Here is a 60948-nt window from a genome sequence, read left to right as displayed (position 1 = left end):
GTATTGTGGTTATGTTTAAGAAGGGGAGTGGTAGCTGGGCACAGTGGCAAGTGTCTATAGTTCCAGGTATTGGGGAGGCTGAGGCAGGAGGATTGCTTGAGCCCAGGAGGTTGAGGCTGCAGTGAGCTAAGACTGTGTCTGTGAATAGCCACTGCACTCTCCAGCCTAGGCAACATAGCAAGACCCTGTTTCTAAAGAAAAAAAAGAAGTGGGAGAGTCTTTATCTTTTGGAGACATATATGCTGAAATGTTTACCAATGAAATGGTATGTGATACCTGGGATTTGGCTCAAAATAATGGGTGTTGGGAGATAAAGGGAACAAAAATAGTAAGGAGTTAGTAGTTTAATTGGATGGTAGGTACATAGCATCTCATTATACTATTGTCTTTACTACTGTACATACTTGAAATTTTCTATTATGAAAAGTTAACATATATTTATACCATTCTACGCTCATCCAATTGACAAAATTTCCAATATCTGACAAACCCAAATTTTGATAAGGGAAGCTCTCACAGCTGGTGGGAATGTATTCCTACAGCAACTTTTTAGAGCAATTTTTGTATACCCCATGATCTAAAAACACCATGTCTGGATATAAATCCAAGAGAAACTCCAGTCTATTAAGAGACACATAAAAGCACTTTTTTTTTTAAATTGGAAAAGCTGAAAATAATCAAAATAGATAAATTTTGGTATCTTTGAACTTTGGACCAGAAGCAGTAGGGGTAATGGAGAGATTTCTAAAAGGCAACTACATGTGGAGCTGAGAGCCTAGGCTGCATCAGGGTAGACTCAGCTCTACAATGTTGACCTTGTGCCCAGGTAGGGCCAGGCTCTTTCTTTTGAGACAGGCTCTTGTTGCCTAGGCTGGTCTTGAACTCCTGACCTCAACCGATCCTCCTTCCTCAGCCTCCCAAAGTGTTGGGATTACAGGCGTGAGCCACCGTGCCTGGCCTTGGGCCAGGCTCTTTACTACATACTGGAAAAGCAGAGGTGATGTCCCTTAAGAGGTTCAAAATCTAGATATGAGAGCTGGAGAAGAACTAATGCATGATCTAGCCCAACCTTCCCATTTCACAGATGTGAAAAATGAGGCCCAGATAAGTTAAATGACCTGTCAAGGGTGCACCATTGGTTTGTGGAGGAACCAGGAATTGAGACAATTCTCCGACGCTCAGCAGAATCATGAGATCCAGGAGACATATATTTAGGTTGAATTCTGGCTCTGTAACTCACTAGCTGTGACCCTGGCAAAGTTATTTAGTGTCTCTTTCCTCAGAAGGATAATAATACCTACTTCATAGGTTGAAGTGAGGAATAAATGAAATGATATACATAAAGCCCTTGACTTAGAGACTGAAAAGGAATAAGATCTCCGCGCGGATAGGTTAGTTACTCACTATTATTGATATAATGTCAGGCCTTAGCAAAAGGACAAGATGTTACATTGTACATTGCTCCCAAATAGTTGAGTCCACACTTGTTAGATCCAGGATGGCCAAGGCTCTGAACCAAGTTGAAGACTTGTCCGAGGTCAGTTAGCTGCTTTCTATTCCAGGTCCTCTCTCTCCCCCTGGCAGGTTTCCACGAGAGAGTGAGCATAAGGGACTTGCCACCTTCCCACTCTGGATGGCTGCTCTGGTCTCTGAGGCTCTTAGTGAGAGACATCACAGGGTAGCACAGCTCTGTAATCCACGTGGATCCCCACTCCACTGTCCTCTGAGCCCCAGCTCCCTGTAAAATGAGGATAACGGTAGAACCTATATCATGAGGTGGTTGTGAGGATTAAATTAACTGATGCCTGGCATATTGTAAGTCCTCAATAGATGAGAGCTAAGATGCTGATAATGCAAGAAGCCTGCCACAGGGTGCTGGGCTGGGAGATAACAGAAAAGGGTCAATGGCACTTCCCTCCTCCAAGTGCTTCAGTCCAGTGGGGGTACAGTCAGAAGTCACTCCTTTCTTTCCCTTTCCTTCCCGGCTGTGATGTTTCAGGTGTAGGTCAGAGCTCAGGGGAACCAAGGGATTCCAGCTGCTGGGTCCTGCAGGGAGGCTGGCTTTAAGAAGGATGGGGCCAAACTTCCTATGTCTGAACTCACCCACGTGCTCCCTTCTGCTGGTGTGAACTCCATTCCCAGCTCTGCACATCCGTCTCCAACTACTGGAGCCAAGGCATCAGATGCTCTGAATAATAAAGCCATCCAGAAAGTTCTCCGTGGGGAGCTGGGCACCATATTCTGGTTTGCACCCTTGGGGCCAGGCAGCCAGGAATATCACAAAAAGTCTCACCTAGGCCGGGCGCTGTGGCTCACGCCTGTAATCCTAGCTCTCTTGGGAGGCTGAGGCGGGTGGATCGTTGGAGCTCAGAAGTTCAAGACCAGCCTGAGCAAGAGCCGAGACCCCGTCTCTACTAAAAATAAAAAAAAAAAAAAACGTTAATTGGCCAACTGAAAATGGAAAAAAAAAAAAAAAAATAAAGGAATAAAAAAAAAAATTAAAAAAAAAAAAAAAAAAAGTCTCACCTCAAAGCTGAGCTCCTGTCCCAAGCACGCTGGAGCCACAGAGCCCAGGGGGATTCAATACCCAGGTCCTTCTTTCTCCTGATTCCCTCTTCCAGTGAGACCATGTGTAGTTTTCACCCAAGACCCGATTTTGACAGAGCCTGACAAAACAGTCTCAGCAGGCCCGGTGACCTTTGTCCCAATTTTCTCAGTCCTAAAGAGCAAAAGCTGTTGAGGGGCAGGGAAAGACACAGTAAGACCAATAGGAGGTGAATGGAACTAGTTAGATGTATTTGTTTCTCCTGTGGAAGCAGGATTTGGAGTTGCTCTTTCTAGCTGACGTCAAAGCTGTGGACTTGGATCTGCTCACAGGCTGCAGGCCTGAGCGACAGCTGGTCAGATGGCATATTTGTTGTACACTGTGAGTTCCTCCAGGGCCGGGGCTGGGCCTTGTTCCCCACTGTTTGACCAGCACTCACCACCTAACACAGTGTCTAGCACTGAGGGGTCAATCAAAAAATATCTGTCAAATGAATGAAATTGCTTAGTCCCAAAGTCGGCCAATGGGCTTAGATACCCAATTGCATGCTCCCAGCCTAAACTTTTCCTTCTAAGTACTTACTATGCTTGCAATTAAATAATTGCACATGCAATTATTTGTTTAATGTGTGTCTCCCTGACAAGACTGTCAGCTCCCTGGGGCAAGGACTGCTGTTCACAGTGGTATCCCCAGTGCTTAGACCTGACATGTAGGTAGCACTCAATAAATGCTTGTTGATGCCAAGATATGCACCCGCAATAAATAAATAAATGCATGCTTGTTGAATGAATAAATGAGCACAGATGGCAGAGGTGGCCACAGTGAGTGGGTCAGTCCACCCGCCAATCATGAAGGCCTGAGCTGCCGTAGGTGGTGAGCCCATTCCCAGGCCAAAGGAAACTGGCATAAGGTTCTTTATTTCAAGATGCTGACAGTGTTATGGGAGAAATGTGGGGATGGGGGTGTGTTAATGTCTAGGCTGAGCTGTTCTAAGAAAGAATTTGTCCCCTAGAAAAGGTCTATTTATTTACAAAAGAGAGAAAAAGGAGTGGGAAGCAGGTTTATCAGGTGGTTAACCAGGGACCTCCCTTTGCCTCCGGTTAAGCAGTGATTTGGAAATTTAGCCTGGGGCAGACAGGCTGGATTTCCACTTGAAATTAATGATAAAACCTATTTCACAGGGCTGTTAGAAGGCAAAACGAGATGTGTCAATATTTACTACAGGGTCTTGTGATGGCACCAATGCCCAGTAATGCTTTCTAGAGTTGTTATCAATATTCTTTTGCCTTTTAAGATTGCCCTTGGATAAAGAGCAACTTGGATGCCATCACTTGGAGGAAGATATTTAGGGTAGAACCCTCGTGATAGGTGCTGGGCTTCACCAAGCATCTCCTGGGGCCAACTAGGCCAGACGGCTGGTGAGTGGGAGTGAGTCACCTAAGTGACAGAGATGCAATTCAAAGTGACTTGGGCGAGTGTTGGCCCACACAGCCCTGACGTCCGGGGGAAGGCTTGTTTGTACACAGTGGACCCAGAGGCTCAAGCAGTGCCATCAGATAGATGTCTCCTCCCATCTCCACCAGTCCATCGTGCTGTCTTCTATGTAGGCGCCTGCCACAAAAAGGCCGAGGCTCCCACTGGTGGCTTGCACCCCAACCTCTCAGGTACCACAGGCAAAAGGGAAAGTTTCTCTTCCCAAAACACCTCCAGGCTTGGCTGTAATTGAGTCACGTGACTACTCCTAAGCCAATCGCGGTGACCAGGGGATGTCAGGCTCTGATTGGCAGAGCTGAGCCACAGCCTCCCCTCTCCCTGTGGGCTGGAGTCCGCCCTGCGCACCGGGAAGGGAGGTTCCCCAAGCAACACGTGGTTGCAGTTGCCAGAAGAAGGGAGAATGTTGCTGGGTCAGCAAAACGACTATCCACTGCAGATTGCAAAGCCCTCTGCAGGTCAGGTGACACGGGCAATGTCACCATGAGCCCGAGCAAACATCAATTCTGTCAGACAAATAAAGTGATAGGATCTGGAGGGATTCCCAGAGGGCAATGGAGCATTGCTCAGCTGTCTGCCAAAAGAACTGTTTTATAGGGCCCAGATGAGGGGGAGGCCTCACGCACTAAATGAAAGGAGGCACAAAAAACTCAGCAATCTAGATTAGTAATATTTTAATGTGTTATTTTATGAAACAAACATTAATGCCAAAAAAAAAAAAAAAGAAATCCACAATGACAAAAATACCAACATTTTAAATAAAGGTGGGATGAATAATAATGCTGTATGGAGCCATATTGGAGACTGGGGTAAAAAGAAAAAAAATCAGAACTACTGATCCTGCTTTTATTTAAAATTTCAGTATTTTGTTCATCATGAATTTCCTTGCATTAATTTTGATTTTTAAAATATTTTGATGACTGAATTTTTTGGTACCTCCCTAAATTTTGTGCCCAAGGCAGGGCTCTCATTCCCCTTGCCCTAGTCCAGGCCCTACTGTCTTATGTGGGATTTGCTGGGAGCAGAGAAGGAAAGCCACTCAGAAATGAATGGTTGTATCCAAAACTGGCGTCCCCTGGTGGGAAGAGCCCTGGGGCTGGAACAGGAGGCCTGGAATCTGTCCTGGTTCTCCTATCCGTGTGCTGGTACTCTGTCACCTTGGGAAAATCTGTTTTCCTCTCTGGGCCTCAGTTTCTCCACTTGCATAGGAGAGCCAGGGCAGGATTAGTGTATTTTAAGCTATAGAACCCAATCTCCCAATCTAGCAAAGAGATTAAGAATGGAGCTGTTGGCCCAATGTGGTTATGTACCTGTAGTCCTAGCTACTTGGGAGGCTGAGGCAAAAGGATTGCTTGAGGCCAGGAATTCAAGACCAGCCTGGGCAAGATAGCGACACCCAGGCATCTTAAAACCTGCAGATTCCATGGCCTTACCCTAGTCCTACAGAATCTGAACCTCCAGGGACAGGGTCTAGGAATCAGCATTTTGAACAAGCGCTCCTTCCCTGACAGGTGGCTGGCACCCATTGAAGTGTTTGTGTCCTCCCTAATGAAGTCATTTTTAGACAATCTCAGGAGTTATTTTATTCTGGAGCTTTCACTACAACAGTCCCTCTGAATGTCCACGGTGAGAGGAAAGAACACAGGAACAGTCAGATAAGCCCACATAATGAATCATGGTTAGCCAACTGGAAACAGACCACAATGAGATCTCTGGGGGCCCCTTTTCAGGCAGAACATCCTGGCTGGCGGCCCCTCGCTCTGCGAGCCCACATTTTGTATCTGGAAGAAATTGTCTGTGCGTTCTCTCTTCTTCCGGAATGGCACTGACAACCTCAGGAATTATTCATTGAATTATCAGGTTTCTTATTAGTACACTAATGGGAGCTAGAAGTGAGCATTGCCAATGAGACTGTCAAGGGAATTCATTTTAGACTTTGGAAAGGTGGCAGATTTTTGTCAGCTGTAAGGGCAACAGCCATTCATTCATTCATTTATTTTATTCACTAAACTAGCTTGGCAGATTCATTGGTGAATAAAATATTTCCTCTGCTTTTTTAATTTCAGCTTTACTAAGATATAATTCACATACCATACAATTCATCCATTTAAAATGTAAATTCAGTTATTTTTAGTATATTAACAGAGTTGTGCAACCCTCACCACGATCAATTTTTAAGAATATTTTCATCACCTCAAAAAGAACCCCTATCCCAACAGAAAGAAATGATAAACGTTTAAAGTGATGGACTTGCTAATTACCCTGATTTGATCACTACACACTGTATGCATGTATCAAAATATCACACTGTATCCCATAAATGTGTGAAATTATTATGTATTGGTTAAAATTTTTTTTTTTTTTTTTTTGAGCCAGAGTCTCGCTTTGTTGCCCAGGCTAGAGTGAGTGCCGTGGCATCAGCCTAGCTCACAGCAACCTCAATCTCCTGGGCTCAAGCGATCCTCCTGCCTCAGCCTCCCGAGTAGCTGGGACTACAGGCATGCGCCACCATGCCCGGCTAATTTTTTTATATATATATCAGTTGGCCAATTAGTTTCTTTCTATTTATAGTAGAGACGGGGTCTTGCTCTTGCTCAGGCTGGTTTTGAACTCCTGACCTTGAGCAATCCGCCCGCCTCGGCCTCCCAGAGAGCTAGGATTACAGGCGTGAGCCACCGCACCCGGCCTTTATGCCTCACCTTTTGAAGGGCTCCTAGCCTACCAGACATAGGTGCTAAGACAAGTCCATACATACTACCTCTGCCAATAGGATGGTACGAAAGAGGGACAAGGCAATGGAGTATGATTAGAACCACATGCTTCTGCCATTACTATCTGAATGATATAGGGTATACATATAAAAAGAAATGATGTAGGGTGTAGGAGCCAAGAAAAAAGTTCTTGGCCCTGTGAAGGTTTGTCGAAAAGTTAATTCACAGGCCGGGCGCGGTGGCTCATGCCTATAATCCTAGCACTCTGAGAGGCCAAGGCCAGAGGATTGCTTGAGTTTAAGAGTTCTGAGCAAGAGTGAGACTCCACCTTTACTAAAAATAGAAACATTAGCTGGGCACTGTGGCATTCGCCTATAGTCCCAGCTACTTGGGAGGCTGAGGCAGGAGGATCCCTTGAGCCCAGGAATTTCAGGCTGCACAGCTACGATGACGCCACTACACTCTACCTGAGGTGAGACAGTGAGACTTTGTCTCAGCAAAAATTTTAAAAAAGGAAAATTGAACCCTCCTCCCTCCCCCTACATAAAAAAAAATTAACTCACAAAAGGCAGATTAATTGGAGAAAAGGTATATAAAATTTATTAACATGTACATGGGGAGAACCACAAAGTGATTGCCCAAACCCCCAAAGGGGTGCAGAAGCTTGTGTGCTTTCTTGAGGTTTCAGAAAGAATGGGGGCTCAGAGCATGGCCAAACACAGGTTATGGTCATAAATCAGGTGATAGTGGCAAGACAGGTGAGGAGGTCTGGCTAGGAAAGGTGCATTGTTATGTAGATGAACCTCAGTGGCAGCTGTTCTCAGAGAGAAGATGGTAAATGTTTCTTTCAGACCTTTCAAGGTGTCAGACTCTCAGTTAATCTTTCCTAGATCCAGACAAGAGATCTGGCTGCATTCATGCAGGTTCTCTGCAGATGCAAATCTCCCCCAGAAAAGACAGCTTTTCAGGGCTACTTCTGTTTGCCAGCTTGCTGATAATCATCTCAAAATATGTCACAGAAATATATTTTGGGAAAAAATATTTTGATTTCTTTCAAGGGACAAGCTCCTTCACATTTCTGTACCAGTTTTCTCATGGGCAAAATGGGATCAATATTTTCTTTACCTTATAGGACTGCTGTGAGGATTGCATGGGGCAACCCATATTAAGTGCCAAGCTTGGCACACAGCAAATGCTTGAAAAAAGTGTGCCATTATCATTTTTCATTCAGAGATTCCTAAGAGTAAGTATACTGGTAAACCATTTACTATAGTGATAGTGAAGTCTTCATTCATTCAACAAGTGTTTATGTATTTTGTTTGTTTGTTTGTTTGTTTATTTATTTATTTATTTATTTATTTTCTGAGACAGGGTCTTGTTTTGTTGCCCAAGCTAGAGTGCAGTGGCCTCATTATAGCTCACTGCAACCTCAAACTCAAACAATCTTCCTGCCTCAGCCTCCTGAGTAGCTGGGACTACACAGGACATGCCATCATGCCTGGCTAATTTTTCTATGTTTTATAGAGACAGGGTCTCACTCTTGCTCAGGATGGTCTCAAACTCCTAACCTCAAGTGATACTCCTGCCTAAGCCTCCCAGCATGCTAGGATTACAGGTGTGAGACACCTCACCCATCTTCAACAAGTGTTGATTAATATTTGTTATGTACTCTGCACTCTGAAGGAAATACAGTTGATCTAAACATAGCTCCTACCCCCAGGAGCTTATAATGTGTAATCTGAATGGCAAAACCAACTAGCACTCACTTCCATATATTGTGATGCTATATATAGAGGTGATATATTTCAGTGATATTATACTGTAATATTATTAAAGGCCCCAAAATTGCTGTGGGAGAAGGGACAAGAAGCCTTGAAAAAAACTTTTGGCTGGCCTGATGGTAGTACATTATCAGAACTTATTAACATTAGTGTCACTAAAGTTGGTATAAAACTCCCATTGCTAAATTTGACTGGCTTATAAAAATAAAAAGAAAACAGAAAAAACTTTTTGTTATGAAAATATTGAAATGTCAGGAAAGTAGAAGTAGTAAACTGAATACCTATATATTGATCATATAGCTTCAACAATTGTCAATATTTTACCATATTTTTTCACTCACTATAAAATTTATGGCTAAACCATTTGAAAGCTAATAACAGAGATTCTAACATGTCAACCTTAACCACTTTAGTAATGTGTTTCCAAAACATAAGGTCATTCTCTTCCATAACCACAGTATACTTACCATATCTCACAAAATTGACAATAATTTTCTTATATTATCTAATACCAGCTCCATAGTCAAATTTCCCCCATTGTCTAAAAACATGGTTCTTATATCTTTTTAAAATTAATAAACCAAGATATAATCAACAAATCAAGATACACATCTTACATTTGGTCATGAGATTCTTAGGTCTCTTTAAGTCTAGAACCTCCTGTCCATGGCTTTTGTTTTGTTTTGTTTTTCCAACATTGACTTTTAAGAGATCATGGCAGTTGTCCTATAAACTGCCGCACATTCTGGATTTGCCTGATTGTTTCTTTGTGCGTTGTTTAACCTGTTCCTCTATCCCCTGAAGCCAGCTCCAAAGGCCTGATTTTTGGCTCAGTATTTTTGGCAGGAGCCAAATTGGGTGGAGTTATGTAGTCTCCTATCAGGAGGGAGAAAAGGAATGCAAGTCCTTTTAGATTATCAGACCCAGAGAGACATTAAAATGAGTCAGCAATCACAGCCTACTCCTTCCTTTGAGCTAGGTATTCATCTCTCAAAACTGCTCGCTATTGCCACAAGTAGCCATAAATTAACCTAATAATGCTGCACTGGACACTATAACCCACACCCATAGCTTAACAACATATAGCCAATCAGTGATCAATGTTATTTTTACAAACCAATGGGAATTCCTGATAACACTTTGTATCAACCCACTCCCTCCCTCCTTTTGCTTTTAAAAACCCGCTTGTAACAAAGGCTGAATGAAGCTCATATCCAAGGTTACTTTGGTCTGAGTCTTCCCAGCAGTTGTCCTCAGTTTGTCTCAAATAAACTCTTTGAATTATATTTTGTGCCTCAGTCTCTTGCTTTTTTTTTTTTTTTTTTTGAGACAGAGTCTCGCTTTGTTGTCCAGGCTAGAGTGAGTGCCGTGGCGTCAGCCTAGCTCACAGCAACCTCAAACTCCTGGGCTCAAGCCATCCTCCTGGCTCAGCCTCCCGAGTAGCTGGGACTACAGGCATGCGCCACCATGCCCGGCTAATTTTTTCTATATATATTAGTTGGCCAATTAATTTCTTTGTATTTATAGTAGAGACGGGGTCTCGCTCTTGCTCAGGCTGGTTTCGAACTCCTGACCTCGAGCAATCCGCCCGCCTCGGCCTCCCAGAGAGCTAGGATTACAGGCGTGAGCCACCGCGCCCGGCCAGTCTCTTGCTTTTAGGAGGCACTTAATGCTGGTTGTCCCACCACCGGAGATGCTAAGTGTGGTCCTTGGGTTAAGGCAGATACAGGAGGAAAGAACTATTAACTCTGCTGGGGGAAGGGCTACTTCTGTTTGAAAGGTCTTCACAGGCATTGGCACTGGATTTGGGCTTTAAAGGGTGTGTAAGGGCCGGGCGCGGTGGCTCACACCTGTAATGCTAGCACTCTGGGAGGCCGAGGCAGGCAGATGGCTCAAGGTCAGGAGTTTGAAACCAGCCTGAACAAGAGCCAGACGCCCGTCTCTACTAAAAATAGAAAGAAAATTAATTGGCCAACTAATATATATAGAAAAAATTAGCCGGGTATGGTGGTACACGCCGGTAGTCCCAGCTACTCGGGAGGCTGAGGCAGAAGGATTGCTTGAGCCCAGGAGTTTGAGGTTGCTGTGAGCTAGGCTGACGCCATGGCACACTAGCCTCGGCAACAGAGTGAGACTCTGTCTCAAAAAAAAAGAAAAAAAAAAAAAAGGAAAAAAATAAAAGGGTGTGTAAGAGCCTACTGGGTGGAGAAAGGGAAGGGAAGGGCTTTCCAGGTACATGTGGAGGCACAGCGTAGGGAAAGAGAATGACAAGCTTGAGGAAGTAGGAGGTGGTAGCCAGATGTGGGTTGAGAATTATTACATTAATAATAACAAGCAGCACTTAGGGTGAGTTTACTATGTTCCAGGAACTAAGTGACTCATTTAATGCTCAGACTGTCCCCTGGAATGGGTGATACCGCCCCCATTTTAAGGATGTGGAAATCAGGGTTTAGCCATATGCAGTAACTGACCTGAAGTCAGGTCACTAGGCACTGGCAGACTCGGGATTTGAATCCGAGGGCCAGACTACCTGAGCCCCTGCTTTTAAAGTGACTAAACACTTGGGGGACGATGATAGCGGAGGCAGGTTGGGGGCAGATGGAGACGGGCCTTCTCGGGCATTCTAAGGAGTGCGGATGTTATTCCAGTGGCAATGGGGAGCCAGCGAAGGTTTCATCAGAAGGGCTGTGGGCCGTGATGGATGGAGGGAGGGCTGCAAGCGTGAGCCCTCGGGTTGAAGGACCAGCGCTGGTTCACGCCAGCCGGCCCCAGGGGACAGGGGTGAAGGGAGGGACTGAAGAGCCTCCCAGACCTGGCTCACAGACCGTCACTGTCTGCCGCAGGGGGAGGGGCAGGCGACGCTGTTTCTCCGCGGGACCCCCCCCTTCCCAAAGCACCAGCGCCGCACGCCCAGCGGGGACAGGGGGGCGCAGCACCTGCACCCGGTTCAGATGCACGCCCCTCGCTTCCTCGAGGTGGTCCCCAACGCCGGGCATCCGGCGTCCAGTCCGCCACGCAGTGGGGAGATGTGAGCTGCAAAGACCGGGCGACAACACCAGCTGCAACCTCCGAGGCCCAGAGAGGGGGAGCGACTGGCCCAAGGTTGCACAGCCAGATGTCGGCAGAAGCGAGTCTAGAACTCGGGCCATACCTCTTGACTGCAAGCCCGCTATGCTTTCTTGATGCAGATTATTCCAGAATCCAAGAGGAATCAAGACAGTCGCTGAGAGCTGTGGCCGCTAAAATGCCGGATCCCCCCCGGGATTCCGTTTTTTTTATTGCTATTTTCCCACCGTGGGAATTCTGAGGACCCGGCGGGGCGGTGGAAACCGGGGCCGCAGGCGCCCTCCCTGCCCGGGTCGTTGTCGCACAGCCCCTCCACCCGCGTCGTCCTGGCACCGCCTACGCGTACCCCGCACACCGCCACTTGGGGTGGAGCCCGTTGTGCCCAGGACACACTGCCGATCGCGGGACAGCGGCTCGTCCTTCTGCTCATGCTCAGCCCAAGGCAGGCAGGGTCGGTGGAGATAGTGGCAGGTGCTGCTCTGTGGCCAGGCTTCGTTCCAATCTCTGCCTGGCACTCCTACTCACTAAAAAATTATTTATTTTTAAAAAGGGTTTTGTGTTTGTTTGGTTTTTTGAGTCAGAGTCTCTGTCGCCTGGGCTAGAGTGCAGTGGCATCATCATAGCTCACTGCAACCTCAAGCTTCTGGGCTCCGGGATCCTCCTAAATAGCTGGGACTACAGGCATGAGCCACCATGCCTGGCTAATTTTTCTACTTTTTGTAGAGTACTAGGATGACAGGTATGAACCCCCTCCTCCGGGCCTGCATTCAGTTTAAAGCCTTCCTTGATTCCCAGAATTTAAAGCATGATCTAAACTACCTGTAATGGGGTATGAGGAACAGGCTGTGTACCCCGTCCCCCACATCACTGACCTACACTTAGAACGCCTGGGGTTTGTGGTCTTGCCCCTTGATAGCTGCTAGCTACTTGCTTTTGGGTAAATCATTTCAATTTTGTGCCTCAGTTTCCTCTGATCCCTGACTATACTTTGAGAATGGAAGGAAGCAAACAAGCAAATGTGTTTTCAAAGCATATTTAATTAATAACTTGGAAAAGTAATGTATTTATTTTTCTTTTCTGAATTTAATTTTTATGTAAAAATTTTACAAAAGGAATGCATTAATACATTCCATGGTAAAAGATTCACAGTATAATGTCAAATGAAAAAGGCCAATCAATTGTATATGAAATAGGACCACAACTTTGTTTTAGAAAAGTATAAATAAACCAGGTGCAAAGACTCAGGACTTTGATCCCAGCACTTTGGGAGACAGAGGATCACTTGAGCCCAGGAGTTCAAGGTTACAGTGACTATGATAGCACCACTGCACTCCAGCATGGTCAAAAGAGTGAGCCCCTGTCTCTAAAAATAGTATAAATACACTGAAAAAAAAAAATACACATAAGGAAATCCACCAACATGTTAATTAGTGTTACCTCTGGGTGGTAGGATCACTGTAGATTATTACCTTTATCTTTATTTTTCTATATTCAATTTTTTTTTCAAATAAGGATGCACTATTTTTATAAACAGAAGAAAACTACAATTTTTTTTTTAAAGAAAGACTACAGAATGTTTGAAAACATTCAAGGCTCAACAAGCAAATTAGATGTCGCTTACGTGTCAGTAATCAGAAACCTTTAAAATGGAAATTCTGCCGTTTGGAAGCACGGTCCCTCCTCCCCCAATACCACCTCTGCGTCTCAGCAAGACTGTAGCACCATGCCCAGACTGGTGGGTGGGTCCATGTTTTTTCTCTTGAAAGTGGCATGGAGAGCTCTCTGCTCCCTTTTGTTCCAGAACTTCACCAGCCTCCTCAGCATGAAATCCCTCCTTTTGAAGTTAGGCCTGGCTCAGGCAGGGGAGCCATGGGTGGTCTTCCATGGGCCTGGAGAAGGCCCTCCAAAACCCTGCAGAGTTACCAGGTTACTTAATTAGCCGAGGAGGCCTGATATTCACCTGTCTGAAGAAAAAATCTGCGACACTCATGCCCCCTCTCTTTGGGTTATCTTCTCTCACAGCCTTACTGAACCTAGAAGCTCAAAAACCTTCAATGACTCCTCATTTCCCTCAGGGTGGGTATTGGCTAGCTTCCTTAGTCTGACATTTCATGTCTGCAGGATCTAAACCAATCTTCCTTACAACTCCCATGTGCCAATCACATGGCCTGTCTGCCATCCCCGAAGCCAGAAAGGGACTATAATGAATGAAGAAAGCTGGGTGTGAGGCAATGGGGAGAGGTGAGGACTGTGGCAAACTGGAGCAAGCCCACTTCCTAAAGGGATGGCCACTTCTAGTACCAGTCAATGGTTTTCTGGTGAGGTCTTCCAGTTTTTCAAGAGAACCGGGAAATCTGGATTTCTATGGGAAATCTTCTGATTTTTAAATAAATACTGGCAGCTAATTCACAAAATGCATTTGGCCAGTCTGCCGATCACAATTTGTGACTTGTCTTGGGAACACATTGAACTTTTCTTCCTCTGCACCTCTGCTTTTGCTATTCCCACTGCCAAGAACACCCTCCCACTCATCTGAGTCTAATGAACTCCACCTATTGTCAGACCCAGCCAAAACACCACCTGTTCCATGAGCATCCCTGGGTGTCCTCAGCTAGAAATGACATCTCCCTCCTTGGGGCTGCACCAGTCATTTAGTTCTGTGCCTGTTCTACCCCATGCCACAGTTGTTTTGGCAAGAGTCCTATCTTTCCTGGTAGACAATGAGCTCCTGAAATAGTCAACGAATATTTTTGGAGCACCTGCTATATCATAAACACCAAGCTAGGCACAGCCTACAACAAAATGGATATCTTTGCCTTGAGTCTAGTTCAGGAGACAGATTTTATTTTTATTTTTATTTTTTTTTTTTGAGACAGAGTCTCACTTTGTTGCCCAGGCTAGAGTGAGTGCCGTGGCGTCAGCCTGGCTCACAGCAACCTCAAACTCCGGGGCTCAAGCAATCCTTCTGCCTCAGCCTCCCAAGTAGCTGGGACTACAGGCATGCGCCACCATGCCCGGCTAATTTTTTGTATATATATTTTTAGTTCGTCAATTAATTTATTTCTATTTTTGGTAGAGACGGGGTCTCACTCAGGCTGGTTTCGAACTCCAGACCTTGAGCAATCCGCCCGCCTCGGCCTCCCAAAGTGCTAGGATTACAGGCGTGAGCCACCACGCCCGGCAAGGAGACAGATTTTAAATAATAATTTCTAAGATACCTAATTCCAACTGTGATGAGTTTTATGGAGTTAAAGTTTATAAAAGGGACTTAATCCAGGCAGGAGGATTAAGCCAGTCATGGGGTAGAGTGTGGAAGCATTAGCACCAGGGTGAAGGGTTATACAGTTTACTCCATCAAGGTAGCCAGCTGAGGGGGCAGGTGACAGCTGAAATCTAGTCCTTGTTCACTTGCCCAAGCTACGATTTTTTCTAATGTGCACAAAGGCATTGTGTAGACTGGCAGGGTGGCCTGGGCAATGACCATACCCTCCATGGCCCGGAAGGCCACATTAAGGTGTTCGATTCTTATCCTGAGACATCTTATATATCCCCTTCCCTAACCATGTCAGTTAGGGGCTTCACAGCCCACTGTGCTCCCAGAGAGAGTGCACAGTAACGGAAACTACCTTCACAGGGTGCCTGCCGCAAGCCCAGCACTGTGCCGGGGCCACACACTCATTCTTCCTTTCTTATTCTCCAAAGGACGTAAGCATTCTTTGATTTCAATCGAACAGATGAGAAAACGAAGGCAGAGAGGTCAGGCAGCCTGCCCAAGGTTGGCTCACGGTTAAGGCCGGGATCCACTCCCAGGTTCGTGGGAGTCCGAGCCCCTTCTCTTGGCGGCCGTGCAGCAGGGTCCCCATGAACACACAGGAAGCACCAGGAGGTCAGAGTCTTGCTACTCAAAGAGGGGCTGGCAGCCCGCAACCTTGGCATCACCGGAAGTCCGTCAGAAATGCAGGCTCTCAGGTTCCAGCCCAGTCCTAGTGAATCAGCATCTGTCTATTACAAGAATCACAGACGCGTTACAAGCTGAGAGGCACTAGAGAATAATCCAAGCAAAGTGGCATACTGTCTCTGCAGTTCTTATACAACAGTCTAGCGTCTCACAGGCCAGGTTTCCAATAAACTGAGAAAAACTTATTATAACTAAATTGCGAGAATTGCTAACTGTTCTATCCATCTATCCACCCCAGTGTTGTCTTGTATTGCTACTCCAAGGGTAAAAGACTGTGAGAAGCTAGCATCAACTCCAAAGACAAGCTGCTGTCTTCTCTGCTTCTGCTCAGATCTCTAGTATAGATCTGCCCCATCCAGGAATAAATCTAAAGCTGTTTGGCCCTTTCTCCTGGTTCATTACTGCTCCAAATCATCTTCCCCTTGGGGGTCCATTCTGATCCCCAGATCATTTTCTGGGACCCACTTTTCACAAGACAATTCCTTATCTTAGCCTGCAAACTAGCGGCAGATGGTTGGGTAGGAAAGATTACAGGGTGAGGAAAACTTGGATTCCCCTTCAGCTCTCAGGCCACATGCCGGGTACCCTACCCCGACTTCTCCATCCCCATCTGGAAAGTGGGTGGGATGGAATGGATTAAGAATAACTGTATCAGAGGCCTGGCAGGGAACATAAAGCAAGTTCAGTGGCCTAGGTGAAACAGTAGGGAGCAGTGGAGATAGTGGCAAACTAGAAGGTGCAATGCCCTGACCCAAAAAGGTGGCCCCACCCAAAAATAGGCTATTGTTGTCATGATATATGCTGTCATATAGTCTAATTTTTCAAGATTTGGGAATCAGATTTCCCCCTATGAAATGTATGCTGTTTAAGTACTGGGAACTGGTGAAAACAAACACACAACACTGTGTGGGCCAAGTAAAGATCAGGTGCAGGCCAGATGCGTCCGTGGGCTGCCAGTCTGCGACGCGTGGCTCGGATGCCACGCTAGTGCTCACGTGTGAGTCTGTGATTCCATCCTATGCGTAGCTCTTTTAGAATGCGGCAAAGCAGCCGCTTGAGGGCGGGGATGGGGCGCAGGGGGCGGACATCCGCGGCTTCCGGAGCCTGTCCACGGTCGGCACGGCGGCCCGGTCCCTTTCCGTGCCCCCTCCCCACGCCTCCCCGGGAGCGGGCCCTGCTAGGGGACTCAGCCCTCGATCCCGGTGGCGGGTCGCAGGGCGTCAGTCGCTCCACACCCTCCCTACCTGCTCGCCCGCTCTCCCGGCAGGCAGCGATGACTCAGCCTCCGGAGGAGGGAGGGGGAGGGGAGGAGGAAGAGGGAGGGGGAGGGGAGGAGGGAGAGGGCGGGGGCGGAGCAGGGGGAGAGGGAGGAGGGGGTGGAAAGGCGGGCGGAGGGGAGAAGGAAGGAGGAAAGAGAGGACCGGGAGGAGGAGGAGGAGAAGCGGGGGCAGGGACGGAGGGGGAGGTGGGAGCCCCAGCTCCCCCTCCTCCAGCGGCCGCCTGAGATTGGCCGGGGCCGGTGGGGGCAGGTGGGACGACAGCGGAGGCGGTGGGGCCGAGGTGCGGAGAGGAGGGTGGTTGCTGCTCCCTCCCCCATTCATTCCGGGCCCCTGGGTGCCCGTGGGTGCACGTGGGGCGCCGCCACACCCACAGGCCCACCCCCTGGCGCTGTGGGACGGGAGGGCGGGCCGAGGGCGCCCGCGAGCGCGTCTGCAGGCCGGGTGCTTGGGGAGCGCGTCCCGGCCGCGGGCCTGGGCGGTGGGAAGGGGATGGAGACGGTGCTCCCCGGGGAAAGGGAAAATCTACACCACGTATAGGCGGGTGGAAACTTAAAGGGAGAAATGGGCCTACTGGATGCATATTTGCTGGTCTACGCAAGTAGCCAGATGCAAGGTTGAATTTGGAAGGCTCCCCAAGAGGAAGTTTCCTTAGCAATTTTTGGTAATATAAATGAATGGACTGTACTACGGGAGCATATCTGTGTGTACATACAGAGGCCGGGGAGGGTGACTCATGCCTGTAATCCCAACACTTTGGGAGGCTGAGGCAGGAGGGTTGTTTGAGGCCATGAGTTCAAGACCAGCCTGGGCCACATAGTGAGAGCGCCCACCATCTCTACCAAAAAAAAAAATTAGCAGAAGGTGGTGGCCTGCTGTAGTCCCAGCTACTTGGGAGGTGAACTAGGGGTTTGCTTGAACCCAGGAGTTCAAGGTGACAGTGAGATGTGATGGCACCACTGCACTCAAGGCTGGGCCACAGAGTGAGATTCTGTTGCTAAAAGAAAAATAAATACAAGTTTAAAAAATGCCTTTTTGTATGTATGTTCATATGTGTGTTTGGGAGACTATATAGGAGCGTATGTGTGTGTCATTGAATACTGCACGTATAAGTAAGCACATTAATAGCTACCTATGAGTTTGTGTGCAGGAATACATTTCTGTGTGTATGTACAGGGGAGTATCTTTATGTGCCTAAATGTTAAGCATGTATATGAGACCTATGGGTTTGTCTGGGTTTGTACTTGAATACATGTAGGCACATGAATTTGTGGGTTCGTGTGTGTGACTGCGTATCCTTGGATATGTGTTGTTTTGTGTGCCAGTGTCACATATATATGTATGTGTATATGGGACTACACGTGTCTTTGTGGGATTGTAGTATGCTTATGTACGTGTGTTTATGCATGTGTGTGGGAATACATTTGTGACCAGTCTGTGAGCAGGCCCGCAGCGTGTCCTGAGGTTGTATGTATGTGTCTGTGTGCATGAAGGAGAATGTGTGTATGTGTTTTGCAGTCTGTGTGGATGTCACTGTGTGTGTGTCTTTTTTTTTTTGAGACAGAGTCTCACTTTGTTGTCCAGGCTAGAGTGAGTGCTGTGGTGTCCGCCTAGCTCACAGCAACCTCAAACTCCTGGGCTCAAGAGATCCTGCTGCCTCAGCCTCCCGAGTAGCTGGGACTACAGGCATGCGCCACCATGCCCGGCTAATTTTTTCTATATATATTAGTTGGCCAATTAATTTCTTTCTATTTACAGTAGAGACGGGGTCTCGCTCTTGCTCAGGCTGGTTTCGAACTCCTGAGCTCAAACGATCCACCCGCCTCGGCCTCCCAGAGTGCTAGGATTGCAGATGCGTGAGCCACCACGCCCGGCCTGTGTGTGTGTCTTAATGCAAATCTGTGGCCACCCTACTGTGTGATAATGGTCACATGATTCTGAAGGGTTGGGCTGGTCAAGGCCCCCCCTTGGAGAAGGTGGTCCTTAGGGGTGGGGACTGTGGAGGAAGGAAAGGCTGAGTGACCTGGCCCACTGGCTAGACCATCCAGAGCCGTGGGCGAAAAGGCTGAAGCAAGACCAAGGAAGGCCCTGAATGCCAGACACGGTCATCGTGGCCTCCTCTGGCCTCCTCCACCCTCTCAAGTGCTCCACCTACTTCCCTCCTGGCCCTCCTCATACTCTACCTTGTCAGTGCTCTCATGCACCGTGCATGTCCTTTGTGACTAACAATAGCAACACTGATACAGCGTTACTACGAGCTTGTCCCTTAGAAGCACTTAACAGGCGTGAGTCAGCTCTGTGAGGCAGAAACTGGGTATCCCCGGTTTTACTGAGGGGGAGCAGGAGGTTGGGTGCCTGTTGGTGGTTACACAGCCAGCTGGTAAAGGGGCCTTGGATTCAGAGGCCCCTTGTCCCCACAACCCCTGTTGACATTTTGGGCCAGATAATTCAGTGTCATGTGCTGTGGATTGTAGGAGGATTGGCAGTATCCCTCGCTTCTACCCAACAGATGCCAGTAGCACTTCCCTGCCCAGATATGATAACCAAACATCTCTAGACTTTTCCAAATGTTCCCTGGGGACAAAATCCTCCCGGATTGGCCGGGGGCGGTGGCTCACGCCTGTAATCCTAGCACTCTGGGAGGCCGAGGCGGGTGGATTGCTCAAGGTCAGGAGTTCAAAACCAGCCTGAGTGAGACCCGTCTCTACTATAAAAATAGAAAGAGGCCGGGCGTGGTGGCTCACGCCTGTAATCCTAGCACTCTGGGAGGCCGAGGCGGGCGGATTGCTCGAGGTCAGGAGTTCGAAACCAGCCTGAGCAAGAGCGAGACCCCGTCTCTACTATAAATAGAAATGAACTAATTGGCCAATTAATATATATAGAAAAAATTAGCTGGGCATGGTGGAGCATGCCTATAGTCCCAGCTACATGGGAGGCTGAGGCAGGAGGATTGCTTGAGCCCAGGAGTTTGAGGTTGCTGTGAGCCAGGCTGACGCCACGGCACTCACTCTAGCCTGGGCAACAAAGCGAGACTCTGTCTCAAAAAAAAAAAAAAAAAGAAAAAAAATCCTCCCGGATTGAGAGCCACTACAGTCGACTATTCTGCCTCCCTAGATAAATGTTTTCCAAGGGGCTGCACTGTTTTCACCCTGTCCAGTGGCTTAGCTGTCCCCTTCTTTTACAGTCATCCTCATGGCTATGCAGGCAGTCCCTGTCTCTGTCACAGTCAAACAGAAGGCTTACCAGCTGGGCCACGTTGCCCAGTAAGGCAACCTCTCAGAGCCCCGGCCACAGAAAGCACAGGGCTTGGCACCTTGCAGACACCTCTGTAGCTCTTATTAGTCCCATTGGAGTCACGGGGGTTCCCTGGGGTCAGAGCCTAGAGGAGGAGTGCCCGGAGCCAGCTGACCTCTCTTGCCCAGAGCTGTGCATGGTGCTGGTTCTGCAAGTTTGCTTTCCCGGCTCAGCGAGAGCTCTGCACTATGGAGTCCCATTTTATGCTGTTGTATCCTGCGCCATTTCAGCTTTGCACATGACAACGCCTGGCTTTTCCCTCTGGCAGAACCTGATTTTAAGGAGCAAGTGCTGCCTTGTGGCCAGAGCAGGTACTCAGGAAGGGCAAGTCGGGCCGTCAGCAGGGCTCTCGGGGTGGCGTGTCAGAACCTGGGCCCTGGCCCAGGCAGCGTGCATGGCGTGGCGCTGCAGCACCAGGCACCCTAGCAGGGCGGCGCCCGAGCAGCAGGTGCAGGAGAGCGAGGTGGCTCTGCCACACCTGGAGGAGGCCTGAGACTCCCACTATAGACAAGACAGACAACAGTGCTCACAGAGGACATCCGTGCCACTGCTGTGTCTGCCACTCGGGAAACTCCCTTCTCTTGGCTGTTCCTTTGCTGCACTATTTCCCCTCTGCTCCTTCTATCCTCCTCCATCCCTGCGCTATTGCCACTGTTCACAGGGCCCTTTGCTCCTCTTGGGGGACTATAGAGGAAAGTGGTTAAAGGCGAGGGTTCGTGTGCCTCCTGTGAGTCTGTGTGATCTTGGGCAAAGCACTTCACCTCTCGGTACCTCAGCCTCCCGAGTCGCTGGGACCACAGGTTTATACCACCATGCCTGGCTAATTTTCTCTATTTTTTGTAGAGATGGGGGTCTTCCTATGCTGCCCGGGCTGGTCTCGAACTCCTGGCCTCAAGTGATCCTCCTGCCTCAGCCTCCCAAAGTGTTAGGATTACAAGTGTGAGCCATTGTGCCCAGCCTCATTTTATTGCTTTTTGTTGTTATTGTTGTTTTGAGACAGAGTCTCGCTTTGTTGCCCAGGCTAGAGTGCCGTGGCATCAGCCTAGCTCACAGCAACCTCAAACTCCTGGGCTCAAGCAATCCTGCTGCCTCAGCCTCCCGAGTAGCTGGGACTACAGGCATGCGCCACCATGCCCGGCTAATTTTTTCTCTATATATTAGTTGGCCAATTAATTTCTTTCTATTTATAGTAGAGACGGGGTCTTGCTCAGGCTAGCTTCGAACTCCTGACCTCGAGCAATCCACCCGCCTCGGCCTCCCAGAGTGCTAGGATTACAGGCGTGAGCCACTGCGCCCGGCCTCATTTTATTGTTAATCAAGAATAATAGCAATAATGGTAGCTATTGCGTACCAAGGGCTTTGCGTATTAAGGAGGATCACTTGGGTCCAGGAGTTTGAGGTTGCAGTGAGCTACGGTGACACCACTGCACTCTAGCCCAGGCAACAGAGTGAGACCCTGTCTCAAAACAAAACAAAAAACAAAACCCAGAAAAACACAAGACAAAAAAAAAAAAACCCACAAAAAAACCTAATAAAATGAGAATCAGCTACTAATTGCCAGGCACAGTGCTAAGCTCTAGACAGTCCTTTTTGCATTTGATCGCTCCAAAAGCTCTAAGAAGAAGGTGCTGGGCAACTCACCCAGGTTACAGCTCTGAATCTGAACCTGAGTATCGTCACTGCCAGGCCCGCTGCCTGCTCTTCCCCACTGAAGGCAGGAGGGGCAGTAGGCAGGGGGGGCTCATCTCCAGCTGGTGTGTCCTGGTGAATTTGAGAGTCCTGGAGAAGAAGGTACTCGGGGGACAGAAGAGGAGGGTTTGGGCTCAAAGGAGGTGAAGTTTCCTTTTTCAGCTATTGATGGAACCACTTAGCACAGCAGGCTGTGGTCTCACGGCCTCTGAGAAGTATTGCCAGGTTTTTACTACTGCATAAAGTCTATTTTCATTACAAGCCAGGGTGTATATTGTTCCAGTGCTTTATGTTTGAATTGGACGTAGGAGAAGTACAGCAAGGTACCAACTTGTGGCGAGTCAGAGGACAGGTGGGAGGCCCATTGTAGAGTTGCTGCCAGCGAAAGACGGTGTGTTCACCAGGAGCTATGAGAACGTGGCCAGGTGTGTAAGGGAGGATGGTCCATGTGGAAGGGTTAGTTCGTCCAACACATATGCCAAAGGGCACGAAGGGAGCCAGGTGATAACTGGTTTTGTTAAAAGATACTCAAGGCGTTATTTTTCCTTGCACTGTGATAGTGCGGTTGTGGTAGTTATCTCTTCCTCTGCAGCAAATCACCCCAAAGCTTATGGCTAAAACAATACATCGCACAGTTTCTGTGCATCTGGATTTCAGGGACAATTTATCTGGGTGCCACCGGATCAGGATTGGTGGTGAAGTTGCAATCACGATGTCAGCCACAGGCCAGGCACTGAGGTCTCAGACTCCTTATAGGACAAAAACCACACTTGGCTGCTTTCTGATCTCTAGCTCAGCCCTGGCCCCAAGTTCACGTTCATGGAGTCCTGATTAAGTGGAATGGAATACAGATAATTGAAAATATCTGTTTTTTCTCTCCTCTGGGACCCAATCTGCCCTGTGGTCTGGCAGTAGTAGATGCTGAATAAAGGTTTTTTGAATGAATCAGGAACGGCCTGGCCCTGAGAAGGGACAAGGTCTGGGGACGGCATTTCGGCCTGGGACATGCGGCCCTGGGTCCCCATCCAGCCATCAGATCTGCAGGGGAGGGGGAAGCAGCTCTGAACTCAGCCAGCCTGTGCCTGATTTAAATTCCTGGCTGGTGAGGCCCAGAGAGAGACAGGGACTTGCCCGAGGTCACCAGGATGTTGACAGCGCCAGGATGAGGCTGTGTGGCTCCCAGCTGGGGCCCTCCCCCTGGTCAGTGTTGGTTTCACCACACCCTGCAGAAAGCACAGGGGAAAGGGGGCCTCGGTGCCTAGGGGTTCCCAAGGTCCAGCTGGAACTTCCTCAAGCAAGAGCTCACCCCACCCATTTCACAGATACAGTAACTGAGGCACTGGGAGTCTGCAGGCCTTGCCACGCAGGGAATTTGCAGGGGCGAGAAGCCCAGCCAGGCGGCTGCAGTGTAATGCTTTCGCTATATTCATGTTCTGTTTCTTGGCCAGCCCAGGGTGAATCTCACTTCCCCAGATCTAGGATTTATTGTTCACACGTTCTCCACATGTTAGCAGGTCAAGGTGCTTGAGAAATCTGCTTGGCTGACCTTGCTGGTCCTTCGGGTGAAGCCCGGAGCATCCCGGAGTCTAGCCCAAGGTCACATGGCAATCAATCACAGCAGTGCAGGCCACCCGCTTCCAGACGGCTCTCCTGCCCCCTGCAGTTTAGCGAGGGCCTCCAGCCAGCAGGCAGAGGAGGGGAGACACAACCTGGAAAACGAAAGTGATGCCTTGATGTGTTTCAGGGAGCCAAGGTCAAGGCACCTCCACCCACATATGTAGCCAATGCTTTATGCTCACCTAGCGGTTCTCAAACTTTTTGGTCTCAGAAACTCTTTTTTTTTTTTGAGACAGAGTCTCACTTTGTTGCCCAGGCTGGAGTGAGTGCCATGGCGTCAGCCTAGCTCACAGCAACCTCAAACTCCTGGGCTCCAGAGATCCTCCTGCCTCAGCCTCCCGAGTAGCTGGGACTTCAGGCATGCGCCACCATGCCCGGCTAATTTTTTCTATATATATTAGTTGGCCAATTAATTTCTTTCTATTTTATGGTAGAGACGGGCTCTCACTCTTGCTCAGGCTGGTTTCAAACTGACCTCGAGCAATCTGCCCACCTCGGCCTCCCAGAGTGCTAGGATTACAGGCGTGAGCCACCGCGCCCAGCCAGGGGCTCTTTATACTCCCAAAAATTATCTAGGATCCTAAAGAGCTTTTGTTGATATGGGTTATAGCTACCAATATTTACTGGGTTAGAAATCAAAACTGAGAAATTTAATAAAAATCAGTTTAAAAGTAACAACAAACTACATGTTAACATTATGTATTTTATGAAAAATAACCGTATTTCAAAAACAACAAAAAAAAAGTAGTGCAAAGAATAGCATTGTTTCACATTTTTTCCAAATCTCTGGCTCAATAGAGGACAGCTCAATTCTCCTATTTGCTCATATCACATGACACGCAATTTCCAGAAAACTCCACCTTACACTCATGAGAGAATGAGAGTGAAAAAGGCAGGTAACATGCTATGTCCTGTTATTCCTTCTCATACCCTATCATGAAAATAATTTTGACCTCACAGATAGCCTAACAGGGTCTCCTGATCATACTCTGAGAATTGCTGGTCTACACTATTGATTTAATCTTACAGTAACTCTGTGGGGTGAATCCTGTTGCTATTCCCATTTTATAGATGAGCAAAGTGAGCCTCAGCAAGGCTATAAGTCTCTGTCAGAGACACACAGCCAGGGAGGGCAGAGCCTGGATTTGAAGCCCAGTCTATCAACTCTGGGACCTGTGCTTTTTTTTTTTTTTTTTTTGAGACAGAGTCTCACTTTGTTGCCCAGGCTAGAGTGAGTGCCATGGCGTCAGCCTGGCTCACAGCAACCTCAATCTCCGGGGCTCAGCCATCCTACTGCCTCAGCCTCCCGAGTAGCTGGGACTACAGGCATGTGCCACCATGCCCAGCTAAGTTTTTGTATATATATTTTTAGTTGGTCAATTAATTTATTTCTATTTTTGGTAGAGACGGGGTCTCGCTCAGGCTGGTTTCGAACTCCTGACCTTGAGCAATCCGCCCGCCTCGGCCTCCCAAAGTGCTAGGATTACAGGCGTGAGCCACCACGCACGGCCTTTTTTTTTTTTTTTTTGAGACAAAGTCTCACTCTGTTGCCCAGGCTAGAGTGAGTTCCGTGGCATCAGCCTAGCTCACAGCAACCTCAAACTCCTGGGCTCAAGCAATCCTCCTGCCTCAGCCTCCCGAGTAGCTGGGACTACAGGCAAGCACCACTATGCCCGGCTAATTTTTTCTATGTATTTTTTGCCAATTAATTTCTTTCTATTTTTTAGTAGAGATGGGGTCTCGCTCTTGCTCAGGCTGGTTTTGAACTCCCAACCTTGATCCATCTGCCCACCTCAGCCCCCCAGAGTGCTAGGATTATAGGCATGAGCTGCCATGTCCAGCCAGGGACATGTGCTTTTAACAGTGTCACTACTCCAGCTCCTGGCTGATGAGCAGATACTGACACAGTAGGAGGGACAGGATCAGGAAGCAGTCAGAGGTTTTGGGGTGCCCCAAGGGGGGAGATAGATACAGGGTGGTGGTTAATAGTGTGGGCTCGGGAACATGCCGCCTGGACCCACATCCTGGCTCTGCCCCTCATGCGTTGTGTGACCTGGGACAAAATATTCGACCTCTCTGAGCCTCAGATACCCCATCTGTAAAATGTGACAACAGGATATTTACATCACAGGGTCTGTAGGGAGATTAAATGTTAATTCGTGTCCATTCTAACAGAGCTAATGCATATTGTATGTAGTATATGTCTTTTAGTTGGTATAAATCTGAGAACTGGGCCCTGGACATGGTTTTTCTGAAGCTGCAGAGCGGCAGGTCCAGAAGGCAAGGCCCGGGGCAGGGAGAGGAGGGGTGACCTCCGGGAAGGAGGAGCTGTGACACTGAGAACAGGCTGCTGTCAGGTGGGGGGCAGGGCTGATGCTCTACTCCTTGGAGTTCAGGCATCCAAGCCAGTGTGAGAAATACAGTGTGGCAGGAGGGCCAGCCTTGCCTGCCCCAGGGACGGAGGCCAAACCCCTTGCCCACTGAGGATGAGTGCAGGCTGCCAATGTCCATTCCAGAAAAGCCACCAGCTGGCGGGTCTCTCCTGACCCGGTTCAGGTAGTGGAGGCACGAGCCATAGCAGCCTTTTGCTCCTGCCAGCCAAACTCTGCAACAACGCATCTGGAACTACATTGCCAAGGGATCCCAAGAACCTCTTGCCAAACTGCCTCCTTATCCTCTCGGTAGGTGGCAAGAGTAGCAACGGACTGCACACATGACACAGCAAGTTGGGGACAGAAGTCCCAGGCCACCTGGCATCTACTTCAGGTTGTAGCCACCAGGCCACGCCACCTTCCTTGCTCGGCCATCTGCTTGTGAAGGTGGCAGCCCGGGAGCCCGACTGCCCGATGGGAGTCTCAGTTCTGCCACTTCCTGGCTGTGTGACTTCGGGCAAAGTGCTTAACCTCTCTGCACCTCAGTTTCTTTATCTATAGAACGGGAATGGTAATTTTACCTCCTTCATTGGGATGTGTGTGGATTAAAGAGAATTGATCCGTGCAAAGAACTCTGAACACTGCCTAGTGTAAAGTGAGCACTTAACATCCGTAGTTAACACTGTCACTGTCGTCATCATCATCATCAAGCTCTTGAACACTATTAGGGGACACACTGGGGTGCTCTTCGTAGAGTGCCTGCTCTGCTTTGTGTGGGGCCTTGGGAGGGACGGGCAAAGGCAGGGCTGGGTTTTGGCTTCTGCATGGGGCCTAATTCATTGTGTGATCTTGGACACATCACTTGCCTCTTTGGGCCTCAGGGTCCCCAGCTGGGACAAGGTGTGGGGGGGTGTCTTTAAACATTTTTTCTGTCCTATCTCTAGTGTCATGACATTTCTCCCACAAAACGGCCATGTAAATTTGCATGGCCACTCACTGCAGTATTGTTTATAAGGTGACAGTAAACATTTAGAAATGGTCTTGTTGTCCTTCCTCGTTGAGGTTTTAAAAATAAGGGATTAATAGCCCGAAACCGGAAACAGTCCAAACGTCCGTCCGCAGGCGGAGGGGTGCACGCGCTGTGGTCGCGGGCCGCGGTGTGACCCTCAGCGGTAAACGGCGACGAACTCCTGGCGACAGCGACGTGGACGGATCTCAAAAGCGCCACGCCGAGCGGAGGAAGACCTACCCCAGAATGCGCACTGTATGGTTTCACGTATGGAGTTCAAGAAAAGGGAAATTTACACTATAGGGACAAGAAACAGTTCAGTGGGTGCCAGGGGCTGGTTTGGGGACAGAGGATTGATTGCAAAGGGGCACGAGGGGACTTTTGATATGCAGGAAATGTTCCAGTAGTGGTTGTGCCACGGTGTAATTTTTCAAAACCCATTGAACTGTACTGTCAACATGGGTGCATTTCATTGTATGTCAATTCCACCTTAGGGAAGCAGTTTTAAAAAACAGATACGCCCAATAGATTCCACCCATCCAAGGAAAGCTCTGAATGTGTCAAAGGAGTGGGCTACATCTTTAGGCACCAATATGGAAAGATGTCCTTGTTAGCCTGGTTTTTGTTTTTGTTTTGGTCTAGGTTTTTTTTTTTTTTAATTTCAGCATATTATGGGGGTACAAATGTTAAGGTTACGTATATTGCCCAGCCCCCTTCCCCCTCCCACCCACCCCACACCCGATAAATGTTATTCCTATATGTCCACTTAAGTGTTGATCCATTAATACCAATTTGCTGGTGAGTACATGTGGTGCTTGTTTTTCCATTCCTGAGATACTTCACTTAGTAGAATGGGTTCCAGCTCTATCCAGGAATACACAAGAGGTGCTATATCACCATTGTTTCTTAAAGCTGAATAGTACTCTATGGTGTACATATACCACATTTTATTAATCCACTCATGTATTGATGGGCACCTGGGTTGTTTCCACACCTTTGCTGGTCTAGGTTTTTTTAAAACACATTAAGTTGTCAAATGAAAAATAAAGGCAAGCTGTGTCATGACACTGGTGACACTGATATTGATTGAAAGCTCACTGTGGGCCGGGGAGGTGCCTCACGTACATTATTTTGTTTAATCTTGACAATATCCATGTGAGGATTAATAGATGAGAAAATTTAGGCTCAGAGAGATTAAATAATGTGCCTGGGTAGGAAGCTGAGGAGCCACATGGCTGGGACCCAGGACACGCTCTGGGCCACCACACAGTGCTCTGTCGTATGATTCCAATTCATTAATTGACCGTGTTAGGCTACACGTAGGAAAAAATCTAGAGAGGTGACTCCAAACTGGGCCCCCGGGGTTCTGCCTGGAAGGTGAATTTACAGGCACCTTCGCTTTCCATATCTTGTCTTCGTTCTGTTCCACTTGATTGATTGCAACTGAGTTACCTTTGCCACCACAGAAAACAAAACAGGTTTAAAAAAAAAAAGTATTAAAAAATGTCTCTGTCCTCTATCTCTTTTGCTCAGGACCTGGACACCCTCTCCTCCCTGCTCCCTCTCCCGGACGGGGCCACGTGCCTGCCCGGCCCCCCAAGCCCCACTGATAAAGGCCCGAGCCAGCTGAGCCCCATATCGGGCCGGAACAGCCCCTGCCGTCCCATCCAGCGGGTCCCCCAGGGAGGGTGCGCCCTGTCCCAGAGTCAGCAGGCTCCAGGGCCCAGGAGATAACAGGAGCTGCGGGGGGGGGGGGCTGTGAGGGCCAATAGTGCAGGGTCTCCAGCAGGGAGGCGGCGTGGCCAAGTGGGACTGTTGTCAGGCCTCTCTCTGCTGGACATATGAGGCCTCTGAGGCCCAGAGAAGGGGTGACCTGCGCAGCCCACGTGTGTGGACCTGGTTCTGTCTGCTGTGTGACCCTGGGCACGTGTCAGCCCCTCTCTGGTCCTCAGGTTTCCCTGGGATTCCTTGGTTCCAGCCTGGTCCTCTTTGGGGAAGTCAACTGGGCCCTGAGACCATCCATGGGAATCAACAGTGTAGAGGAGATGTCCTCAGCCCCCACGTCTGACCCCCGAGGGGAAGTGTGGACACCCAAATGCAACCTCATGACTGTGATCGTGGTCACACTCACCTGCCCAGGCATGCACAGGTCTGCATGCCCCAAGGACAAGCTGGGCCACCCCTGGCCAGACAGAGGCTTGTTTACACGTCTAAAGGTCGGGTGCCAGCTGCCAGGAAGGGCCTCAGCTGGTGAGAGTCTACAGCTGTGTCCCCAGGTGGCAGATAACGTGTGCCCTGGGAAGGGACTGCCAGACCCAGGAGAGGGTGGGTGACCACACCGGGTGGCCCTCTCTGGTAGAGCCCCTGCCGGCTCTGTGGCTGTGGCCCGGCCTAGCACCTCTGGGCCCTGCCTGGGCTGCTTCTGCCACCCCTGCCCTCTAGGAGCACCCCTAGGCCGGCTAGCCTGGTTCCCCTGACCCTGTCGTGGCTCTGCACTGCCCAGCATGCCTTTTATGCCCCTGGGCACTTCCACCCCCCCAGCCTCAGTTTCCTCATCTGTAAAGTGGAGAAAGCCATAGCTCCTATCTGACAGGGTGCAACAAGGAATGAGTGAGCTAAAGTGCGGCGTGGTGGCAGGTGAATGGAAGGGACCCGACACAGGGGTCTCTATTTTTAGGGATACTTTTGTGTTCTGGAAGCCCTGGCTCCCAAGGTAAAGAGGCTTCAGAGATCTCCCATCTGACATCTCACAGTCACAGGGTGGAGCCTAGAAGCCGTGTCTGTCCCCTTCTGCTTTCTTCCCCTGCAGCATTTCCCATTTTCTAATCCCACCTTTCCCCCTTAGCAGCAGGCCACGCGTCCCCATCCACACCGCCCCACATGATGGATCATGCAGACTTCTCACCTCCGTGAAAACACAGAAGTCACTCAGGGGCGTCTAGTCTGGTTGTGGTGTTGGGACTTACACATTGAAACCTTAAAGAGTGGCACCTATTCACTGGGCGTGGTGGCTCACGCCTGTAATCCTAGCACTCTGGAAGGCTGAGGCGGGAGGATCACTCAAGGTCAGGAGTTCTAAACCAGCCTGAGCAGTGAGACCCCATCTGTACTAAAAATAGAAAGAAATTAATTGGCCAACTAAAAATATATAGAAAAAATTAGCCAGGCATGGTGGTGCATGCCTGTAGTCCCAGCTACTCGGGAGGCTGAGGCAGGAGGATCACTTGAGCCCAGGAGTTTGAGGTTGCTGTGAGCTAGGCTGACACCACGGCACTCACTGTAGCCTGCACAACAGAGTGAGACTCTGCTTCAAAAAAAAAAAAAAAAAGAGTGGCACCTATTCTATGCGTGTACCCCGGGCACAGACAGAGGGTGGACACTCAGCTGCAATCTCTGCCTGGGACAGATTACTCTTTCTTCTCCCTGCCTCCCCCCCAACCCCCAGGGATACTCTTGGTCATAGAAACTCTTGACCACTGACCTGCAAGGAAGAGGGAAGCTCATTTTGTTTTAAGGGAGTTCGCTCTATGACCAAAATATTTACCAAAATTTTCTTTACATTACATTGGCAAAAATGTGAACACTGATAACATCCAGGACGGGAGATGCCACGAGGAAACAGGCTCCCTCCGGTGCTGTGGGTGAGAACCAAAGTGGGCACCGCCCACTGGGAGTGATTAGCATCTTTATCAACAGACCACACACTCCCCATAGCCCAGGATCAGACTCCTGGGAATCTACAGACAGAAATGCCAGCACAGAGGCATCTATCTGTTCACGGATGCTTCTGGAAGCATTTTTCTTTGATTTTTTGGTAAAAGTACAAAACTGGAAGTAATTCCAATGACTATCCACAGAGGGTTGAATACCTAGACATTTTGTGACCCAACCACACCATGGAATATTATACAGATGCCCAAAGGCACAGATGCCTTGGAACGTTTCCAAGATTCACTGACAAGTGAAAGAAGCAAGTCGAAGAATATAATCATATATGATTAGAATTCTGAAAACAACACACACATAAACACAACTGCGCTCTTTCCAAAAAAAATATATATATATATATAAAATCAGGTATATTGGTGTATAAACGTTCTGGAATTATTCATCCCCAAATTTAACTTAATGCATGCCATTTTCTAGAGGTGTGGCTTTGGCAAGAGACAACTCTTCAGCCTCAGTTTCCTCCTTTCTAAAGAGGTAATGACAAATCTCTTAGGGTCGTGATAAGAATTAGTATTGCTAATCCTTGTAAATCGTACAAATTGCTCGTCACATAAGGTGCGTTATATAAATACTCAGGAAAATAACGCAGAAAGAAAATGTCAGCTAAACATTTGTTTTCAGGAATAAATTTTCAGGAAGCGCGAAGGCTGACTCGTCCGTCTGTCTTTGCTGCCACCTAGTGGTCACAAGTGGGAAAGCATACATTGGAAGGCTTACCTGCCTTCCTCTGTGCCACGGTTTATTGAGGAAAATACTGGAAGCTACGTCCATGTCCATCAATAAAGGATTGGTTAAATAAATTATGGGATGTCCATACAACAGAATATAATAAGCTAAATAAAATGATAATGTAGGGCACATTAAGAGCTCTTGACATGTGATACCCTGCACCACTCAGGACTCTGCAGACCCACCAGCAAGACGGCCCTCACCAAATGTGCCCCCTACCCAGGACCCCCTAGCCTCCAGAACTGTAAGAAATACATTCTCCTATAAATTAAAAAAAATGATATTGTAGACTTATATCACTGACATATATTATTGAGTAAATAATAGAGATGGCCTGAACCCGACCACTCAGAGATAACTATTGGTAAAAATTGTTAATATTCTTCTAGCCTTTTTTCTGTACATACATACACGTTATTTTTTTTTTTTGACAGGATTTTGCATGCCGAACATACACGTTATTTTAAAAGTGGAATCATGCCATATATATTATTTTGTAACTAGCATTTTACTTAACTGTATATTGAATATTGTGATTTTTCTCAAGAGGCATAAATTAGTTTTACACTAAAAAGGCTACTTTTATCAAATTTTAATATCATATAGTGCATTCTTCTTTCATGATGCAAACATTACAGGTAAAGCTAAAATCTCTTTGCCTTCCCCCCTCCCCCAAAGTCACCCAGTTGGGTGTGCATCCTTTCAGACCTTTTCCCAAACTTGTCAGGCCATTTACATTCTTACGTATGTACATGTACACACAGGCAGTTACGTGTATATATTATTATTCCATAACTTGGTTTTGTAACTTAATATGACTTGGAACTAACCAAGGAACCAGATACATTTTAGTATTTTATGGCTGTCTCATACTCCATTTCCTTACTGCCGACCGCCTAATGGTTAAAAAAGGAAAGAGGAAAAGAAAGAGAGGGAGAAAAACAAAAATTAAAGAAATAGGAAGAGAGGGAGGGAAGGAAAAGGAATATAAAGGAATCTTTAACAAAATACCATAGAATAAAAGAAAAAAGGAAAAAAAATTTTTTAAAAAAAGGAATCTCATCTTCCTCCTTTAAAAAAGGGTTGCGAGCTCCCCTGTTGTCCACTAGGGGGAGACAAAGAAACCCTGGCTAGAAACGTCACAATGCGATTCATTAATGGGTGGCTCATCAATTGGACGGTGGCCTTCCCGACATCGCCTCACGTCCTACTGTCCTCCTGGCACCACGCCAGCTTTGTGACCGCGCATCTCTTTCCCAGGATTCGGGACTGGGGGCACTCGCGGGCGATCACCCGCGCCCGCGAGCTCCCCGCTTGCGCGCCGGGCAGAGCCGCGGGCCGGGCGGGCGGCAGGTGCGTGACGCCGGGGCCGCGCTGCGAGTCGGGCGCCTGCACCTGCGCGGGTCCCCAGCTGCCGACCGCCCGGCCCCGCGCCGCGCCGCGTCCGCTCGTGGTGTCTGTCGCCCCCACCTGGCGGGATTTATTAGCGCGTCCCGCTCACACCCGCTTGAGCTCCGAGTTGGTGCCGCAGGTGCCACCAGGCGGAGAGACTGACTGAGGTCACGGTGGTCTTGACGCCCCAAACACGCAGGGCTCGGAGAAATGCCCCCCCCCACTTTCCAGGGTTCCCCGAAGTGAATGTGCAGGGATCTAGGGGAGATGCTGAACTCCACCCACCAAGCGTGGCTGAGCTCTGCACAGGTGACGTCTGGCCAGGAGTCCGTCCCTCTTAGCCAGGAGAAGGAAGGTCGTGTGGACGCGCATTTCTTCCCCGCGTTTCGCAGATGCCCAGCTCCGTGGTGCTGAGTTCTCTGTGTCTCTGGGGGAGGGGTGGCACAAAGCAAGATCAGACTCCACCTCCGTCCTCTAGTGGCTTCTGGTCCTCAACAGCTTTTTCTGTTGGTACCATTCGGCCCCTCCACCCGGCCACGCGAGGTGCTAGAACACCTGCTCTTCTGAGAAGTGGAGCAGCTATGGGCGCGTCACCACCCTCTGATCCCAAGCCTGGCAGACCCTAACCCAGCATTGCCCAGGACGCAGAGAGAGCAGCTGCAGGCCAAAGACACCTGGGAGGTCTCCTGGGGGAGTGGGGAGAGCCCTAAACCAGAGTCTGCAGTCTGCGGGGCTGGGTTCCAACCCCCGCTCTGCAGTGATGTGCCGTGTGGCCTTGCAGGGGTCCTTCCCTTCTCTGGGCCTGTCTCCTCCTCCCTCAGGCTCTCAGGTTCCCAAGGCACCTTTTACCCAGATTGATCACTTCTGAAGCAACTTCGGTCCCTCCTTGGATTCAGTGTTCCTCTGGCGGGTGGGCCCAGCCAGGCCAGGACTGGCTCCTTGCCCCAGTGGACATCTGTCCAGGGAGGGATGGTACCCTGGAGCCAGGGCCAGGCCACTGCCCTGGGGAGGGCACCCCCCACCCCACCCCGGGCTGGTGGGCTTCCCACGCCTCAGTTCTCAGCTTAAACTAATTGTTTAGATTAGAGGCCAACATTTAAAAATCGGGACAGTAGTATACAAATCCCCAGATTTTTGTTAAAATGAGAAGCTCCAACCCCCTCGGCCTGACCTTCCTTGGCATGGAGCTGAGAGGTGGCTGCTCTCAGCAGATGGGGACTCGGGCCACTGGTTTGCTGCAGGCGCCACCCAGCCCTGGACACTCACCCGCATCGCATGAGCTGCCTGGCCCTGTGATCACTGCGACCCTGGCCTGGCAAGGGGACCTCTCTGGCCAGGGGCATATCTTCATTTCCAGTGCCAACACCGGGCCTGGGACATGGCAGGAACTCAGTAAACATTTGTTGAACAAATGAATGAATAGACACACATGTGTGCCATTAAATCTACACCTCTATCCTTCTTTCTGGTATTCAAAGAAAGCCCTCCTTGATTCTGTCCAGAACTACTAATCATTGTGATAGTGACAATAATGAGCACAATAAAAACACCACGTACAACTTTGTAGCCCCGATAAAAATTGCAGTCGCTGCTGTCAAGAGCCCTTTGGGATATGAATTATATCTCCCCTTTTACGGATGAGAAACACCAAGGGTTGGAAAGGTGGAGCAGTTTGTCAGGGCTCGTGTAGCTCCTTAGGGAGCTGGAACGCAGACCCGGGCAACTTCTGGTCCTATCCTTTCCACTCATCTCTCTGGCTGTGGTCAGTCCAGAAGCCTCGATTCAGTTCCGGTCCGCTTTGCACACGTCTTTCCAGGAGCCTCTGCCGGGGGATGGGGGGTATGGGGGATGGGGGAGGTGTGGGGGTGAGATGGGGGGCACTGTGGCAGAGCTGGGAGGACACAGAGGATGTTCCTGGCTCCGCCCACCAGGGGGCCACTGCATTTCCTCTGCCTGGGAATCTTGCAAGGTGCTTACAAGAAGAGGACAAAGTGGGGATGGTTAACGTGCGCAAAAATATAGTTAGATAGAATGAACAATATTTGATAGCACAACAAAGTGACTATAATCAACAGTAAGTTAGGGATGTATTTATTTATTTATTTGAGACAGGGTCTTGCTCTGGTCTGAGCTAGAGTGCAGTGGCATCATCATAGCTCACAGCCACCTCGAGCTCCTGGGCTCAAGTGATCCTCCTGCTTCAGCCTCCACAGCAGCGGGGACTACAGGTGTGCACCGCCGTACCCAGCTAAAGGGTATAACCAAAAGAGTGGGATTGGAATGTTCCTAACACAAAGAAATGATAAATGCCTAGGGTGCTGGATACCCCAATGACCCCGATTTGATTAATTTACATTGTATGCCTGTATCAAAACAGCATATGCAGTCTATAAAGGCATGCAACTACTATGCATCCATAATAATTAAAAATGAATGCATCTCTCGGCTTGGGCGGTGGCTCATGCCTATAATCCTGGTATTGTGGGAGGCCAAAGTGGGAGGATGGCTTGAGGCCAGGAGTTCAAGACCAGCCTGGGCAACACTGTGAAAACCTGCCTCTATAAAAAGTAAGATAAAATAGCTGGCATGGTGGTGTGTGCCTGTGATCAGAGCTACTTGGAAGGCCAAGGTGGGAGAATCGCTTGAACCCAGGAGTTTGAGGTCAGCCTGGGCAACATAATGAGACCCCATCTCAAAAAAAATAAAAAAAAGCAAACAAACAAACCGTGCTCCGAAAGAAAATATGGGGCAGAATGAGAGGGAATTAGACGGGTCCAGATCCCACCTGGGGCGTCGTGGAAGCTGAGCCCGGAGGGAGGAGGAAATGGGGACCGGGAGAGACCTGCACAGGCTCGGGCGTGTGGGCAGGGCACTCCCAGCAAAGCAGGAAGAGAGAGGTGGCTATAGAGATACAGACACATAGAGCAATTTTCCATACCGAGTTGGTGCACCTGCTTACAGAGGCGGACCAGTCCTCACCCTGCAGTCGGGGAGCCGGAGACTCGGGACAGCCCGTGGGGCAAGTTCCAGTCCCAGTCTGAGTTGGAAGGCAGGAGCAAGCCAGCGTCCCAGCTGGAAGAGGGTCAGGCGGAGAGAAGGACTCTTTCGTGCTCAGCCTTTTCGTCTAGGCAGGCCCTCGGCGAAGTCGCACGAGGCCCACCCACTGGGGGCGGCAGTCTGCTTTACTCCCCCCAGACACACCCAGAAATAACGTTTAGCCAAGGATCTGAGCACGCTGTGGCACCGTGCCGTTGGCAAGGGGAGGAGACAGGCCAGGCCTTATCGGCCCCTACCCGCGTGGGGCGGGGAGCAGGCGGGAGGGCGGCGTTGTGCCTTGTTCCCTGGCCCGTGCAGAAAGGCCCGACACACTCCAGGCCATGAGTAGGAAGGTGCTCGGGCCTCCAGTTAGCACCATAAACCTGTCCCCCAGCCCACGTGACCCCGACTCCCGTTCAGGGCATGCGCTCTGGGTTCCTTCCAGCACCCAGCACCCTGGAAGGCTGTGCCGGGCGCTCTCTTCCCGGAGAAGCCAGCGCAGGCCCAGCTCAGGAGCCAGCCTCAGCCAGGCCGCAGAGGACCCAAGGCCCTACTGACATTTACGAGGTGCCGCTGAAGGGGGGCCGCCCCAAACCCTGAAGGAATGTTAATTGGCTAAAGCTGTCGCCTGTGCTCTCGCTTGGCCCCGGTTATTACCCTTTTATTTTTATTTGTCTTCCCCCCAGAGGCGCCTGGGTTGGGCTGAGTGGGCTGGAGCCGCCTCTCTGCACTGGAGCCCGAGATGGGAAGAGGCTGGAGACAGGGGCAGGGGGGTGTCGGGGCATGGAGGAACCTCTGGCTTGTCCCCACCGCCCACTGGCTTCTTCCTCTTGTTGGGGGTCTCAGCTCAGGGACTGGGTGATGGGCAAGTCAAGGAAGGGAGTGAACAAGCGGAGGCTAAAAACGCGGGCTGTGCTGTCAGACCCTCGAGGGTCCCAAAGCCTGCTGTCCCCCCCTGGGCTGTGTGAGCCTGGGCAGGTGTAACTGGTGTCACTTAGAATGACGTCAACCTTCCCGGGCTGTCCTGATGCAAAAGCAGGACATGTGTGGACTCAGCACTGGGGGGTTACAGTGATCGCAGGAAAGGCCGTCTCGGGGGCCAACATTGCAAACATCTTACAGGGCGAGTCATTGCTCGAAAGATGCTTCCAGAGGGATCTGGAAGCTTCTCACCATCCAGAAGAAGAAACTGGCCCAGACAGGGAAGGAGACTGGTGCAGGTCTCTGTGCAGGCAGGAGGCTGGGCCCTGACTCCGGGGCGGGACACGCTGACACAATGGCAATGTTGGCTTCTTCCAGCAGAGCGACCTAAGGGGGAGACATAGAGTGGGTCTGACTTGAATTTGCCAAAAGGACCCCTCATTTCAAACCCTCTACCTGCTTCCAGATCTGAGAAATGTTCTCAAACCAGCGTATACTGCCTCCTTCTTCTCCCTTTCCTCCTTCCCTTCCTTCTTTTCCCTTCTTTCCTCCTCCCTCTCTTCCCTGGCTTATTCAATAACTAGTTCACTCATTTACTGACTATGGGTCTGGTACATTTTTTTCCTTCATCGTTTCTGTGTCTATAATGAATCGTGTTGAGCTTGTAGTCACAAAAACCCACGCTGCTCACACAAATTAGAGTTTTTAATTTCTCACATAATGAGACACCTAGAGCTAGGCGGTCTGTGACGCCATGATACCATCAGGAACATGTTCTCCTTCTGCGCTGCCATCGCTAGTACATGGCTTCCATGCTCGGGGTCACCTCATGGCTCAAGATGGCTATTGGAGCTCCAGCCATTGTATCGGAGTCCTAGCATTATGTATAAGAAGAAGGAGAAGAGCAAAGAGCACATCTCTCCTCTTCTTTGGTTGTCTTTCAAGTGCTTTCCTGAAAGTCCTACCTAGTGACTTTTGCTTTGATCTTATTGGTCTCCTCTGTGTCCCCCTGCTATTCCAGGTCATTTGCGGCCCTGCACCCATTCCATCCTCACTCCCCTAAGACCCTGCAGCCCACTGGCATTGGCTTGACCTAGAGCGAGTCTTTGCATTGCACTTTGGCTGATCAAAGCCATTCCAAACACTAATCCTTGTCAACTCTCAGAACACTTGTCTGAGGGTGAAACTAAGAATATCTTCATGTTTCAGAGAAGAAACTGAAGCCCCCAAATTATAATAGTAATAATCATATTAATAGTTTTAATTTAATGAGCACTTACCATGTATTAACACAAGGCCAAGACCTTTCCATGTACCCATCCAATACACATCTATCAAAGGTCCACTTTGTCCGGCAGTGGGCTGGGTGATGAGGATGGACAGGAATCAGATAGAGCCCAGCTACGTGGAGCTGAGAGTTGGGGGTGGGCTGGGGAGGGACACAGGGACCAGGCGTGTACACAATCAAATAAATGTGTGATGGCGAACTAGGCAAAGTGCTGGGACAGCGAGTGAGTGAGTGGGACCCCCTTAGGGAGGTTGGGGGAGTAGCATATAGCTGGACCCCGGAAGTGTCCACCTCCTCGTTTGGTAGAAGACAAGACTGAGGCTCTGATGGGCAAAGTAGGTGGCCAAAGGGCCCCAGCTAGTGAGTAAAGGAGCCCAACATCACTTTTGTTCTCCCGTGATTGGCACCTGCTCCGCACCCGGTCTGTGCTGCCCCAGAGGTCCCCTCCACCCCTAGCTGGGTGCCATATACATGGCCACTTGTGAGGAGGCTGCAGAGTCAGGGCTGGGGCCGGGGGCTCCTGACTCCCCACCCAGAGCTCCTTCCCTGCCCCTGTGGTTCCTCCTCATCGTCCAGCCAGGAGCTGTCCAGGGCTGTCCCAGTGACCACAGGAGCCTCCAGGTATCCGTGGAGAACTTCTCAAATGTTGGGTGTTTTGACATGACGACAAATCCTAGATGCTGTCATAAATAGTCACTTCACAATGGATCTCTGGCCTGACTTTATTAATTTCCTTAGGAAGTTTAATCCAAAGCAGGCCTAACGCAAATAGGGGTTGCATCACAAGCAGCTCCGGTTTTCCATGAGTCCTGGGGCTGGTTGTGTGTGTGTTACAGTGGGGTCTGTGGGGTCGGTCTGTGTGGCTCCAAGAAACCCCAACCAGGAAACTTCCTGCTCCCAGGGCACCATGACTAAGGGCGTCCTGTCCCCTGAGCTTTTCCTCCTTGTCCTAAGAAGGGCTGCATCATGGGACTGTTCAACTCACGGTCAATCCTGTGCCTTGGTCAGAGCCTCCACCGAGCCAGACCTGGGTTTCTGGACAAGAACTGGCCATTTTTCTCCTGGAGAGCTCCAAGTCAATTTAACTCTTTTTTTCTTTGTAATTTTTTTTTTTGAAACAGTCTCGCTCTGTTGCCTGCGCTAGAGTGCTGTGGCGTCAGCCTAGCTCACAGCAACCTCAAACTCCTGGGCTCAAGCCATCCTCCTGCCTCAGCCTCCTGAGTAGCTGGGACTACAGGCATGCATCACCATGCCCGGCTAATTTTGTCTATTTTTAGTGGAGATGGGGTCTCGCTCTTGCTCAGGCTGGTGGTGAACTCCTTACCTCAAGCAATCCTCCCACCTCAGACTCCCGGAGTGTTAGGATCACAGGTGTGAGCCACCGAGCCTGGCCCACATTTGTGTTTTTAACCAATTTCCCAGGTGACTTTCATAGAACCACTAAGGGTTGTTTTGGGGATAAAACGTGTCATTTTATGACCTATACTATTAATAGGATTTCATTTTTTAAAAAAATGTCTCTCAAGTTCTGCACACTTTTTCCACCAGGGGGCGCCGATCCAATCAAACGCTTTCTAATATTAATACTTAGAAACCATGTGCCTTCAGTGGGTAAGTTTGTGTTAGGTAAATGGGGTGAGCACCATTAGATAAGAAATGGAACAAATGACCACTAGAGTGCCCTGGCTGATGGGCGACTTGGAGTTCTATATAACCTTCTGGTGTACAGATGGGGAAACTGAGGCCTGGAAGAAAGTGGGATTTACCGATGGTCACAAAGCACTGAGTCTCAGTCAAACCAGGTCTCCAGCTTGACTTGGAACGCAGTGTCCTACGTTTCTTCCGTGAACTGGAAGATTGCTTCTCTTTCTCTTTGGAGAGACGGAGCAATGTGGTGCAGACCATTTCACCATCTTATTTTGCACCATTCACCTGCGCATCTTGTTCCAGTTCAGATTCTGATTCAGAAGGTCTGAGGTGGGGCCTGAGATGCTGCCTTTCTCACAATCTCCTGGTGCCACCGGTGCTTTGGTCCACAGGCCACGCAGTGCCTGGAGAGGGTGTAGGGAGGAGCGTGCAGGGCTGGGAGCCTGGAGGCCTGAATTATTCTTCCTTTAAAATAAGATATGATTTACTTACAGCAAAATTCACCTTTTTTTTTTTTTTTACAGTTCTACAAGTATGGCTCTGCAAATGTTGAGACTTGCAAAAGTCATGTAACCAATACCACAATCAAGACATAGAATAATTTCATTATCCCCCTCTCATTCCTTGTGTCCACTTGTCAACTCCTTTGTCAACCTCCTTCAGTCCCTACAGTTTTGCTTTTTGCAGATGTTCTGTAAATGGAATCATACCGTATGTAGCCTTTTGAGACTTCTTTTTTTTTTTTTTTTTGAGACAGAGTCTTACTTTGTTGCCCGGGCTAGAGTGAGTGCCGTGGCATCAGCCTAGCTCACAGCAACCTCAAACTCCTGGGCTCAAGCGATCCTCCTGCCTCAGCCTCCCGAGTAGCTGGGACTACAGGCATGCGCCACCATGCCCGGCTCATTTTTTCTATATATATTAGTTGGCCAATTAATTTCTTTCTATTTATAGTAGAGACGGGGTCTTGCTCTTGCTCAGGCTGGTTTCGAACTCCTGACCTTGAGCAATCCGCCCGCCTCGGCCTCCCAGAGAGCTAGGATTACAGGCGTGAGCCACCCCGCCTGGCCTGAGCCTTCTTTTTCTTAGCACAATACATTTAATATTCGTCATTTTTATTGCTGAGTAGTGTTCCATTGTATGGATGTACCACAGTAGATTTATCTGTTCACCAGCTGAAGAATGTTTGGTGTTTTTCCAGTTTTTGGTGATTATGAATACAGCTACTACAAACACTTATGTATAGATTTTTTATTTTTATTTATTTATTTTTTGAGACAGAGTCTTGCTTTGTTGCCCAGGCTAGAGTGAGTGCCGTGGCGTCAGCCTGGCTCACAGCAACCTCCAACTCCTGGGCTCAAGCAATCCTGCTGCCTCAGCCTCCTGAGTAGCTGGGACTACAGGCATGCACCATCATGCCTGGCTAATTTTTTCTATATATATTAGTTGGCCAATTAATTTCTTTCTATTTATAGTAGAGACAGGGTCTCGCTCTTGCTCAGGCAGGTTTCGAACTCCTGACCTTGAGCGACCCTCCCGCCTCGGCCTCCCAAAGTGCTAGGATTACAGGTGTGAGCCACTGCACCCAGCCTTAGATTTTTAAATTTCAAAATATTAAGGGGGTACAAATGTTTTAGGTCACATGGGTTGCTTTTGTAATGCTTGAGTCCCAACTGTGGGAGTGTCCATTACTCAAATAATGTTCATTGTACCCATTATGTAGGTTTTTGACCCTCCTCTCCTCTCCCCTCGCCCCCCCCCCCCGGTTGATTTCTACTGAGTTTTATTTCTTTCTGTGCACGTGTGTGCTCATTGGTTAGTTCCAATTTAATAGTGAGTACATGTGGTGTTTGTTTTTCCATTCTTGAGATACTTCACTTGGGAGAATGGTCTCCAGTTCCATCCAGATTGTTGCAAAATGTATTAATTCATCTTTTTTGATGAAGGCTGAGTATGCACAGATTTTTGTGTGAACATAGGTTTTCATTTCACTTGGTAAATAAACACATATAAATGGGATTGCTGAGTTTTATTGTAAGTGTATGTTTAACTTTATAAGAAATTGTGAAACTATATTCCAAAGTGGCTGTTCCATTTTGCATTCCTACCAGGCATGTATCAGAGTTCCAGTGCTCTGCATCCTCACCAGCACTTTGTATTGTCAGCTTTATTTATTTTTTTTTTTTTTGAGACAGAGTCTCACTTTGTTGTCCAGGCTAGAGTGAGTGCCGTGGCGTCAGCCTAGCTCACAGCAACCTCAAACTCCTGGGCTCAAGCGATCCTGCTGCCTCAGCCTCCCGAGTAGCTGGGACTACAGGCATGTGCCACTATGCCCGGCTAATTTTTTATATATATATCAGTTGGCCAATTAATTTCTTTCTGTTTATAGTAGAGACGGGGTCTCGCTCTTGCTCAGGCTGGTTTTGAACTCCTGACCTCGAGCAATCCGCCCGCCTCGGCCTCCCAAGAGCTAGGATTACAGGCGTGAGCCACAGCGCCCGGCCCGTCAGCTTTATTTTTTAGCTTTTCTAATAGGCGTGTAGTGGTGTCTCATTATGGTCTAAATTTGCATATTCCTAATGACTAATAATGAGCATCATTTCATGTGCTTATTTGCCATTCATATATTTTCTTTGGTGAAGGGTCTGTTCAAATCTTTTGCTCATTTTAAAATTGAATTGTGTTCTTATTGATTTTTGCTAGTTCTTTCTGTTTTTGTTTTCACTTTTTTTTTTGAGACAGTCTCACTCTGTTGCCTAGAGTGGCTGGGACTACAGGTGTGTGCTACCATGCCTAATTTTTAATTTTTCCGTCTCACTATGTTGCTCAGGCTTGTCACAAACTCCTGGCCTCAAGTGATCCTCCCTCCTTGGCCTCCCAGTTTCGGTGTTACAGGTGTGAGCCACCACAGCCATCCAGACCTGAATGTTTGATGTGATTTACCACTGACTGGCAGTATGGTTTTGATCAAGCTACTTTCTGGGTTTCTTTGTCTCCAGCTTACAAAGATAGGGGGATCTCTAAGAGCCTGTCCAGCTCTGCTGTTTTAAGCCTAAGTATCATCTCAAGAATAATCATATTAAGTCCCACTTTGTGAGTGTTTTGCAGGTACCAGGCATAGCCGCACCAGGCTTCAGTGCATTATCTCTTCATTCTCACATTTCCCCATAGGAGGTAAACACTATTATTCGCATTTCACAGAGGAAGACACCGAGGCCCAGGGAGGTTGGTTCACTTGTCCAAGGGCCCCTACCGGTCAGAGCAGAGCTAGGATTCAAACATTAGCAGTCTAATCGGTGGTGGTGGTGGCGTGATGTTAGATAGAAGGGTCCCAGGTGAACTGGCCGATTAGTTAGAAGAGAACTGCGGGGGTGAGCGGAAGGTGGGAAAGTGCGCCCTCCTCCCCGTGAGAAGGAAGGCGGGGCGGAGGGGGCATTTGTTGGGGGAAATTTACAGCCAGCAAGTTCATAAAATTCTTGCGCCCGCCTGTCCCCGAGGCCCCTTCCAACTCCCTCTCCGATGGCTTCAAAAGGACGCAGCTGAGCCCTCAGTGCTAAAGCGTGAGGAAGTTGTGGGAGGCTGGGACGGAAACCAGATGGGCTCAATGTGTGCAAAGGGCGCGCACGTGTGCGTGCGCACGTGTCCTCCGGAATGTGCGCGCACACGAGGGTGCAGGACTGTTCTCGGTTCGGTAGGAATCGGTGCCTGCTGGGACGGCACGCGCGCGGGGACCGTAAATCATTGGGACAGTGTCCGCCGGGCGAGTGCGATTGGGATTGCGCGCGCTTGTGCGTGTCGCATCATTCTATTTGTTAATTCAACATAGGCGTGTGCCAGCCCCGAGCCAGGTGCTGGGGACACAGGGTGGCCGACGCAACTGGGGACCCTGGACTCCCTCCAGGAGCTGGCGCTGCGGGGAAGGAAGGGGGGTTGAGGGGAGAAACATTTAACGAATCAAACCAGAAAACAAACAAACAAAAAAAACCCAAACAAACAAAACCAAAAAACCCCACTAACCTCCTGGGTGCCTGGGTCTGGGAGTGTGCGTGTGTGTGCGTGCGCACGCATGCGCGCGGCAGGGGACAGGGTGGTCTGGGGCACCTGCTGTCCCCTGCTCCATGGGGACTGTGGTGTCCGGTGCAAGCAGCTGGGGACATTGCCTTAGGGAGGGACGAGGCTGAGCCTTGAACCCATGTGGAACCCCAGAGGACTAGGTCTTGGGTCCAGGGGCAACTCGCCCCGCGGTGGCTCATACACTGGGGACAGAGTGTGGCCAGCTCTGCGCAGTCCCCGTGGGGCCCCGCCTTCTGGGCTCAGGCTGAGCCAGTCCCTCAAGGAGATGCATTTGTCCTCCCATCCCTCCCCCCATACTCTCTGAGAGCCCCCAAACCACGCTGGCATGGGGGCCGAGGGAGCCCACCATGCCCACGTAACAGATGAGGACGGTGAAGCGCACGACGGCGGGCGCGGGTGGGGAACTGCCCCGCGCGCCGCAGGGAATCAGGACGGATCTGAGATTTGCACACAGGGCTCGCGAGTCCCCCCTCCCCCCTCCTCCCCCGGGACTGCAGCGTGCGTCGTTCTGCCATTGGACCGGTAGGTGGCGCTGGAGGCCAGGGCTAGGCAGGCCCCAAGGCTTTGGGCTCCAGGAAAGAGGCGGTAAAACGTCCCCGCCCTGCGTCAGAGGATGTGCCAGGGCCCTAAGCGATTAACTTGTTTAACCTTCCCATTATCTTGTTTATTACCCCATTTTGCAGTTGGGGAAACTGAGGCTCAGAAATGATTTTTAAGCAACGTTCCCATGGACTCCCAGCTTGCGTGTGTGGCAGGAGCGTGGCCCAAGCCCAGCTGGGAGGGCAAAGCAGGGCTCTCAGGCCAAGCCCCTCACTGTGCAGGGCGGGGGGTCCGGGAGAAAGGGCTGAGGATTGTCTGGAAGCAGGCTAGGAGCTGGTCTCTGGTGCCGGCTGGTGGGAGCTGAGGGGCCCTGCACTGGTGGCCCGAGGTGGCATCGTGGGAGACAAGGATGTGCTGGAAGGACCAGGCACAGCAGGGGCCCGGCTTCTTCCTGGGGCCTCCCCTGTCTCCACCACAGCCCACCTTGGGGTTTGGGCAGGGAGCAAGGGAGGTGCCCCATTGTGGCCAGCCCTCCTCCGCCAGGGCCAGTCTGCCTCCATCTCCTTGTTCCTTGCCCCTGCAGATGTACCTGTCCACCTGTGTCCCAGCGCAGCTCTCCCAGGAAGCTTTCCCTTCCACTGTAGGGGAAGTTCAAGCAGCCATATCTGTAACAAGCTCCCCATGGGGTTCTAACTCTCAGCCAGGTACAGACCCACCTCCTCTACTGGGGCAGATGGGGGGGCTTGCAGGGAAACCAGCAGTGTTGCTTGTCTTAACAAACCCACCCAGCCGGCTGCTCTCCCACAATGGGAAGGACAGGCTCCCCCCCCATCCCCCCTTCCCCCAGCCTGCAGGGATCCTGCCTCAGCCACCTTCTACCCCCACCCGAAGAAGCCTGGCCTGGAGCTCAGGTGGCTGGAGAGATCTACCCTCTTCCTTCCCTTCTGCAAATCGTGGCTGGCTCTCTGCCGCCATGTGCCAGGCTCTGTCCTGAGCGCTGGGGAGGGAATCCCAGTTCACTTCCTCATGGCAGAGGCAGAAGAATCGCAGAAAACAGATATGAATGTCTGATTGTAAAATAAAACAGGGAAGTATGATAGTGTGACGGGGGTGGGGAGGGGGGGTCCCTTAGAAAGGTGGCCAGGGAAGGCCTCTCTAGGATGGGACATTTGAGAAGAGACCTGGAGGAGGAGCCTTTGGGAGATCGGGAAGGGGGTTCCAGGCACAGGAAAAGCCAGCGCCAGAGTCCTGGGGTGAGAACAATTTGGGGGGTAGGTCTGGAAGGGAAAGAAGTAAGGCAGGGCTGGAGTGTCCCTGAACAGCCCTGAGCAGGGCTGGGTTCAGAGGGTGGGCAGGGCCTTACTGGAAGAGCAAGGGTTTGGATTCTACTCTAGATGTGGAGAACCCTGAGGGGTTCTAAGCAGGAGAGTAAGGTGTTCCCATCTAGCTTTCATGTCTCTGGCTGCTACCCGAGCTGAGGTTCGAGGTTCGCCCTCCTCAAGCACTCTAACCCGCAGCAGCTGAGAACCCCCTGGGGCATAACTGGTAGCCGGGGCTGCTGACCCTGGCCCGGGGTCTGCAGGGTTAATCCCCTGGGCCTGGAGCAGCCTCTGATTAGCAGGCCCTGCCACTCCCTGCTGATAAACTCCCAGGCAGGAAGAGGCAGGACTGGACCGGCTGGGAGGGGAGGGGAGGGGAGGGGAGGGGAAGGGAGAAATCAAAGCAGGCGGAGGAGGGCTCTGTCCAGGCTTTCTAAGGTGGTGAGTTTCCTAGGTGAGAGCCCCCCAGTCTTATCCCTCATTTGGCACTTTCGTAGCCACTATTTCAGGGCCCCGTGTGGATTTTACGGGGCCCCATTTAAGGAAGAGAAAACAAAATTAGGTGTGAGCTTCAGAAGGGGCCCTGAGGCCTGAGCTTCATTAGCTCCATGGTAAGTGTCACCTCTGATCTTCAGTCAGGGGGTAAGCCCCACGTACAGACCTACAGAAGTACAGACGAGGAGCTAAGGCTCGGAGATTCTGGAAGGCATACAGTGAGTGGGGGAGTTTCTGTTGCAGGTTTCCTGTCTCCCAGGCCAGAGCTCTTTCCACCACCCAGACCCATCGGAAAATGCAGCCTATTCTCCCTGCAGGCACCCCCGCCCCCCCCCCCCCGCCCGCCTCCCCCCTCCCTTGAGCACAAGGAAGGGCAGCACAGGGCATGGTGGGGATGGGTGGGCAGGTGGCAACCTGAGGAGGGAAAGGACTCATTGTGGGGTGGCATCATCGTTGGGGATAGGATCGTGGGTGGCCAGGACCCCATCTGCCTACCAGACATTTCAAACCACACATTCTGAACCATGGACCTGGCTGAAGATCAGAATCTGGGGGAACTTGATAAAATGCAACCCCTGGGCTCCAATCCAGACCTATAGAATGAGAATGGCCAGGGGCAGGGCCGGTAAACGCACCTGCCAGGTTCTTCAGCAAGGCTGGGGCGGGAGCCACTGATTGCATCAGCAGCCAGGAGCCCTGGGGTCTGCCCACCTGTGTGGGGGTGGGGGTCCACAGGGGGGAGCAATGACAAAGGAGGGCCCATTTCCTGGCAGGGGTGAGTGTGCAAATGTGTCCAGGGTCGACTGCCCACATCACAGCGCAGCCGTCTCAGCTCCGGCCAGAACCTCCCTGGGCTTAGGAGGGCAAGGCCCAGGGCGTGAGTGCTTATGGTGGGGCCGTCTCACCTTCTCTGTCTTGTCGCCCCTAGCGTGGGGTTAACATGACCTTTCCTGAGAGTTATTAACACGGTGACGATCCTTCTGGCGACCACTAGAGAAGCTGTGCTGTGTGCCAGCACTGTTCCAGAGGTAGGTAAGGCTGTCATTCCCCAGACAGTTGAGGACTTTGGGGTCCTGAGAGGGTAGGCAACCTGTCCGAGATCACCCAGCTAGGAACAGCAGAGCTGGAATTGGAACCCAGGGCTGTCTGGTTCCAGAGTGTATAATTTTTAGGCCATTCTGTCCTTTTTTGCTCCCTTTTCATTTCCTATCTTTCTTTCACTAGTGACATTCATTGAACACTTCCCTGTGCCAGTGGAGGGCCTCTCGCGGTGGGGGCTGAACGGGGCACAGGGGTGGTGGCACTCTGGAGACCGGGAAGTGCTCTTTGGCCACAGAGTGTTGTTCCCAGCTTCACAGCCCTGGTCAGGCTTCCTTCAGGGCCCACCTGGGCTGGGGAAGGGTTGTGTCAGGCAGAGAGGGCCTCAAAGGCCAGGGTATACTGGGGCTACCACCAGGAGAACTTGTTGAAATGCAGATTGCCTGGAACCACCCCCAGATTCTGCATCAGTTGGTCGGGGCTGGGCCTGGGACTGGGACTGTGCACTTTGACAACTGCTCAGGCTGCCGGCAGCAGGAACGTTGCACTTTCAGATACGATACGCTGTTATAGAAAGACTAGAGTCAGGAGAAAGACATAGTGACCATCTGGTGACCTAAGTCTTAGATGATGAAAATTAAGGACTTTCTTCTTGGGGAAATGCACAAAGTCTCTAATATACAAGATTTCCCAGTTTCAGAGGTTCCTGGATCCCCCAAGGCCAGCCATGCAACTGTGGATCCTTGCACCTCAACTCAGCACCCCTGATCCAATGCTAGATCTCCACTCACTCCCAGGCCTCCTGACAAATACGCTTCCCCTCTGTGTTCCTGCAGCGTGTCGTGCAGACTTAGTGCTGTGAGAGTACCTGCTTACCTATCTGCCTTTCCCCCTGGACTGTGGGGCACGTGGCCATCATTTTCCTCCCTCTTCCCGGCACACGGTAGAATGACACTTCCCTGTCCCCTTGGCAGTTAGACATACCCTGGATTGTTAGTGGTGGGAAATGTCAGTGGCGGAAGCTGTGAGCCAGTGGGTGACTCTCCAAGGTCACCTCGCCACAGTGGTCCTGGAAATGCATCAGGGCGGAGGGTCCACAGCCTTCGTCCCGAAGTGACTGAGTGTACGGCAACTCCTGCTGACCTGGGCGGGACACATAGCGTGAGTGAGACCTACGCCGGGGATGTTTGTCACTGTAGCATAACCTGTCCTGTCCTGATGGATACAGGGGCTTCGAAGGCAGAGGGTCCCTCTCTGACTGCACACTGAGTGTCCTGTTCCTGGCAGAGGCTGGCACAGGACAGGTGCTCAAGAATCACAGCAGGTGCCATTTATTAAGACCTCGCTAGGTGCCATTCCCTATGATCTCATCTACAACTTCCAACAGCCTTACAATCCTAGTATTATTATTCCCTTTTTACAGAGGAGGAAATTCCTGCTTAGCAAGTGGCCTAGGAGCAGCCTCTGTCCTCTAGCAGCTTGCCTAAAGTGTCCTATATGACCCAAGGGACAAGCAGGGCAGGGGTCTTCCTTGCCACTCACGGGCTAAGCCACTTCTGTCTGAGCCTCAGTTTCTACTGCGTGAAACTTGGCTGCCGGTCCCTGTGTCCTCCACCGACGGCAGGGGTCAGCTTCCATTCTCTGAGCCCCGGCCCCGCACCGGTCCTGTGCGAGACGCTTTGCACACGTCTGCTTATTTAATCCTCTCCCGCCCCCATGGGGGAGGCGCTGTCATTCACCCCCATTTTAGAGATAAAGAAACTGAGGCTCAGGGAAGTCAAGGATTTTTCCCAATGATTCACGGCAAGAAGAGGTGGGGTGAGGGGGATAGGGGGGCGCCCTGGCCGACTGCAGCTCGGAGGAATCTGAACCTCTTCGAGGTGGCATGAGCTCCCCTGCCCTGGGGGACAAGGAGCAGAGGCCAGACGGTGGCAGAGCCCAGGTGTCTGGGCGCCCCGTCCAGCGCTCTTCCTCCTTCGCAGCCAGCTCTGCGCTTGCCCTGAAGGTGTGAAGTGCGCACGCGCGCCCCCCCCCGCCCCCCCAGGGAGAGCAGGCCGGGCAGCAACTCCCCTTGGTGGCGGCAGGGCGGCCGTCCCCGCCAGCGCCCGCAGCAGCCCCTCGGTGCCTGCCGGCACAGACTCTTTGTCACCACCGTGATTGGTAGACTAAACAGCTGCAGCGGCCGGCCTCCTCTCTCCCTCTGGCCGGGCGGCAGGCCGGGCTTTCAAAGCGGGCCCTGCTGCTATCTCCCCCATCGGCCCCAGCAACATTTAGCCACTCTCTTCAAACACCCAGCCAGGGCGTGATGGTTAACGTCAAATCTGGCAGCAAGTCATAACCTATAGGGCTGGGACATTTATCACGGCCCGCGGCCCCTGGGGACTTCAAAGGGGCCTGGGGGCGGAGGTGAGGGGGATCTGAGTGGAGCTTTCCCCCCACCCAGAGCCTCAGATGGCTCATCAGAGCCGGAGGGATCAAGGGGCCAACTCGGATGCCCGGCCCAAATAACAACAACAACAACAACAGTAATAAATATTAATTACTAATAATAGATGTTTTATTGAGGCATTACTACCTCCAGGGCATTCTCTATGTGTTTTATCACAGTTAATGCCCAGAGCCACCCTGTGGGGCATTTATTACTATTTTTATTCTCATTTCAGATATCAGGAAATGGGGGCACAGAGAGGTTAAGCCACTTGCCTAAAGTCACACAGCTAATAGTAAAAATAGCATCATCGATAACAATATCTGTCATTTACAGAGTGATTGCTATGTGCCAAGTACTTTGTGTACTACCTCATTTACTCCTCTAAGTACCCTGTTATGAGATAAGCATTATTATTCCCATTTCAGAGATGAGAAAATAGTCCAAGAGATTTCATCTCCTGGCGACATGACTGGTAGGTGGCAAAGCTGGCACTCAAAGGTAGATCTTCTCCTCCAAACCTGGCTTATGGGGGGCCTGAGCAAGAAAGGGTGATGGGGAGGTGAGGAGACCAGGCCCCTTGTGGAGCTCACTCATGCCCTTTCCCACCCGCCTAATGCTTTGTGTTAAGCCTCCACATGCTGGGACCATGCCAGGGCCATGGGGACAGCAGAGAATGACACAATGATTCCCACTGCTATGTGCCCGGAATGGTCCTGCGTTCTCTTGGTTTTTTGTGTTTTTTTTTTTTTTTTTTGAGACAGTCTCACTCTGCTGCCCAGGCTAGAGTGCTGTGGTGTCAGCCTAGCTTACAGCAACCTAAGACTCCGGGCTCAAGAAATCCTCCTGCCTCAGCCTCCTGAGTAGCTGGGACTACAGGCATGCACCACCATGCCTGGCTAATTTTTTCTATGTTTAATAGAGATGGGGGTCTAGCTCTTGCTCAGGGTGGTCTCAAACTCTTGAGCTCAAGCAATCCTCCTGCCTTGGCCTCCCAGAGTGCTAGGATTACAGGCGTGAGCCACCGCGCCCGGCCTAACTGGAGCCTTAAGTGAAATGAGGAAGCTAAGCCAAGGGAATATTTTGGAGAATAATCCAGGCAGAGAGGACCCTAAAGGCAAAATCCCTGATGTGAGAGCTCACTAGCAGCTGCCATTCATGCACCTGACCTTCAGACACACTCTCATCCATGCATTCATCCACCCAACCATCCATACATCATCCAGTTATTCATCTATCTACTCATCCATCCATCCATCCATCCATCCATCCCCCCAATAAACATTCATCTATCCACCCATCTATTCACCTGTCCATGCTTCATGCACCTGTCCATCCATCCTTTCATTCATCCATCTACTCAACCATATATCTACCCATGCATTTATCCATCCATCCATCCACCATCCATTCATCCACCTATCCACTCACCTCTCCATCCATCAGCCAGCCAGCCACCCATCATCCATCCAGCCAGCCAGCCACCCACTCATCCATCCATCCAACATGTGCTAGGGATTGGTTATGACTCAGTCATGGGGAGGCTTGCGAGAAATGTAAAGAACTAGGCACCGTCCCTACTGATACAGAGACCGCAGCTGAAGGGGAGAGACAGATGCAAGGAGTTAGTGTGTGGACCAGAGAGTGTGCAGTTGATGGTGCACACTCCATCACTCACCATGGATCTTTGCTAAGAAATCTCTCTCGGTATCTCCCAGTTTTCATGGTTTTAGGAAATCTTGCTCAGGTTTCATAGCTCAGGTCCCAGCCACCTTCTCCATGACTAATGCTTTTGTGGTCCTTCCTCTTAGAATTCACTGTCTATTCTAGCTTGGACTTACATCCTGCACTATTGTGTTCCACCTCGTTTGAAGTTCCTTGTATAAACCTGAGTCTCCACCACTGGCTCATGAGCTCCTTAAGATCAGGGTGAAAATAAATAATAATGGGCAACCACTTATTTAGTGCTTAACTATGTCTTTGGCATTGTACCAAGCACATTTTAAATACATTACCTTATTTATTACTCAAAATACATGGAAGGGGACCTGCTCGGCTATGACAGAGATGTTATTATTATCCTCATCTTACAGATGAGGAAACTGAGGTACAGAGAATTAAAGTGATTTGCCCATGTCACAAGCTAGTAAGTGGCAGATCTGGGACCTATATCCTGACCTTTCCAACTGCAAAGGCCATCTCTTAAACACTGCGCCATTTATTGCCTCAGTCCTACCCCCATGTTCCTGTATCAACAAGCACACTGAGTGAATAGAAGGAAGAGGCAGTGCACCCAAGTGGTTATGTTCATGGCTGTAGTGGGCAGATTGCCTGGTTTTGAATCTCGCCTTCATTACTGGGATTCAAGTTTTGTGATCTTGGGCTGGGTGCGGTGGCTCATGCCTATAATCCTAGAACTCTGGGAGGCCGAGGCAGGAGGATCACTTGAGTCCAGGAGTTTGAGGTTGCTGTGAGCTAGGCTGACGCCACGGCACTCTAGCCCGGGCAATGGAGTGAGACTCTGTCTCAAAAAAAAAAAAAATTTGTGAGTCAATTCACCTCTCTGTGTTTGAGTGGCTTTGTGTGTAAAATGCTGGTTATCGTAGTACCTAGCCCATAGGTTTATTGTGAAGTTAAACAAAAATTCACATAAAAAACAGGTAGGCTGGTGCCTGGCACTCAGTAAGCGACCCACAAAGTTCACTGTTTATTTTATCGAATAAGGATCACAACTTTATCTCCCTCACAGTTTGCCTTCTTTGTTTTTTCACAATTTTGCCTATCATATTTTATCATTCCTAATTTAACTATTTGATAGTGGCTGTCCCCAAAAGTGCCAGGACTTTTGCCTTTAGAACTTTTAAACTATGGCCGGAGCCTACAAGAGGAGGATCAGGTTTAAACAGGGATGTAGACGGATTCAGCCGGTGGGGCCGGGAGAGCGGGAGAGTCCCCACCATCAGCTCTCACTGGTGGGAGACGGCCCAGTGGCCTCAGGCGGCACTTATCTGTCCCTCCCTGGGGGACCTTCCAGGGCCTCCCTGTAAATCACCCTGGGTGATTTATTCGGAGACACCCAGTCCACTAATCCGGTAAACAGGATCAGTGGGGCCCAGCTGGATTTATGGGCTGCCAGAAGGGCCTTTCACCAAGGGCGATGCGCATGGAGTGACCCTGTCCTCCGGCTTGCTGGCCGGAGCTTCCCAATGGGCAGGGGTCACACCGCCTGGCTTCTTGGCGCCACTCTGCTCCCACAGCTGCTACTGGTGATGTTGGGCTGGTCCCTTTCCCTCTCGGGGCGCTAGGTCCCCTCGGGCCAGGTGTTCCTGGAGCAGTTGGCATTTTGTCAGCACAACCGTAAGCCCGGCCCTCATGTTCCACGGTGGGGACAGGCCCTTGAGTGCTACCCTGGGCTCAAACTCTGGCTCAGATATTTCCTCGCTGTGTGATTCTCTGAGCCTTAGTTCTCCCAGGTGTACAACGGTGATAGTATTCATACGTTTTTCACAGAGTTGTTATTGTAATGGTAGACTGAGAGAATGCATGTCAAGCGCTTGCCCAGCACCTGGCACCGAGGAAGGAGTGATAAGTATTTGCTAATCACAATTGTTATTGCATGATCAACTAGACGAGGAGGGGTATGTCACAGAGATTCTCACACAGAGGGGACTTGCCCTAGGATGTGTGTTGCAGCTTTATTGCGGTCATTGGAAGGAAAATAGGTGTCCCTTGCTGGGGCAGAGGAGGGGTAACCATAGAGGACTCTGCAGAAGTTAGATATGACAGACTAAATAAATGTTCACATAGCACCAAAGTAGAGTGAAAAGAGATGTAGCAGTGACAATAGCAATCACAACACTTAAAAAACACATGTTCACATACAGATTCAATGCAATCCCTATCAAAACCTCAATAGGATTTTTTGCAGAAATAGGAAGGCCCACCCTAAAAGTTGTATGGAATTTTAAAGGATCCCCCACCAAGCCAAAATCATCTTGAAAAAGAAGAACAAAGTTGGAGGTCTCACACTTCCTGATATTAAAACGCACTCTGAAGACATAGTAATCAAAACAGTGTGATGTTGGCATGAAGACAAACATATGTACCAGTGGAATAGAATAAAAGTCCCAGAAATAAACTCTCACATGCATAGTCAACTGATTTTTGACAAAAGGTACCAAGAACATTCAATGAGAAAAGGACATCCTTTTTTGACAAATGGTACTGGGAAAACTGGATATCCACCTGTAGGAGAATAAAGCTGGACCCTCATTTTATACTGTATATATAAAAATTAATGCAAAACAGATCAAAGACCTAAAATTGATAGGTAAAACTACAAAACTCATAAAAGAAAATATAAGGGAAAATCTTCATGACCTTAGGTTTCTTAAATAAGACACCAAAATTATAGGCCACACATGCCAAAAAAATTTGGATTGCATCAATATTAAAACTTTTTTGCATTGAAGGACACTATCAAGAGAGTTAAAAGAAAATTCACAGGGTAGGAGGTCAGGGTAGGAGGAGTGCTTACTTTATAAATGCAAGGTTTCTGTTTAGAGTAATAGAAGAGTTTCAGAGATGGATAATGGTGATGGTCACACAGCATCATGAATGTACTTAATGTCACTGAATTGTACACTTTAAAAATGGTTAAAAAATATGTTTTTTTAAGGGACTAACAAAACACACCATTGTGCCTGGCTAATTTTTTTTTTTTTTTTTTTGAGACAGAGTCTCACTGTGTTGCCCAGGCTAGAAGAAAATATTTGCAAATTATGTATCTGACAAGGGATTAATGTCCAGAATATAGAAAGAACTCCTACAACTCAACAACACAAAACAAACAGCTCAATTAAAAAATGGGTAAAGGACTTGAATATATATTTCTCCAAAGATAATATATAAATGGTCAGCAAGCACATGAAAAGATGCTTAACATTATTAGTTACTAGGAAAATACAAATCAAAAGCACAGTGAAGTATCACTTCATGCCCACTCGGAGGACTATTAATAAAAAAAAAACAAAAAATGGAAAATAACAAGTGTTGTCAAGGATGTACACTTGCCTTTATATATGTGTGTTGTACGTGAGTGTAGGATCGGAGTGGGCGGTGAGGTTAAACAGGCATAGAAAACGTAAAGTCTGTGAAATCAGGGCAGCCTGCACCAACGGTGGCAATATGCCATGAGCAGAGAAGGGTGGCTAACTCAGCCCTTCAGATCAGAGGTCTAAGAAACAAACATACAAACACACCCTGGAGAACAGGATAGTAGCTCATGAAGGGCTAAGATACCAGGTCACAAAATGGGCATACACAAAATGGGATATCCACTGTACTATTCTTTTTTAAAAACTTATATTTTGGTAGGCTTAGGGGTACAAGTGGTTTTTGGTTACGTGGATGAGTTGTGCAGTGGTGCTGTCTGGTTTTTAGTGTACTCAACCGAGTAGTGCACGTTGCACCCGACAGGTAGTTTTTCTTCCCCCCTCCCCCTCCCACTCTCCCCGCTTCTGAGTCTCCAGCGTTCATCGCACCACTCTGTGTGCCCCTGTGCACCCGTAGCTTAGCTCCCACTTATAAGTGAGAACGTGATTGGGTCCATTGTGCTATTCATTTTGGCTTACGGTTTGAATAAATATATTTCATACTAAAAGTTAAAACAATCGCCAGGGCTGGAGTTTATGGAGGGCAGGGAAGCCGGGTGGCTGGGGTCAGGGACCTGCGTGCACCTACTCACTGACTCCGTGTATTTAGACTGCGAATTGAAGACGCCCATCCAGTCACCTTCTCGTACAATGGGCTACATGCTTGGTGCAGCGCATTTTGCTTTCACGTGTGCCTGCCCTGTCTTCTTCAGAGACTGTGGCCAGGAGCCCATCCAGAAAGCCCACAGTGAATGGCGGGGCACTGGGTGAGTAAGGGGCTTGGGTGCTCGAAAGGGGCACGGGGCCCCGTGGGCCGAACCTCTCCAGCTGGGCTTCACGGGGGGGGCTGGTGACAGGGCACACACTGGCCTGGAAGGGAGCATGTGAAGTGGACAGGTGGAGAGGAGGAGAGAGAAGAACATGAGTAAAACACCTGTTGTAAAATACCTGCCATAAAAATCACAGATGTGGACACAGGCAGGGGAGGAGAGAAGGGAAGCAGAGACGGGCATGGTCCCCAGGGCACCCCCTGGCCAGGTCCACCGATGCATCCATTCATTCATTTGTTCATTCTTCAACACTGAATGTATTGAATCCCCGCTACGCGCCAGACCCCGTGCTGGGGACCAGGGATGCTGCAGTACGCGAGGCAGACAGGGCTCCTGTCCCCACGGAGCTGACACGTGCCGGTGCAAATAGACGTTACAAATAAATCGAATGAAATAAAATAATCTGCGGTGGCGACCAGTGCTGGGAGGAAAGCCACAGGGTGCAGCAGAGAGCAGCTGGTTAGGAGGTGGCCAGGAAGGGCCTTCGGGCCTGAAGGACGAGCGGAGTCTGCCTGGTGAAGGGCAGGGGAGGACACGGCAGCCAGAGGGAGCAGTGGCAGTCCCCGGGGAGTGGGAGAAACTTGGAGGTGGAGAATGCAGCGGGCAGCATCCGTTGCCTCTGCCCAGAGACACTGCATCCCTTTTCCTTGTCTTAATTTTCCTTCCAGAAAGGCCTTCAGGAGTCATTCAGTCCGTGACACAAACAGGCAAATGGAATCTCAGGGACAAGCTTTCCGAGGGTCACAGCTGCCGCTTGGGGGAACCCAGGTCTCCACCGCCCCCATTCGGATTCTTTCCTTCTTCCTTCTTTGAGATGGGGACTTGTCTCACCTGGACATGCCTGGGGAGAACTGGGCGAGAGGGAGGGAGCTGGGACAAATTTGGGGGCTCTGGCTTCGACATGCACTGGGAGACGAGACACTGCAGCCCACGGACTCAGGGTCTGGGGACAGCTTGGGCCATTTTGGCCAGATAAAAACGCAAGATGCCCACGTCTTCTGGGGGGTATATTTGAACCACGACAAGAGAGGATTTTCCACTTTGGGTCTGAAAAGACTTGGGGTTTGGGAGACGGGGGTGGGAGAGCTGTTTTCGCGGAGCTCGAAGGCTCCCTAGGGACGAGGAGCAGCAGACTTGAGAAGCCCTGAGGGGTGGAAGTGGGTCACCAGCGGCTGCACGTTTCTGGAAGACACCTTTCAGCCCCGCCCCGGAATGCTCGCCCTGATCCTGGCTGCGTCAGCGTGGAGGCTGTGGCCACTGTGCTCAGGAAGCTGAATGGCCACCCATTGGGGAATGGCCATGCCTGGGGAAGGTGGGAAGATGAACTTCCAAGATATTTTCCAACTTGTTGGGAACAATCCCATAAGTTAATGATTCAGGATCCAACCATAGAGATTAAGAAGGTAACAATAACTACCAACTATTAGTTGAATTCATAACTGAGTTGAATGACCCCTTCAACTCCCATACTCTGTGGTCTTCGGTGGTGTGGTTGGCTCCTGAAGGCGGATTATGGGGCACACAGATCCGAGGGCTCCCACCGAGTCACTGTCTTGTCTGTGATAGGGAAGGAGCCTGGCTGCGGGTGACAGCCTTATGCAAGTGTCTTCGTGCGAAGGTCAGCAGACATTTACCTCAGCAGACATTTACCGAGCACCCACTATGTTCTGGGTTGAGCTACAGACACTTAATCCCCCCGACAGCCCCGTGAGGAGGCTCTGTTGATGCCTCTGATTACAGTTTTGAGGCTATTCTTTGTTTTCAGAGTGAGGGGGCCTTTGAATCCCCTCCTGACACTTGGCGGGACTTCCCCTTGCACGGATAGTTCCGCGCGAGGCTGAGCACAGTCGTGGTGGAAGGAACAGAGGAACCTGCCGTGTTCTCTGCGGAGTCTGGGTGGAGAGCCGAGGAGGAGGAGGAGGCCTCGTGAGGAAGGCGGCATTTGTGCGGAGCTGTTACTGCTTCTAGGGTAAATAGAAGGGGCAAATAGCAACAGAACGAACTGAATAAAGATGGCGGGTGGGATTCAGCTTTCTCCTTTCCAAACACTGGCGACAGCTAGCAACTCTGTTTTGAGTGCTGGGTGGATGGCGGGGTCTACGGACGCTCTGTGCCATCCGGTGTCTGCTTCCTTCCCGCCTACTCAGAGCTCAGGCCCCACGGGGTGGACCCACAAACCCACCACCCCAGGGGTTTCAGGGAGGGTCATCTGCCGTATTTTCTGATTTGGGTAGAGCTTCGGCACATTTCTGCTTGATGCTTTTGATCAAAAATTTGGAAATAGTATTTTTTTTTTAACCTGGGAACAAATTGCAGTTGAGCGCGGGGAAAAGGTGTTGCTTAATTTTAAGCTCAGCGTTATTTTTCTAAGATTTGGTTCCCTAAAAAGTAGGATAAAATAAATATCTATTGACCACAACCAGGCTTTCTAATTAGCTCCCCTGTGCCCTCCTCTTAAATTCAAACCACTTGTCTCCACATAAAATCTCCCGTCTGCTGTTCACGCCCTTCTGGAGGCAGGGCCGGCCACAGCCCCTGGCCCGCGAGCAGCTTGGGAAGAGGCGTGTGCCGAGAGAGAGTGGGACCTCGGCCTCCTCTGTCCAGGTTGGAGATGTCGTCCAAGTGAGAACACACTGGGGGCGCACACAGATGGGGACTCGACGGGCCTCAGGCCACTGCGACTGTGACACAGTCTGGTAGGAGGATGTGCAGTGCTCAGAGGGAAAAGAATTCATTTCCACATTCTTCTGCCCTGGACGCCCACTGGATGTTTATTCGCCCCTGGGAGAGGCTATCTCCGTGTGACTTGGGGCAGGCCCAACGCCAGGCCCCCGGTGGGTGAACCTGAGGGTGTTGAGAAAGACAGCTGGGAGTGCGCGTGCGTGTGTGCGTGCATGCCTGTGTATGTGCGTGTGAGTGCGTGCGTGTGTGTGCATGTATGTGTGTGTGTGCGTGTGTGGTGGGTGAGGGGCTCAGGGCTTCAGAAGAAGAGCTCCTTGGAATCCAGAGACCCACAGAGTGACCTTGGTGTTGCTGGTCCCTCTCCAGCCACCCCCTGCTAACAAATGAAGGAGTCTTCTCTTGAAGATGCCGAGGTCTGGGGAGGCCTTCCTCTGCCCTTGACTAGTTGTGTGACTTTGAACAAGTCCTTTCCCTGTTCTAGTTCACTTGCCTTTTGGCAATCTGATGCCAGAATGTCTCTCCAGAAAGTACGGGTTACGTAGACAGATTCCAAATTTTACTTCCACATTCAAGGGGTTCTTAGACCCCTGGAAGTCCTTCTGAGGCCTCTAAGAGCCCTTGCCTGAATCTTATAGGTGTTTAAGGAGTGTTTGTGGAGTGAATGAACGATCCCTTCTAGCTCCCACTTTCCAAGAGTCCGAGATTCTACGCGTCCAGAGTTTGACACTCCGTGGGCGTGTTCTGCAGACAGAAACACAGGTGTGCAGGGAAGACGCTGGGCTGCATGTTAGAGGCACCCACCCACACACGGGCCTTCTGACTGCCAGTCCTTTGACGTACAGACGTTTATCAAGCACCTACTGTGCGCCAGGCACTGGGAACACGGTGGTGGGCAGGACGGCCCCATCGCCCCATGGAGCACACGGTCTAGCAGCGTTAGGCAGAGGCCTGTGCCAGGCCTGAGGGTGTGGCAAGCAAGGCACAGACACGGCCCTGCCATCCGGGCCACGCTGTGACTTTTGCAGGCCTTGAGCACTTTTGCCTTCATGTGTCCCTTCCTCTGCAGGAAAGTATTTGAAAATATTTACCACTGTGCTGTGAATCCAGGTTGGATTCATTGTTCTATATTTATTATCATTATTGTATTCCTTTTGTTCTTCTGATCAAAAAGTTATTAATATTAGAACATTTCTGTGGGCCCCGGTGCGTATGGCAGGCCTCCGTGCTGTGCCCGATGGGTAAGACACCGGGCCTGCAGCTTAGCTTTGCCCTGCTCTGCTGACGATGCAGAATATGAGGCAGCAATGGCCACGCGTGTGTTTCAGAGAGAGAGAGAGGTGGACGATGCCAGAGGAGGAAGAGGTCAGGGAGACTTTCAGAGGGAGGTGGCACGCACAGTCCTGGAGTGTGAGCAGGACTGAATCCACGAACAGAAAAGGCATCTGGACTGGGACGAGACTCATAGAAAGCCATGCCGGACCGCACAGGGAGCAGAGGCAGCTGGAGTTCTAGAATCCCTCAGAGCTAGGCTCGGGGTCCTACCGACAACCAGACCCCACTCGTGCACTCCGTCCCTCCACTCCCGCCTGTGGAATCGCAGAACGTCGAGCTGGGCAAATCCTTAGATGGCCACGTCTGTCGAGCACTGACCAGAACCAGGCACGTGAAACCCTTTCTCATTATCCCATTTTACAGAGGGGAAAACCAAGGTCCGAGGGGTTAAGTCACTTGCCTACAGTCAAACACAGCCAGGAAGAGGCAAAGCTGCATTCCTGGGCGGGTCAGTCCGAGCCAGGAGCTCTGAGCTCCCTCCGCTTTGGTCACCTCACAGATGGGAAAACTGAGGCCCAGAGAAGAGATAGGATTGGTCCCGTGTCACAGGATATCTTTCAACAGAGCTGGGAATACCATCCAGAGAGCCTGCTCTAGCCCAGTGGCCCTGCCAGCCGCTGGGAAGAGCTGGTGTCTTCTGAATGATCACATTGGATTGGCGTCAGCTCGTGTCCAGGACAGCCTTGTCCCTCTGCTGTCCGGTCCCCCGTGCGGTTCCTGGAGACCCAGTTTCTGCTGCAGTCAGACTGAGACACGCCTTTCTCAAAACTTTGCTCTCAGAGAGTGTGTGCGTGAGGGTGGGGGCTGCTTTCTTCTTGCTGTTCTCCCAATCCCACTCCCTGCCCCGGGGGAGTCTCCTCGGGGACAGAATAGGCTCCTCTGTGTCCCAAACCCAGCCCTCCAATGCAAAGGCACCTGCCTCCCAGGCGGCCGTGCAGATGTTATCGCGGACAGGAGCTGACTCACCCTTGCGACATCTCAGCCCCCTGGGCAGGAACGCGGCTCTGGGCGCCACAGCCATGCAGGGGTAGGGACACGCTGGGGCAGTCCCGGGGTGGGGCAGCAGGGAGGCGTGGGGCCTCCACCGAGCGCACTGGGCCGAGGTGCAACTGTAGGAACAGGACTGTGTAGTCAGGGGGCGTAAAAACTGCCGTCAGATCTTGGGAGAGCGTTGTGTAGAAGAGCCCGAGAGAAGTTTGGGGGGTCCCTCAGAAAGCATTTGGACTCGGAGGAAGTGACTTGGTCTTGGAGGTCGGTTCCATCCAAGCCCTTGGCTCAGTGCTGACTGTCTTCTGGGAGCGTGGAAGGAGAGGCTGGGCAGGGGTGTTGGGAGAAGATTCCAGGAGCAGATGGGTGATGCGAGAGTCTGTAGCTGTAAGGGTTGGAGCTCTGTATGAAGCCCCATACCCCTCGCTCTTCTCATTTTCTGGGGAGGCAACATGGCTGAATGGAAGGAAATACCACTTGGAAGTCAGAAGTCCCTGTTTAAATGTCTGGTTTCCACCACT

General features: G+C 50.2%; 1 long non-coding RNA gene across 2 annotated transcripts; it reads right to left on the bottom strand.

The window, feature by feature from the left end:
- Positions 1 to 12736: 12736 nt before the first annotated feature.
- Positions 12737 to 35902, bottom strand: LOC142863102 (uncharacterized). Of its 2 annotated transcripts, XR_012913998.1 has the most exons (4): positions 35599 to 35902; positions 32946 to 33087; positions 15380 to 15596; positions 12737 to 13505 (listed from the first exon to the last, which is right to left on the bottom strand). It is a non-coding gene; the product is annotated as an uncharacterized LOC142863102 (long non-coding RNA). The 2 variants fall into 2 exon arrangements; XR_012913997.1 differs by lacking the exon at positions 12737 to 13505 and having other exon boundaries at positions 14573 to 15596.
- Positions 35903 to 60948: the final 25046 nt, after the last annotated feature.

The sequence above is a fragment of the Microcebus murinus genome, chromosome 21 (assembly GCF_040939455.1).
Source record: "Microcebus murinus isolate Inina chromosome 21, M.murinus_Inina_mat1.0, whole genome shotgun sequence".
Lineage (NCBI taxonomy): Eukaryota > Metazoa > Chordata > Mammalia > Primates > Cheirogaleidae > Microcebus > Microcebus murinus.
This window is presented reverse-complemented; position numbering and strand designations above follow the sequence as displayed.